Genomic DNA, 72,089 nt, shown 5'->3' with positions numbered 1-72,089 from the left:
ATGAGATGTTCGGTAATAAAGATGATTTGAGTGCCAATGGATTTTATCGAGGAGTGAATTAGTAGTAAAGGTGAAATAAACTTTAGAATGGTTGAAGTCGTATTTATGATGCCAAAGCAACGACATGTATAAAAGAAAAAGAATTGTAGAGAATTTCTGACACCTATTGATGTGAGGAAGACTTTGTTGAGATTCCGAGTGGAATGATACTTGGACGCGAAAAATGTCATGGGATTTAGAGTGAAACCAGGAGTATGAATGTTGTCGCGGTCTTTTGCTAAGATGAGGATTTTGATTTGGAACGAGATAAATAGTAATGTACGAGTATATTAGTGACTGTGAAGTTGGAAGTACTTAACAAGCGTATGAAGCTAAGTGACTATGAAGTGGATTGTGTAAAATGTTTGGATGTTGGTATCTCACTGACAAGATCCAATGAGAGAGAAGTGTGCAAGTTGTAAAGACTCAGGGTGAAATATTGGACTATGACGATGTTAATGAGTTTGGGTGCAAACTCGGAAAGGGAAACTATTATGTAGTGACGACGGTTTATGCTTAAATATGATTGTCAACTATCTATTGAAAAATTTAGGACTTGATCACCCTAAATCTCTTGTTGGTAGTAGATGGAATCATATGAATGGGATGAACTTGTTTTGCTACCTTAATGGTATAAGTTATAATGGATATTAAACCGTGAGAATAATCACTCACCATGCTGTGTGGACTTATGAAGAAGTGAATAGGAAAGAGTGCAATATATTGGACGGTGACTTAAGACGGGTAATCAGAATCGCGCAACAAAAGTGTGATGTGGAGTAGTGTTATGAGTATTACTCGTGGGCAGTGAGGAATTAATATGTCAGGAGCCTGCATAGAGGATATGTATTGATCTATATGTTTGATTTATAATCTAGTGGATGAAAGGATGTCATTTCGGAGAATTAGTACTCTTTTAAAATAATTTTCGAGATGATGAGTATGTTATTGTGAATATACTTAGTTAACGAGTATGTATTCAGCGAAGTTAAGGCGATGAGTTGATAATTTTGTACTGTTGTAAGGTGTTATTGTAGATTTCCAGATATAATGAGGAATTATACTCTATGAAGGACGAATTTGATTTAGTTCTTAGAGAAGAGCGGGCTTCAGTTTGAGCTATTTTGTAAGCAATGGTATATTAAGGCTGATGAGTGTGATTATAATCACTTGTGTGTACTCGTTCTGATGGTTAGAATGTTTAAATAGAGGAAGTAAATCAGGACTTTGTTTTGAGTGTGAGTAAGTATTGCTAAGTGGTAGATTAGTACCATGTATGATAAAGAAGGATTCTTGAACGAATGAGTAAAGAGAGTCGGAATTGGGTAAAACTGAGAAATCTAATTGGTAATGATGATTGTAATGAGTAATCAAAATAGTGCAGCAAAAGCAGAATGTAACGTGTTAGATAATTGCTGGTATGACTTGAGAGGAGTCAGATAGTTGAAATTCAATGGTATAGGAATGTTATTATCGAGTTCTTGAAGGAAGCCGTTGGTGAAAAGTGTAAGTGTTATTTCATCGCTCAGATGGAAAAGTGTGTCTAAGGTTGGTACGTTCGGTAAATGGAATGCTTTACTGCAGTGTTGATCGGGTGTGGTCATACCATGGTTGTGTAATTATATTACTCAGTTATTGGGCGTATTGTATGGGTTGTACCTCAATGTTCCATTGTTGTCAATCTTTTAGAGGTATAACGAGTGGTACACCTTTGGATGGTCAAATGTGACGTAAGGGTTGAGATTTGAATGTATGAAACATATTTTTCTGTTGGTAGTATCAGATGGGTTTTGATGATCGAGTGATGAGAATGTTACTTAGGAACTAGAGAGTTAGACGAAGGAATCCTATCCGGAACTCTTTGATTGAATTATGTTTTCGAGGATGAAAACTCTTTTAGTGGGGGAGAGTTGTAACACCCGTATTTTTTAAATTCTAATTTAATTGGAAATTTAATTAATAATTAGAATTATTGGTGGTTTGTGGAGTTTAATTGGAAAAGAATGGTTTATGATTTTGGGCCATGTGTGATGTTAAGGAATGAGGGGGGTGTTATATTAGTAAAGGCCCTATTCTAGTTAAAGATTATTTTATAAAAATAATAAGGAATTGGGATAAAGGAAAAAGGAACGTGAAAAGCATAGCAGGGAGATGAGAGATTGGAAAGCTGATACGTGAAGAGGAACAAAGAAGAAGAAGACCATGTCATACCCCAAAATTTGCCCTGTTATAATTGTCTATGTCATTGTATTTCGAATAATTGATATGGTGCAGTCGGTAAGAATTTAAGGATAAGAGTGTGCGATCGAGAGGTCCGGGGTTCGAATCCCATTTCTAACTTTTCCTCTTTTATTTTTATAAATGTTTGTTTCTAACCTCCTTTTAATTATTTATTTATTTATTTATTCATAAAAAAAATCACAAAAATATAGTTCTTTATATTTTCATTTTTTTTAATTTATTAGTTTTAGTTTATAGTTTTATTTATTTGTAGAGTTATTATTATTATTTTTTTTAATGTGCTAGAATTTGGGCTTTTTTCTTCTTATAGGTTTTAACCTAATTCTTCATTATAAATATAGATTTTTCTAACAATTAGGGGAGGCGAACTTCCATTCACCATACGGTACATACACACCAACAGGCCAATTCCACCTGGTCTATTCACGTGCACGGTGCACCTACTTTTCTAACAGTAGAAAAATCTATTTTCTTCCCCGCTCAGTTGCACACCGATAACCATCGATTCAGTCACCGTTACCTACGATTCCAACTACCGCCGTAAACTCAAGTTCATTACGCGTCACTGCCGCATGCGCTCCGTCAACCCCCCTGAAGCCGAAACCACCGATCAATTTTCCGCTCAAGTCACGCACGGATCCATGACACTCCATTTTGTTCAGGTAGCCTCTGCTCTTATGTGATTGCTTTGTTCTTATTCACCTATTGAAATTATGTGTGTGTTTTGTTGGATCTTGAGAAAAAAAAAGAGATATTTTAATATTGGATGTCTCTGTAAACAAACAGAGAGACACCGAAAGTTGAGGAAGAGAAGGAAATTTTCTCTTTTACAATAGTCTTGTCTATGCTTATCACTAGTTCATTTTTTATTTATTATTAATAAAATAAGGCCACATGTCAGCATCCCATTGCCTTTATAAAAGGATGAGAAAAGTCAAAGAAGTAGTAAATAAAAAAATAGAACGTGTGAATCTTGATGGGGCATACCCATTTTTATGCTATGCATATAATTCTATTATTTTTTTAATCACTATATCTTTATTATTTTGTATTTAATACTTATATTAAGGGGTTTCTAAATGGGCTTTGGGCCAAGTTTTAGTCATAGTTGCACAACTTTCTTTTTCTTTTTACTTCCAACTTTAGTTTTTGGTGAATTTTGTTTATTAGAAATATAATAATAATTATTTTTATAAATAAGTTAATATAGGATATTGATATTAAAAATCCAATTTGTTGTTCGTTGCGATTAAATCAATTAATCGCGATGGGCAATAATAGTTTTAATTAAAATGTTTATTTAATTAAAATGTAATTAATTTCTATTTAGTTAAATGGTTGCAACTATTTTATTAGTTGTGATGATTAACTTTCCTGTTTTCTAAATTCCAATTTGTTATTATTTGTAATCGTGTTAATCGGTTATGAGGGGTAACAATACAAAATAAAATTCACAAAAATAATAAAATACAATAATCCGTTATTAGTGATAATCGAATCAATCGATTTGAATTGGTAATGGTGCAAAACCCCTAATCTTTTGACTATGGTGATCAAACCTATTGATCATTGCGGTTAATAGTGCCATACTAAATCAGGGTTGTACGCCCATATTTCAAAACACTTTTCAAACTTCAAATTCAAAAATACAGATGTTTATCTACGATAGGCTATTCAAAGCCTTCAAACCTTCAAATCAAATTTCAAACCTTAAGGGCGTACAACCCGTCCCCCGAACTACGTAGACTCTGATCCTCCATAAGGAGGTACGTAGGCACTTGGCAACAAGGCGAGTCCCCTTCCCTAAAATATCAATTCTCCGCTTATTCAATTCTTTAGTTATAAAACCTTAACTTTTAGCCATAAAACTTGACCCTTAGATTCAAAGCCAATAGGAAAGGGTTGAGGGTGCCTAACACCTTCCCTCGACCTGAATATAGTATCTTACCCTGATCTCTATACTGCGTAGGGTTTCCTATTCGCCCTTCAGAATAGGTGGCGACTCTAAATTTAAATTTTTAGGGCAGGTTGCTACAGCTGGCGACTCTGCTGGGGATAACTATTTCGGTGAATTACTATGCTCCTATAGGTTTTAGGTTTTGGCAGGGTTTAGGTTTGGCAACTTTTTAGGGTTTGGCTAACGCGCTTTTTTTAGGGTTTATAATTATTTTTATTTCTATTTTTTTTTTTTTTTTTTTAAATTTGTTTATTTATTTATTTATTTATTTTTATTTAAAAATATTTAATTATTCATATATGTTTATATTTGATCACTTATGTGAACATGTTTATATTTTTATTTCCTGCTATATTTTTATATACTGCTGGATATATTATGTAGTGTTAAAACCCTAAGTGTGGGAGTTAACTTTGAGACCAAAAGGGGACATGAATCGCCTTACGAGTCTCACTGATAACTCCACTCGGAGTGGGTTAGGTATTTGGAAAGGTCCGAAACGAAGCTTGACTTTGTGGAGGGCTGGACTGGATACTTAGCTGATCTCTCCGGGAACCTACCCCAAAAATTCGAACCTCATGGATAAAATGAGTTGTTCCAAAATCCGAAGAGACAAAAAGTCTCGGAGGCTACGAACGACCCCATGAGACCTTCTAGAACACCCCCTATTAAAAGGTTGGCTCCCAAGAGCCGCTGCGTCGAACCTATGAACTTATGTGATTTGTGCTATATGTATATATTGTGTTGATCATTATTTTTATTATTTCTTTTTTCATTCATCATACATCATGAGCATTCTTGCATCATATTTTTATTCAAAAAAAAAGAAAAAAGGATATCATACGCATCATGCATGGCATACACATCATTTTCATGACATTAAGAGAAGATTCCTCTTCTATCTCCAGAGCAAGGGACCATTGGGAAGGATAACCTAACATCCCGACCATACCATCAAACAAGATTTCAGCAGAAGAAATCAATGGATCAGTTGGAACAGAATCAAGCCGCCCTTCGTGAGGAAGTAGATCAACTGAAGGTCAGCGTGGAAGAGGTTAAAGGAGGTATGGTTCAGATGCTAGAGTTCATGAAGGTCCTCCTAGACAAACAAGACAAGGCAAAAGAGGTTCAGTCTGGGGATACCCTGGTTCAGAATGAGATCCCTAACGACAAAAACCCGCTGCTAGGATTTGTTTCAGGCTTTGGCCCGGATAAGGACAAATCTCAGGCCCGATCTGTCAGAAGGGCTATCCAATTCCAAGAGAAAGGAGAGGCCTCCCAAGAAGGATTTGTCCCCACTCCACAAACAAAAGGGACAACCCGCACAGTGCGCATTCCTGCTAGCAATGTCCCTAAGGACGATGATTACCTGGATCTACAATACGGAGTGCAAGAGGTGGACAACACAGACCAAACACCTCAGACATAACAGTCTATCCCTAACTCTGGGGAAGACTCCAAGGACAGTGATTAAATCAAGGTGGCTAGAAGAAGGATTTCTTAGATCACTAGTTTTGTTTTCATTCGCAATTTCTTTTCGTTTGTTTAAACATTAGTCTTACGACATATGCTTTGTACTTTACAACAATCATTAATGCATTGCTTACGTTTGTCTTGATTCATTCCTAGTGTTCTCACTATATTTAAAACTGTGTTTTTACTCGATTTTCTCATTTGTGATATTCAACTCTAGTGGAAAGTTTTACACCTTTTGAGGGAGAATGACGAAAACGATACCACAATTTCATACACTACGCTTTCGAACAGACCGTGTTGACGATGTACAGGCATTTGTTCAATCCCTAAAATAATGGAGATATAAGGATGTTAATCCCTCGTCAACCCCTTTGAGCCTAAAGAAGTAGGAGTTTTCCTTCATATAAAATAAAACCCTTCATATATAACCGGGGGTAGGGTAGTTGCTCAGATAACTTAATTATTCCAAACTGTTCCTTTGAACATAACCACCGATGGTTCTCCGTCATGATTAAGCCTGGCAGTCAATATCCGCAAGGAAAAAAGAGAAGGCAATGCAAAAGCCCACTAAGTCAAAACCTATTAAGGAGACTTAGGCAAAATTGGGGCATCCCGCTGACTGTAGTTTTAAAACGAACAGTTCAGGCAAAAGTTGGGGATAACAAAGTCAAAAAAAGGTTACTATGAACCTCCGACAAAAAGGAAATACTACAAAAAAAGGAGAATGACTGCCTTTGCAGAAAAACCTTTGGTTTTTGAACCATCATAAATGTCAATGTCACAATTCCCAAATTCTTTTGGAGACTAAACGCATAGCTAACTGAGCATATGACTGAAGAACATTACGAAGATTGGGATGGGTACAAACAAACTTTGAGCTTCTATCTTTTGTTTCTTTAAACCGTGAACCAGGCCACGTTACAACCTTTAAAAGTCCTAACTGAAGCATGGTTAGTTCGAAAGCATGGCGTTACTAAAGGTATCCTGACTCCTTAAGGTTTACTATAACTCTTGAGTTGATATCACTTTCTTACAAAAAAAAAAAACTTTGTTTTACTCAAAAAAAAATGTGTCAAACTTTCAAGACAGACGTATGCATTTGCATTTCATTATAAAGTACACTTGTCTGTATAGATTTAAATGTTAACATCAAGGAGAAGTTGCATGGGGCATGGTTAAAGTCTAAAAATCCTACTGACTGACGAAGTAGCTTTTAAAAGCTTGTCAAAAGAAGAAGCATCTCTCACACATGACTGAGATAGCTGAAGTGCACACGGGGCATAACTCGTCATTATCCCATTTACATGGGGCAATCAAATCAAGATCCATGGAATCTCTCAAGGACGCTGAATAGCCCATGGGGCAATCCCATTACCTGGGGGCACGTTGCAAAGGTCGCTCAGTATCAGATGATGTCAATGCCACTCTCACATCCTTTTCAGGAACATTTATAGGGTACTTTTCAATCTGTCCATATAGTCTTCCTTAAGACGTGTTCAAATACTTCTTACCCTTTCTAGGAACCTTTTCCAAACATTCTTTTTAAGACCCGCCTTCTTATCCTTTCTATTTTCAAACCCTTTCAGACAGTCTTCTCTAAGATATATTCATTTCCAAGAACCTTTTCTAGGTAGTCTTCTGTAAGACGTTTCTTAACTGTTTTCAGTTAGTCTTTTAAGACATATTCAAACTTCTCTTACGCTTCCAAAAAACCTTGTCAAACTTTGTTTAAAGTACAGAGTCTTTTCTAAGACAATTCACCGTCCTTTCTAGGGGTAATCTTTTCCAAGATGTCTTTTCCTAAGTTTTGTTTAAAACACCACAAAAACAGTCCTTGTCCTCTACAGGAATATTTTTGACACTCTTCACAAACATATCCCTTTGAGCTTTGTTTAAAGCGCAGTCTTGTTTAAGACAACTTCTCATTCTTTCCAAGGACCTCTTCAGGTAATCTTATAGCAGACATCATCTCATTCATGAGTACTCAGCAAATCACTATCCGTCAGGCGCGACCGAAACGCATGACTCAGCATCTGCTTCATATTCAAACCAACACTTAGCATCAAGGAGACCTCTAAATTGGTCTAATAAAAGACGATCATTCCTGATAAAAACCCTTAGATGGGGAAACCACGTCCAGAGGGTTTTCCTAGAACAGGGGCATACAATCCAGAATCCTATTGACTGGGGGGCATATCTTTCAAGAATTCAAACACTGGGGCAATGCATATCAGGCAGGACATGGTGAAATTCGAGTTCCCTCGAAAAGTCCCTCCTTCAGATTAAGGGGCACGTCTCTCAAATTTTCCAATATTCGGGAAGTCACATTGGCATCATACAAAAAGCATTGTTGCATATTTGATCTTCTCACGCCTGTACCATTCACATCCCGCAGTGTGGGATAAGCATACATGCATAATTCTCATTTATTTTGAGAATCTCATTACATGACACATGCATCATGACATTGCATACAACTAACGTCGCCTTTTCAGGTCACTTCATAATCAAGAGGATGTTATCATCACATTACCACGCAAACATGATCGTATCAACGATTCAATCTTAACAGATACAATTCCAATACCTCATTCCAGGTCTTTCTTCAAAGACAATCCAGAAGCAACCAAAGAATTTCTTACTTCTCCAGGTAGTCTTGTCCAAGACAATTATCAACCTTCCCAAGCAGTCTTGTTTAAGACGTATCCTAACCTTTCCAAGCAGTCTTGTGTAAGACATATCCTGACCTTTTCTAGGTAGTTTTGTTTAAAACGTCCCACGACCTTTATAGGAACCTTTATAGGTAGTTTTGTTTAAAACGTTTCATGTCCTTTATAGGAACCTTTCTAGGTAGTTTTGTTTAAAACGTTTCATGTCCTTTATAGGAACCTTTCTAGGTAGTTTTGTTTAAAACATTTCATGTCCTTTATAGGAACCCTTTCTAGGTAGTTTTGTTTAAAACGTCTTATGTCCTTTATAGGAACCTTTCTAGGTAGTTTTGTTTAAAACATATCATGCCCTTTATAGGAACCTTTGTAGGTAGTTTTGTTTAAAACACATCGTGTCCTTTATAGGAATCTTTCTAGATAATTTTGTTTAAAACGTATCGTTCCCTTTATAGGAATCTTTCTAGATAGTTTTGTTTAAAACGTATCGCTCCCTTTATAGGAATCTTTTTAGATAATTTTGTTTAAAACGTATCGTCCCCTTTATAGGAACCTCTCTAGGTAAGTCTTGTTTAAGATATCCCGTATCCTATCTAAAAGCCATTCCAGGTGAGTCTTGTGTAAGACGTATCACACCATTTCCAAAAACTGTTCTAGTTCAGTCTTGTTTGAGACATATCTAAGTTAACCTTATAGTCTTGTTTAAGGCATATTATATCATTCCCAGTAACCTCTCCAGGATAGTCTTGTTTAAGACGTTTCGTTCCTTTCTAGGTAATCTTGTTTAAGATGCATCATAATCTTTCTAGGTTAGTCTTGTTTAAGACGTACCATAACCTGTCTCCTTTATAGGAACCTGTGTAGGTGAGTCTTATTTAAGACATATCATGCCTTTCTAGGTAGCCTTCCTAAAATGTTCATCCATTCTTTTCTAAGACACGCTTAGTTCTTTTAAAGAACTCCTCAGTTAGTCTTCTCCAAGACATTCTTCCTAAGCATTGTTCAAAGCCTAAGCTTATTCGCATCAACTTTCGACATACCTTATTCAGGAACCTCTTCAGGTAGTCTTATGCAAGACATTATTCCCTCTCTCCTCAGATACAATCAAATGATCCAGGTCTGAAAAGCATATGCTTTAGACAAGTATCCTGCCAGGCAAAGGGGTGGCATCTATAAGCCCATCTCCCACATAACTCTTTCCCTACGCAAGCAAATTTCAGGGCATTTCAGTGTCCAATCATCTTCTACCTCTTCAGGTTCAAGAAGATTGGACAGGGGCAGCTGTCATACCCCAAAATTTGCCCTGTTATAATTGTCTATGTCATTGTATTTCGAATAATTGATATGGTGCAGTCGGTAAGAATTTAAGGATAAGAGTGTGCGATCGAGAGGTCCGGGGTTCGAATCCCATTTCTAACTTTTCCTCTTTTATTTTTATAAATGTTTGTTTCTAACCTCCTTTTAATTATTTATTTATTTATTTATTCATAAAAAAAATCACAAAAATATAGTTCTTTATATTTTCATTTTTTTTAATTTATTAGTTTTAGTTTATAGTTTTATTTATTTGTAGAGTTATTATTATTATTTTTTTTAATGTGCTAGAATTTGGGCTTTTTTCTTCTTATAGGTTTTAACCTAATTCTTCATTATAAATATAGATTTTTCTAACAATTAGGGGAGGCGAACTTCCATTCACCATACGGTACATACACACCAACAGGCCAATTCCACCTGGTCTATTCACGTGCACGGTGCACCTACTTTTCTAACAGTAGAAAAATCTATTTTCTTCCCCGCTCAGTTGCACACCGATAACCATCGATTCAGTCACCGTTACCTACGATTCCAACTACCGCCGTAAACTCAAGTTCATTACGCGTCACTGCCGCATGCGCTCCGTCAACCCCCCTGAAGCCGAAACCACCGATCAATTTTCCGCTCAAGTCACGCACGGATCCATGACACTCCATTTTGTTCAGGTAGCCTCTGCTCTTATGTGATTGCTTTGTTCTTATTCACCTATTGAAATTATGTGTGTGTTTTGTTGGATCTTGAGAAAAAAAAAGAGATATTTTAATATTGGATGTCTCTGTAAACAAACAGAGAGACACCGAAAGTTGAGGAAGAGAAGGAAATTTTCTCTTTTACAATAGTCTTGTCTATGCTTATCACTAGTTCATTTTTTATTTATTATTAATAAAATAAGGCCACATGTCAGCATCCCATTGCCTTTATAAAAGGATGAGAAAAGTCAAAGAAGTAGTAAATAAAAAAATAGAACGTGTGAATCTTGATGGGGCATACCCATTTTTATGCTATGCATATAATTCTATTATTTTTTTAATCACTATATCTTTATTATTTTGTATTTAATACTTATATTAAGGGGTTTCTAAATGGGCTTTGGGCCAAGTTTTAGTCATAGTTGCACAACTTTCTTTTTCTTTTTACTTCCAACTTTAGTTTTTGGTGAATTTTGTTTATTAGAAATATAATAATAATTATTTTTATAAATAAGTTAATATAGGATATTGATATTAAAAATCCAATTTGTTGTTCGTTGCGATTAAATCAATTAATCGCGATGGGCAATAATAGTTTTAATTAAAATGTTTATTTAATTAAAATGTAATTAATTTCTATTTAGTTAAATGGTTGCAACTATTTTATTAGTTGTGATGATTAACTTTCCTGTTTTCTAAATTCCAATTTGTTATTATTTGTAATCGTGTTAATCGGTTATGAGGGGTAACAATACAAAATAAAATTCACAAAAATAATAAAATACAATAATCCGTTATTAGTGATAATCGAATCAATCGATTTGAATTGGTAATGGTGCAAAACCCCTAATCTTTTGACTATGGTGATCAAACCTATTGATCATTGCGGTTAATAGTGCCATACTAAATCAGGGTTGTACGCCCATATTTCAAAACACTTTTCAAACTTCAAATTCAAAAATACAGATGTTTATCTACGATAGGCTATTCAAAGCCTTCAAACCTTCAAATCAAATTTCAAACCTTAAGGGCGTACAACCCGTCCCCCGAACTACGTAGACTCTGATCCTCCATAAGGAGGTACGTAGGCACTTGGCAACAAGGCGAGTCCCCTTCCCTAAAATATCAATTCTCCGCTTATTCAATTCTTTAGTTATAAAACCTTAACTTTTAGCCATAAAACTTGACCCTTAGATTCAAAGCCAATAGGAAAGGGTTGAGGGTGCCTAACACCTTCCCTCGACCTGAATATAGTATCTTACCCTGATCTCTATACTGCGTAGGGTTTCCTATTCGCCCTTCAGAATAGGTGGCGACTCTAAATTTAAATTTTTAGGGCAGGTTGCTACAGACCAATCGAGAAATCTTTGGCTAAGGTAAGGGGTGATTACTCTAATTATATGGTATTATGATTTTGATGATGATAGGATTGAATTAAGGGATTAGAATCTCTATTTGGGATGTTAGGTTTTGTGAAATTCCAACACTGACATGCATGATTTGATGAATTGACTGCAATTAATGATGTAGTATTGTTACATGGTGTTATGGTATGTTGTTTATGCATTAGAATCATGTATTTGGAGTATTTTGATGTTATTGGTGATCCATTTCGTAAGGGTATGAGTTGGTATGTGTTTGGGATGCATAAAAGCCTTAAAAATCATGTTTTTCAGCTACTGGGTTCGTGGGAACCGGTTCCCATGTGGGAGGAACCGGGTTCCAGTGTTTTTAAACGCTAAAAATAACATTTTGGGGTTCAGGAACCGGTTCCCATGTGGGAGGAACCGGGTTCCAGTACAAATTCCAGCAGCATGTTTTGAAAACTATTCTAACTTTAATAGCTTCTAATTTTTGAACCGTAAGTCCGTTTTAGACGCCGTTTTGGACGTTGTTTCTTAAATTAAATACTCTACGATATAAAGTAAAGAAAACAACAATAAATTGATTTTATTTTGAAAATCTTGATTTATTTCGTTTATGGCGTGTTTTGTACATTGTGTGCATGATTTGGTTAATGTGACAATGTGGTGATTGTGTGGTGTTATTGGTGCATACTTTTGACTTGTGCTTGTGATTGGTATGAATTGATAAATTTGAATATGCTAAGTAGGGTGGATAATTGCTTATAAATTCTATATTTGACGATTTATAATGCTATTTAATTATGATGTAGTCTCACCCTTACTTTGATGATTTCAGATTGAAGTAGTGGCTTAAGCGATCGGTGAGGATGACTCGTAGAGTTTATCCGGTTATGTTGGGTCGTGTCGGTCATGATCTGATCTTGTAACACTGGGGATAGTCTTAGAGTTACTTGTGATACACTTTTTTGCCATTATTGGATTATGTACCGTTAATGTTATTGGAGATGTTTTATAACACTGTTGAATGAGTTCCGCTGTGACATATGTTTGATATATTTGGGATTATTCCTAATAAAGCATGACAAACGACTTAAAGTTTTCTTTATTTTATTAGTTGTAACATCCTTGTTGTATGATTACTCTGATTATTACCGTATTTTCCGCGGGGGTTTTAGAAGGGTGTTACATAAGGGGTGATTGGATTAAAACTGTGGCCGAATAATGAATTTGCTCAATTTGGATTTTATGCACTGACTCAAAATTTCCCAATTTTTACCAGCCATAATTTTCTCAATTTTCATTATTTGAGAATAATTTTGAATTTGTTGGGAAGCTTGGGATGTCCTCTTCAAGTGCAAATCCATATGGAATTTCTTCAGATATAGTCTAGCGTACGACTCATTCTGATCTCTATCTTATCTCCAAAATATAGATGGCATATACAAGCCCATCTCCTACAAACACTTATCAATACTTCAAGCTCGGATATAGTCTAACGCACAACTCATTCTGACTTTCATATTATCGAAAATCAGATGGCATCTTTAAGCCCATCTCCAACAATACTCTGTCAACACTTGGATGACATCTTTAAGCCCATCTCAGACAATTTCCAACATTTGGACGACATCTTTAAGCCCGTGTCTGACAGTACTTCACAAACACCTGGATGGCATCTTTAAGCCCATCCCCGACAAAGGTCCCTACCTCGGCAAGGGCAAATTTCTGGGTATTCTAGTGTTCAATCCTCTTCTACCTTGAGATTCCGACAGGCACACACGCCAATCTACATCCTCAGGTTTAAAAAGATTGAACCGGGGCAGCTGTCATACCCCAAATTTTTCCCATCTTATTTTGACTCACATGACCTTCAACTGCTCAAGACTATGCAAGATTTGGGCACAATTACCTGTCTCCTAAACAACAAGCCTCCAATTAGGGTTTCGTCTCTCTCCAAAAAAATCAGGTTCTGATACCTCAAGTGGACTTCATGGACTCTCATATGCTTCAAATAATCCTCACACCAAGTTTCAAGCTCAAATTCACAAGATTGTTCAGTCAACTGCTCAAATGATCAATAGTCGACTAGTTTGACCTAAAAGTCAACTATGGTCAAATCAGACTCAAAACTCCTGATTTTTTCTCAACCAAAAACATATAAAACACTTAACAATATAAAACACTTAACAATGGTTCAAATTCAAAACAAAGTAGAGAAAGTGGTGAGTGGCCCGGTATTGGGAACTGTTCATCACTTATCTACCCTAAAAGACACAAACCAATCTCTCTTTCTTCTTTCTAAGGGCAATGTTATTTTCGCTCGAACGCATCGTAGGCGATCCCTTATGCAAGAGCGCGAACGTTAACTCCGCCCAACTAAAAAACACAAAAACAAACAGAAAATCTTGAGCCGGGCTACGGTAACTCTGATTGCTGAAAAGGATACGTAGGCAGCGGAGTAGGGCCCGTGCGAGTACATTTCCTTCTTTTCCCTACATTTTGCATTCATTCGCATATAGACATAGACATAGATATACACCCTTTAGATAGAAACAAACATAGGTGGATGCCATCGAGTACGATGGGCGTGAGGTGTAACGCCCGGAAAATAAGTATATACTTGATTTGGACGTTTGTGACGTTTATTGGAATTGTACCATTTTTGGAGTTGTTTCAGTCGGTATTAGTTCGGGATGGCGGACTAATATTTAATTGAAGGTTTTCATATTTTTGGTACCGGAAATATTATTAAGGTAATATTCCGCGTTTTGGGGCGTTTGAACGATATTTGAGCGTAAGGGCATTTTGGTCATTTCCGTGGGATAAATATTTTCTTTATAAGAAAGAGATATTTGTGAAAAAGGAAAGAAAGAAGAGAAAGAAAGAGAAGAGAGAAAGAAGAAGAGGAAAAGAAGGAAAAAGTGTAGATTGGTGGATTCTCGACCGATTCGAGTTCCGATCGTTGCTATAGCAAGGTAAGGGGGTGAATCTAATTTATCTTGGATGTATGATTCTTATAGTCTTGCTCTTGTTCTTGTCCTTGTTCTTTTCTATGTTTGGACAAAAATGGTGGATTGTGAGTTTTGTGAGTTTAGAAGTTATAAACATGATTTTGTGGTGTGTATGTGTAGTGTGATGATAGATACCTTCATTGATCATGTTTGTTTTCCATTACCATGGCTTGTTTGAGTTTGGAGATAAAGTTAGGTTTTGAGTTAGAGTGATGAATTAACCATGAAAAGTGTGATAATAGGTTGTTTCTATGGTTTGTATGTGTTGTATTGGTGTTGTAATGATGTTTTGGAGTGGTTTTGGTGGGTATAGGGGGCCTGGAACCGTTCTGGTGCGTTCTGGTTTTTTCTGGGTTTACGCAGGTCCGCTGAGCGGAGGTGGGTCCGCTGAGCGGAGGTTCTGTTGCAGAAAATTCTCTGCGAAGGTCCGCTGAGCGGAGCTGAAGCGGATGACAGCTTTTTCGGTTTTTCCAAACTTTGAAACTTCGTAACTCCTGAACCGTAACTCCGATTTTGTCGCCGTTCGAAGCGTTGGAAAGCTAACGCAATGAACTATATTATTATCTAATTAAATGATTCATAGGATGTAGTATCCCATTATTTTCATTAGGATCAAGTGATGAGTTGTGTAGTATGTTCAATTATCCAAACTTTGAAACCTTGTAACTTTTGATCCGTAGCTCCGTTTCGTACGCCGTTCGAAGTGTTAGGAAGCTAGTTGGATGTTTTATATGATAGCATAGGCTTGGTTAGCTTGTTATTAGTTAGTTATGAGGGTTGTTGATGAAAACACATAATTGTTTATATGCGCGATATGATTGGTAAATAATCATAGTGCTTGGTTGTAATTGTTAATGAGGTAGGATGTAGTAGTGGTTGGTTGATTTTCATAAATGGTTTTGTGAACTAGTGCATGATAAATCATGATGATGTGTTGTGTGAATGTTGTCGTATTGGTACGAGGTATGTGATTAGTTGTCGATAACATGAGATCATGTTCATATGTGTTATGTATTAATGAATGTTCATTCTTGATATGTGACGATGTTTGGTTGTTTGTTATTAACATGATGTGTGGCCTTATGGCAAGTAATTATTGTTATGAGAATGATGTAATATCATTGTTGAATTGTTGTTATTACAACTTGTGGATGATGTATTGATGAAGTTGTGGGCCGATGGCCAATAATAATTTGATGTGTATAAGTGTGTTATACGTTCATCTATGCCGATGTGGCCAGTATGTTTGAACGGTGAATGTGTGTTGTGTGCTTATTAATGCCTGTGTGGTAATTATGGTGTGATATAATTGATAACGATGTTATTAATTGGTGATGTATCCTTTTGGATAGAATATAAACGGTGTAACGTGGGTATGTGACCGTGTTATATTGTTGATGATGTTGTTGTCGTGTAATAGAGTCATATATTTGCACAGCATAACATTTCATTACGTTAATGGCGGAATGCTATTAGCAGGTGGCCTGAATTGGCAATTATTACCAGTGGGGGCTTAATGCTCGGTAAAAAGGTGTATTTGCCCGAGTGGCAAGAGGTCATCAGTGGGGGCTAAATGCTCGATGACGTTTAGTCGTAGCTTGATGCTCGACAAAGGTGTATTTTCCTGAGGGAAAGAAGTCCCAGCATAATGCTCGGCAAAGGTGTATTTGTCATAATGACAAGGGGAGTTTTACTCCGGATTTGGTACCACATGCATATGCATAGTCGAGTCTCATTCATCATTGTCTGTCTGTATAATTTATGTTAGCATTCATGTGTCACATTACTTATATAATGATTGTGGTTGAATGAGTGGATTACTTTGTTGTATGATTCTTGATGATACTTGTTGGCATTACTATAATTGTCATGCTTTCATTATGAATTATATTCTCACCCTTCTGGTGATTTGATGCTTGAGTGGCATCCTGCAGATTAGCCGCTTTGGGAGTCTTTTGGAAGAGGTAGTTCTCCAGTCGGTCTTGTCTGTTGCTCTGATACGTAACACCGGGGAGTCGGGAGTCTGTTGTTATTTATTTGTATATGACTCTTTTGAACATGTATATGTGATAACGTGCCATTGTATATTGTAAACACTTTATTTTGGAAAACTCCTCTTTGAGAGTGAGAGCTATACGTATATATATATGTTCATATCTTCCGTGTGTTATGTATCATGTTATTGGCAGGTGTGTATGCTTTTGACATCGGTGATGTCCGTTTGTTTTCAAGGTGTTTGTTTGGTTACTTAGTGTAACATCCTAATTGTGTTGTATGAAATTTTAAATACTATGATATTTTCTTGCCTAAATGCTTTGGGTAGAATTGGGGTGTTACATGAGGGGTGCTAATACCTTCCCCTCGCGTAACCGACTCCCGTACCTAGATTCTCTGGTCGCAAGACCCAGTTCTTATTCTTTCCTAGGTTTTCTGATATTCCTTTCCCTTGATGGGATAAATATATTGGTGGCGACTGTCTTCTTTTTTCGCGAGCGTGCGACAGCTGGCGACTCTACTGGGGACGTTAGACCTATTGCGGGTCCGTACTAAGCGAGTCGATCCTAGCCTTTGCTTGATTCTTTTATTGGGTGTTCTTTTGTTTTATTTATATGTTTGCATCATTTGTATATATATGCTTGCATATCATGTTTATTTTTCGCGCGCATATCATGTTTACTTTCCGCATGTATCTGGACTATATTATGGGTCCCCGTGGGGACCATATATTTTCTCTGTTTGCAGGTTGGGTGGGATGATTCTGTGAGGTAAAAGGTCCATTACCCAGACCGAGTATACACTTAGTTTAGCGTGGATAGTTATGTTGGCTCTCGTGGCGCCTGAACCGTAGAGTTGGCATAACATACCACAACCAGGAGAGGACTTGGTGAGGCGATCTCTGTCCGGCATGCTTATTGTCGTAGGTAGGGGCTCTCATTGTTTGTTAGAAATTCCTGGCGACCATTAGGGACCACTTGTCCGTGTCTAGATTCACCTGTGAGTGGGGAGGGATATACATGACAGGTACCGTTGGTGACTATTCTGTTCTGTTGGTGACTATTGTTCCTATGGCTGTGTGGTACCTATGCCGGACCTTTGATCTCATAACATCTGACCTATATCAGTTATTCAGAGGATTGTACAGTGGTTACTAAGATTATGTGGACCGTTGATCCCATGTTGTTGCATTGCATAACATCATTGCTTTATCCACTTCATTTATGGGGGATCCTAAAGTCTATTTCAAAAAAAAAGAGAAAAAGGAAATAGAAAAGCAAAAAAAAAAAGAAAAGAAAAAAGAAGAGAAAAAAGAAAAGAAAAGATATTATATACGAAATAAAGCCTTGATTTGAAAAGAACAAAAAAGGAGAAAATAAAAGTGTGTGAAAAGACTTTAGGATCTCTCATAAAGGAAACATGCATTCATACTATCATGCATTTCATGGTTCTTCCAGAGACTTATCGGACCCTTTTTTCCAGATTTCGAGATCAACAATAGATTTGACTTCTCACCGCCACAAGCTCCCAGATCAACTATGGAACAACTCCGTGAGGAAATGGATGAGATGAGGGAACAAATGGGCCATCTTATGTTGGAAATGCAAGACTTGATCCATAATCAGGATGCACTAAAAGAGGAAAACAGTCAGTTAAAAACTCAGGTGAGTCTGGTCATGGAAACTCTAGAAAAGGTACTAAGAAAGGAAGGTGATGTTGTCCCTGATGCTGCAACAGAAATTGTTGATCTCTCCTCTCCAATAAGACCTATTTCCATTCATGGAATGCCTCAAGGAGTTCTTGTTCGACCTCAAGCTCCAGAACCTCCCCGTCAACCGGTTCATGTTCCTATAATGAATCAGGAAGGCCAAATGTATGGACAAAGACTTGAGATGCCCGAGAAAGTTTTTGATTCGATTCCGATACCATATGCTCAGTTGCTCCCTCACTTGCTGGAGCTTCAATTGGTTAAGCTACGCAAGTTTCCCGTGACTTAAAACCTCCCCCTTGACTATGATGCCAATGCTCGCTGCAAGTACCATTCTGGGGCACCCGGTCATGATACCGAGAATTGTAGGGGACTGAAGTATCAAATTCAAGATCTCATTGACTCAAAAGTGATTTTGTTCACCCCTGAGGGTATGAAGGTTTGAGGCAATAGGGTTCCGATTGTGGTGGAAGAAAAGGTTGATTCATACTTCTATGTCGGATCTACTTCAGGTCAGAAGCACAATACATCATCTTGGATTCCCGACCCTCCACTTTACCAGTCTTCGATTGTTTCTCAGCCAAATCAAAAAAGGAAGACACGTGAACAGATTGGGTATTCGAACCGTCACCGACTATAGAATTTCTCTCAGAAGAGGCAACAGAGACCTAAGAAACCTGAAAGGAAGATTGACCCAATACCCATGTCTTATGGTCAATTGCTACCTCAGTTGCTCAACCACTGTGTGATTGGGTTGAGGGAATGGATCCCTCCTCCTGTTGAATTTCCACCAGGATATGATAATGATGCGAGATGCGAGTTCCATTCAAGAACGCCTGGCCACTCAGTTGAAAATTGCAGGGCATTAAAGAACCAGGTGCAAGATCTGATTGAGTTAGGGCTCATTACATTCACTCCAAATGGTCTATACATAAATTGAAGAGTTCATGCCCAAATAAAATGTCCGTATTCCATAAGAGTCTCCAAAGAACAATAAGCCCAAATGGAGTCAAGGCTCTTCAACAATGGCAATCATCATTTCATTTTTGTAGTCTCATTTGCAATATTCCTTGTTTTGTTGAAAGTTACTTCCATGATTGAACTCGTTGGTATGACAATAATAAAAGCACCACAAATTCTTGAGCAACTTTGTCTGAATCTTTTTCCAAGAGGTATTCAAGAGTGTTATGTAGAAGCATCTCTCATTCTCAAGGTTCTTGTGCTCAGTTGTATCTGTGGGGGTTGGTGTTTCAGTTGGTGTTTTGGGCCTTCCTTACAATATATAGCTTTTCAAAGTTTGATGACCACGCGAGGTTCCTCCGTGTTTGATATTGAATACTACTCCAACAACTATGCTTGGGGCTCCCGTTTGAGGGATAAGCAAGACGTACTCTTATCTTGAGCATTGCATCACTCACATTGCTCGAATCCCTAAAGTAAGGCAAAATTTTACAACTCTTAGGCAACTTCGTTGGAATTTTCTTTTGGGAAGTAATGATAAGTGACTATCATGCTGGAGCACAAAGCCATTTAACTGAGGATTGTGTGTCGTTCACTCCAAGAGGTTCATGCATAAATCGAAGTCCCTATGAGGTCTCAAAATTGCAGGAAGTATTCAAGAGCAATAAGTCCAGACGGAGTCAAGTCTCCTCAACAATGACATTCATTTAGTTTCTTTACTGCATTCTCATTTGTAATTTTTCCTTTGTTTGTCTAAGCATTGACAACATGTAAAAACTTGTTAATTTCTGAATGAAAATAAAAATACATAGTTTATGTTTGTCTTGAAGTAATCCATTCGTTTTCACTCATAAAATGTTTTTGGCATTATGATATCAACTTTACTAATCGCTTGCTTAGGCAAAAAGCTGAGGGAGAATGATGAAAAATAAAAATGCAAAAGTCTCCAATTGTGTGCTTTTGAATAAAACCCTACTGAGGATGTACAGGCATTATTTCAAATCCCCAAACACCGGAGATATAAGGGAGATAGACCCTCGATAACCCTTTGAGCCTTGAAGTAGGAGTTTCTTTTCTAATCATAAAAACCCTTATTTTAACCTTGGGGCAGGGTAGTGTTCATTTAAATTGATCGAGTGTTCAAAACTCACCAAAGGGTATGCATCTAAGGATACAACAATGGTTATCCTTCAAAAGGTTGAGGGATGCCAAAACCGCAATGACTATCCTTATTCCATCAAGAGATCAAGAGATGACGATACCACAATGGTAATCCTTCATCAAATCAAAGGAGTGAGGCAGTCGCAATCACCTCCGACGAATCAAAGATAATGCGAGGTCACACGGCTTGTTCAAAAAAATAGCAAAAAAAAAAAGGGGGCGAAAAATAATAAGAAGAAAAGGATGAAAAGAAAAATGGCAAAACAAGCATGAGAAAAAAGATAATGAAATTGCCAAGCAAGAACAAAGTCGTGCGGTAATGAATCAAAAGAATAAAAGGCGAGCGACCGCCATGTACAAAAAACCTCATTGATTCCTCAACCATTCCAAATTCCTTGTGAGGGATGAATACTCATGTTGAGTTAATTGAACCTAGGAATGGAGAACATCACGAAGGGGGTGGGTACCAAATAATTTTGAGCCTAAAAGTCCTTTGTTTTCTGAAAACCGTGAACCCGGCCAAGTTACAACCCTTAAAAGTCCTAATTGAAGTAGGGTTTATTTTGAAAGCGCACTCCGATGAGATAATATTTAACTGACTCCCAATGATGCGAAACTCATATTTATGTTGGTATCGTATGCTTGCTTTATCTTCCATATGCAAAATCGAGGTTGTGTCGACTAGTGATCCATTCACAAGGGGTCGCAACCTCATTTCAATAATAAAAGTTTCTTTAAAACTTCAAGACTAACATAGGCTTTGCATTAGAACTATCATTCTTAGAATTAACATTCTTTTGCATACAAAATATGTGCTTAACATCAAGGAAATCTCTATGATGAGAATCAGTGAAGAGCTTGATCATGTCAAAGTACAAGAGACTTGAGAACTCCGAGGAGTAAAAGCTAATCATTTCAAATATTGACCATCAAGGGGCGGATTCTCTAAAAACTTCATTGGGCATGAACAATTAATGTTTTCTTTGATTACCCTGAGGAGAAGAGTTTGAAGACTCCGTTGAGCATGGTAAAGTTGTTTCCATGTTTGTTTGACTTCAAAACAATGAAAGCTTGAGGATTCTAGTAAGATGTACCTAATCATGGGCAATTGAATCGAGGTTTGACCTCTCAAATGCAGCATGTCTGGGGCAATTATGTCGATAAATCTCTTCAAGCTTTGATCAATCTGGGGCAATCACGTCGAGGAATCTCTCTTGAGTTCAACCAATCTAGGGCAGTTACGTCGAGATTCGACAAACCTCTTCAAGGATCCGTTGACCATGATGGACTATCTCGAACACTTGAACATACTGGGGCAAGTTATCTTGAGTATTTGTGGTGCAAGGATCCTTTGAGGAGAATTCCTTTCATGAAGATGGGGGACCATCTTTCGAGTTATATCGTTTCTCCCCGATCATAAGAGTTTATTTCTCCTGGAAATTTGGTCTCCCCCCAAGTACAGGAGTTTATTTCTCCTGAAACGTATTCTCTCCCCAAGCACAGGAGTATATTTCTCTTGAGAGTTCTTCCATTCCTCGAGCACAGGAGTTTATTTCTCCTGAGATTTGTTCCACTCCTCGAGCATCGAAGTTTGTTTCTCCTGAGGGTCATCCCATTTCCCCAACCAGGTCTCCTTATCTGTTTTTCTCATCCCAACATGGTGAATCGAAGGAATCTCCTCGAGTTGAAAATCTTCCAAGCAGTGGCACATGGTGAGAAGCCAAAAGTTATTCTATACTCCACAAGCCAACAACCAGAAGGTACATCTTACAAGTCAAAGTCCAATACCTATTGGCGTCTCTACGTGGTCCTTAACGCTAAGGGGATTCTCCCTGGTGTCTACCTCACTAATGCCTTTATTTAGCACTCTGCATACAGTGTTCACTGCATATAACATTGCATCCTCAAAAGCGTAGCATATCCATCAAAATGGAGCATTACGCCATAGAAAGAATTCAAACATGCATCAATTCAAAAGCCAATTTCTATGTGCCCAGGAGGCACGAAGTAATATATACCCCCAGAAAATGTCTCATTTTCTCTCTCTAGTGTGGATCGGACACAATGTCTTTCTTCCTCAGAATCGTTGTCTCCAAGGTTATTTCCCGTGTGCTGCGTGCAGATTAGAGTGTGAATGAGGGTGGGCATTCAACCCATCTCATTTTTCAATCGTTTGAATAATCATACTTGGTGTGTGGCAATTCGAACGATTGCCGCTCTTGAAGAGTTACACCCCACCTTTTGGCCTGAGGGATTAACGTAATTCTTATGCTTCGTAAAGCATCGATATCCCCGTAATCTCCAATGGTTACTTCCATCTTCTTGTCGAGTCTAGTCGTTACTAGTCTTGTCGTGGTTATTTCCCGTATGCTGCGTGCAGAATAGAGTGTGAATGAGGGTGGGCATTTAACCCATCTCATTTTTCAATCGTTTGAATAACCATACTTGGTGTGTGGCAATTCGAATAATTGCCTCTCTTGAAGAGTTACACCCCGCCTTTGGCCTGAGGGATTAATGTAATTCTTAGGCTTCGCAAGCATCAATATCTTCGTGATTCTTCAGTTTACCGATGTCTTTTGATCGAGTCTTGTCGCCACTAGTCTCTGTGGTTATTTCCCCTTGTGTGGACGACCTTTTCGGATCCAATCCCCCGCGTTGTGGGTCCTTTGCCTTCCGACCTTCGAACCATTTCAAAGCCCAGTTCCCATCCTGGCAAACCCTTTCAAAGCCCAGTTCTTGTCCTGGAAAACCATTTCAAAACCAATTCCCAATCCCCAGCCTCAGTGTTGTTGATAATCTTCTCCTGCTCCAGCCTCATTGTTGATGTTTATCCTTTTTAATTCTTGTGGGTCGTAGGTCCGTTGATCTTACCCTGGTTTCGAGTCATGGATCGTAGGTCTATCGACCTTATCCTCATCTTTTTCAATTCTTGTGGGTCGTAGGTCCGTTGATCTTACCCTGGTTTCGAGTCATGGATTGTAGGTTTGTCGACCTTATCCTCATCTTTTTCAATTCTTGTGGGTCGTAGGTCCGTTGATCTTACCCTGGTTTCGAGTCATGGATCGTAGGTCTATCGACCTTATCCTCATCTTTTTCAATTCTTGTGGGTCGTAGGTTCGTTGATCTTACCCTGGTTTCGAGTCATGGATCGTAGGTCTTTCGACCTTATCCTAATCTTTTTCAATCCTTGTGGGTCGTAGGTCCGTTGATCTTATCCTGGTTTCGAGTCATGGATCGTAGGTCTGTCGACCTTATCCTCGTCTTTTTCAATTCTTGTGGGTCGTGAGTTCGTTATTCGCACCCTGGATTTGAGTCGTGAGTTCGTTATACTCGTCCTGGATTTGAGTCGTGAGATCGTTATGCTCACCCTGGATTTGAGTCGTGAGTCCGTTATACTCGCTCTGGATTTGAGTCGTGAGTCCGTTATACTCACCCTGGATTTGAGTCGTGAGTTCGTTATACTCACCCTGGATTTGAGTCGTGGATCTGTTGATCCCACCCCGGTTTCGAGTCATTTACCCTTGTTTTCAAATTTTTTGGGTCAGTAGATCCTATCATTCCATCAAACCCATACTTTCCAATCACAGTTTCATACAACAATCATTTCCATTGAGAACCTTGTATTGGCACCTTGGCTACGTTACAAGCTACCTCCATTCAACCATTACCCTCCATAAACTTTTCCATCAGAAAAAAGAAAAAAACAAAATTCTCTTTCCCCAGCAGATATCAAAAAAATAATAAAGATAACACTTACACCATCATCTCAGGACAAATTTCAGGTCTTGGATATTTAATCTTCTTCTACCTCGAATGTTCGAAAGGCTAGCGCCAATCTCACCTTCAGGTTTAAGACGATTAAATAGGGGCAGCTGTCATACCCCAAATTTGTCCTACCCTATTTATCTGGCTTATGATTCATATGCATACATCATTTAAGTCATAGCCCAATTCATGCATTCATATCATGGTTACCGTTCCAAAAGGTGACAAGAAAGAGGGATCCTAGCACAAAGAACTTCTTATTAAATATAAAGATCCGAGGTCTGGTCTCGTGGCATTATTCTTCTGAGGGCACTGTTGAATCAGGATTTCCTCACCTTCAAGTCGGAGCATTGGTTGGAAAGTACAAGCTTACTGTTCATCTGATTTTCCAAATTAGGGTTTCTTGACCAAAGTCAACACAGTTGACTTTTTGGTCAACACACTAATCAAGAGCTAATTTTATGAGGAGTGATGGTATTATGACTGCGTGGAAGTGTTCAGTTGATTGCCATTGGTCAGAAATGGATTAATCGGGAATTTCATTAAGATCAGAGAAAAATCAAAACAGTTGACTTTTGGGTCAAAATCAGGTCTACCACTCAAAATTTGACTTCTGGTAGAAAATAGGTCAAGAAAAGTCAAAGAATGGATAAAATCGGGAGTTTGACAAAAATTGCCAAAAATAGAAAAATATCAAAAATGGAAAGTTTCATACTTAGAAAATATTTTGGCTCTCAAAAGTTTAATGAGCAGTCCACTTCGTCACCAATTTACACGTGGCAAATGACATTTTTTGGAGAAATTTCCAACATCAAAGTTGTTTCTCTCATGGAGGAGAACAACTTTGTAGTTGGAGACTTTTCCATTTGAAGCTTGGTTGAAGAGTTATTAATGTTTGAAGTGGGAGATTTTCATTTGAATCAAGTCATGAGGCTGGGCAGATTGCTGGGCACGCGTGAAGCAATTCATCGAACATGTGGTGTGCCATAATGGAGGCTAGTTTTAGAGCAATACAAGAGTCCATTGATTGCAAACTTGGTACAAATCCCTTCCTATCCGTGTTCTCTTTCCAATGGTACCAAAATCTTGGGAGTGGGATGTGTATTGAGTGAGTTACAAAGGCTTAAAGTCATGGTCAGGCATCTGGCCAGGCCATAATCCAGGTCACGCATAGCATTCTCACAAACACGTGGTGGGCCAACTTTGAAGATAATTTTAAGGCTCCACAAGCTTCCATAAAACCCAAACTGGCTATCAAACTCTTCCTTGCCATGCCCTCTATCCAACAAGCTAATGACCATTAATTTTGGAAGCATGATCAGTGAGATACAAATCCTTAAAGTGGTGCCCTAGCAAAATTGTGTTTGAGCAAGGATACAGGCTAGAGCCAGGTCATCACGCACGCAGGCCCCAGGCAGCCATAACCCACCATGTTTCAAGCCATCTTTCTCCTCCTTCCAAGAACTATTTAAGGACTTCCAAACATCAAGGTTACCCTGTTCCATGTCTTCTACCGTTTGAGCATGAGTTTGAATTAATTGGTGACTTATGGACGGAGGTAAGAGTGAACAAAGTAAGGCCCTTGAGCATGATAACTTGGCAAGACATAGGCATAGCATTGCGGCAACATGAAGCATGTGCAAGATTTGTATGTATGAGCATCAGGACCTTACTACAAATAGCCTTACACCATACTATACATGAAAAGACCAAGTGAAATTTACCATAACAACACAATCCTTGTTCACTAAGTCTTGAGGAATATTACACTACAACAACATACACTATAACACAACGCACTGCACCACATCTTAAACTCACATTCATGTATAAAAGGATCAAGCCTATCACAAATCAGGGAGATTCATCTTTTTCCTTTTTTTCAGTTTCTACATTCCACACGTTCCTCTCTTCACTCTCTTCACATAAAAGTTTGTTACAGTTGGTAACAAACTTGTAACTGAATTTTCACCCTCACCAATCTTCAACACACGTTCTCAACTCTCTGTTCGACAACCACAACTTCATCATCTTCATCACACCTTCAACATCTTCATCACACCTTCAACATCATCACCACGCGATCATCATCATCATCATCTCCAAGATTCGATTGTAGTAGCATAGCTCCAAGGATCCTTAAGTTTACTTCTCAAGGATTGATACTGATTTCGCAAACTATCATCATCTTCAAAGATAAGGAGGCTGAGAGGAATTTTCTTTGTTAATTGAAGCAAGATCCCTTCAGGTTAGATCTATAACTCTCTCCGCATCTTAGATAACATGCCATAGGTTCATATGTGTTTGTATTCAATCTTGGGATTTTGGAGGTTTGATTTCGGTTTGTATGAGAGGATGTTTGTATGAGCTTTGAATTGCATATCTGATTTCTATACGTCGTAATGATTGTGTTGACACCATTAGCGTGCGTTTTGGTGAGGATTATTTATGTTAGGGTTTTGGAAATGGCCACGGCTTAGACTGCAGGGGGAAGATATGGGAAAACCGAGTTCAGATTTGAACTCAGTGGGAAAATACGGATCGGATGGTGGTCGCGTGGTTCGTTTATGGGCGTTTTGAGGTCGTTCCGCTGGTGGTGGTGCCGGAGAAGACGACCGGAGCTCAGCTCCGGCGTCGGTGTTATCTTTTGGGATCTTTTCGGTTTTGCTTGTGTGTCCGCCTCTTATTGGCTTGTTTCCCATTAGTTTGCTATTCTGTCCTATGCATATGATTAGAATGATGACATGCAAGCTTGTGATTGGCTGTTGTGTTAGTTTTGTCACTTAGTGATTTAAGTGAGAATGGTGACCAATTGATGTATGTGTATTAATGCCACGTTACATTTCACTAAAAAACTATATGTAAAAACAATAATTGCTGCTGATTGAATAAAGGAAAAATGCTTAATCAAACAAAATGGAATAAATTGAAATAATTGGAGTAGTGTAGTTGGGCCGAGTTCTGTTTGGGGCCTAAACCTTTTTGAATCACACCCCTGTTTCACCAACACACCACACTCCAATGAATTTGGGCCTGAGCGCCCATGCTCTTCACACACCCCTATTTTAGGTCCAGTTTGCTTCATAACATAGCTTTAGTTCATTTAGAAATTGCTGTTGCACCCCCTGTTGTTTAGATTTCAATTTTATTTTAAATTTTGCTTTCCTTCACTTTTAGCTCATAATTCCTTCTAACTCAAGTATAAAAAATGCATAAAAATTGTTTTTTAGATATGTTAGGTTGGTTAAATAATTGTCATAATTTTTTTTTGTTTTTTTTTCTAGTTGTTTTAGTACTTTTAATCAATCCTTTTCTTTACAATGTGTTTGAATTTCTTTGTATTGATACCTCTTTGTAAATAATTTTGTTAATAGACTTAGGAATAAATTTTAGTCTCGATTTTTTGTAGAATTAGTTGATATATGTGTGTTTGTGAATACCATTTATTTGTTATAGTTCTCAATTCTATTTGTCGTATATTGATTTTCTTTTACCTATCCCATGTATATTTTTCCTTTAATAAAGTGTATAGTTTTTTTATTATTTTGGTTCTTTAGACCACTTAGATTAGAATTTAGAATTAGTTCCCCATTGCATTCTTTTTCCTTTTCAACTTTTAAAATACTTAATGAATAAAAGATGTGAATCACACGTTACTAATAGTGAGAGAGAAATGAGTGGGATTTATTCCCTAATTTGTTTCTTAATCGCTTAGTGGGAGAGAAATGAGTGGGATTCATTCCCTAATCTGTTTCTCGATCGCTATAAGAAATGAGTGGGATTTATTCACTAATCTGTTTCTTAATCACTTAGTGGGAGAGAAGTGAGTGGGATTCATTCCCTAATCTGTTTCTCGAACACTATATAACGGAAGAGAGATGAGTGAGATTCATTCCCTAATCTGTTTCTCTACCGTTACACACTTTTATGTGATTCAAATCGCAAACAAATTCTCCTTAAAAGATACACAACCAAAAACATATAAAACACTTAACAATGGTTCAAATTCAAAACAAAGTAGAGAAAGTGGTGAGTGGCCCGGTATTGGGAACTGTTCATCACTTATCTACCCTAAAAGACACAAACCAATCTCTCTTTCTTCTTTCTAAGGGCAATGTTATTTCCGCTCGAACGCATCGTAGGCGATCCCTTATGCAAGAGCGCGAACGTTAACTCCGCCCAACTAAAAAACACAAAAACAAACAGAAAATCTTGAGCCGAGCTACGGTAACTCTGATTCCTGAAAAGGATACGTAGGCAGCGGGGTAGGGCCCGTGCGAGTATATTTCCTTCTTTTCCCTACATTTTGCATTCATTCGCATATAGACATAGACATAGATATACACCCTTTAGATAGAAACAAACATAGGTGGATACCATCGAGTACGATGGGCGTGAGGGGTGTTAATACCTTCCCCTCGCGTAACCGACACCCGTACCTAGATTCTCTGGTCGCAAGACCCAGTTCTTATTCTTTCCTAGGTTTTCTGATATTCCTTTCCCTTGATGGGATAAATATATTGCTGGCGACTCTGTTCTTTTTTTCGCGAGCGTGCGACAACAACATGTTGCATTCATACATCATACGTCTCATGACATACACATAACATTGTTATTTATTTCAAAAAAAAATCGTCATGCAATTCATATGTCATGACATTGCATAATAAACTTCATTTTGCAGGACAATTCACAAATATTATCATCAAATTACTCAGATGCAATCCAAATGAAGATTCATTATGATAATCATGCCTATCAATCTCTCATCACGTTAGTCCTTCGGCAGATGTACACTAATCTACAACTTACTACATTAGTCCCCGATTAGTAATAGGTTGATAACATGTTGCATTCATACATCATACGTCTCTGGTCATACACATAACATTGTTATTCATTTAAAAAAAATCGTCATGCAACTCATATGTCATGACATTGCATAATAAACTTCATTTTGCAGGACAATTCACAAATATTATCAACAAATTACTCAGATGCAATCCAAATGAAGATTTATTATGATAATCATGCCTATCAGTAACTCATCACCTCAGTCCCTCGGCAGTGATGTACACCAATCTATAACTTATTACATTAGTCCCCGAGCTATAATAGGTTATCTTCTTATTACATTGTTCCCCTGGCAGTAATATGAAGCTACATCTCGTTGGTATATTAGTCCCCTGGCATTAACCAAAATCTATTTCTATCATGTTAGTCCCCTGGAGATGATATACAACTACAACTTAATGCATTGGTCCCCGAGCAGTAGTAAGTTATTTCCCTATCATGTTAGTCCCCTGGCAATGATATCTATATCAGTCCCCTGGCAGTAATCAAAATCCTTCTCATCATGTTAGTCCCCTGGCGGTGATCAGTTGGTCCTTATCATATTAGTCCCCTGGCAATGATATCTACATCAGTTCCCTGGCAGTAATCAAAATCCTTCTCATCATGTTAGTCCCTTGGCGGTGATCAGTTGGTCCTTATCATGTTAGTCCCCTGACAATGATATCTACATCAATCCCCTGGCAGTAATAAAAATCCTTCAAAGATCTAATTTGGTTACCACGAACGGTGCTGACACGATCAACATTCAAAGATCTAATTCTATCACTACGAACGGTGTAGACACGATCCTTCAAAGATCTAATTCAGTTACTACGAACGGTGCTAACACGATCAACATTCAAAGATCTAATTCTATCATCACGAACGGTATAGACACGATCATCCTTCAAAGATCTAATTCGGCCACCACGAACGGTGCTGACACGATCGACATTTAAAGATATGATTCTATCATCACGAAAAGTGTAGACACGATCATTCTTCAAAGATCTAATTCAGTCGCCACGACCGGTGGTGACATGATTAACCTTCAAAGAAAGAGGCATATACAATCCATATGAATATTCATTATGAGACTCATCAATACACCTGATCCAGTCTAATATACGACTCATCCTAAGTACATCCCTTCAGATATAGCCTAACGTACGGCCATTCCTGGCAACCATATGGAATTTCTTCAGATATAGTCTAGCGTACGACTCATTCTGACCTCTATCTTATCTCCAAAAAATAGATGGCATATACAAGCCCATCTCCTACAAACACTTATCAATACTTCAAGCTCGGATATAGTCTAACGCACAACTCATTCTGACTTTCATATTATCAAAAACCAGATGGCATCTTTAAGCCCATCTCCGATAGTTTTCTAACAACATCCAGATGGCATCTTTAAGCCCATCTCCAACAATACTCTGTCAACACTTGGATGACATCTTTAAGCTTATCTCAGACAATTTCCAACATTTGGACGACATCTTTAAGCCCGTGTCTAACAGTACTTCACAAACACCTGGATGGCATCTTTAAGCCCATCCCCGACGAAGGTCCCTACCTCGGCAAGGGCAAATTTCTGGGTATTCTAGTGTTCAATCCTCTTCTACCTTGAGATTCCGACAGGCACACACGCCAATCTACATCCTCAGGTTTAAAAAGATTGAACCGGGGTAGCTGTCATACCCCAAATTTTTCCCATCTTATTTTGACTCACATGACCTTCAACTGCTCAAGACTATGCAAGATTTGGGCACAATTACCTGTCTCCTAAACAACAAGCCTCCAATTAGGGTTTCGTCTCTCTCCAAGTAAAATCAGGTTCTGATACCTCACGTGGACTTCATGGCCTCTCATATGCTTCAAATAATCCTCACACCAAGTTTCAAGCTCAGATTCACAAGATTGTTCAGTCAACTGCTCAAATGATCAATAGTCGACTAGTTTGACCTAAAAGTCAACTATGGTCAAATCAGACTCAAAACTCCTGATTTTTTCTCAACAAAAACATTTTGAGGTTTAATTCATCATTTGATCAATAGTTGATCATGATTCATCAAGGAAAGCTCAGAAATCATCAAAAGTCCAAGTTTCTAAATTAGGGTTTTTTAGGAGAAAGTCAACTAAACTTTGATCAGCCATAACTCTCACATGGTTCATCAGAAGTTTCTTAAGCAAAGCTCATTCTCAAGGAAATTCAATTCTATACAACTTTGATGTTGGGCCCAAGTTCAAGAAATGCACCATTTGGAAGATATGAGTCAAAACATTACAGGTCCTTCTAGAAGTTCACAAAAAGCTGTTTTTTGTAAGAGCCAATATCAACAAGATAAAATCTTCAAATACAAAATATGTTCCAAAGTGGCTTGTAGAGGACACTGTGAGCTTTCCAAAAAGTCCTAGAACACCTCCAAATGATAAATATTGAAGGAGTTATGGATTGATGAAGTTGGCCAATTTTGAAGGAGTGCATGAAGTAAATAAGTTCCAAAATTGATTTTCTTGCAAATGGGCCTATTCTTTTATGACCCAAACTTGCTTCTAAGGTTATCAAGAGTGTCCAAGTCCAAACCCACGACCATTTAATTTTTATTTTATTTTTTGTTGAATTTTTTCATTAAAAAAATACCATTTAAGTCAAATATTTGAAAAAATATGAAGATATTTGATTTGGCTTGATTTCCAATCAATTTCAATCATCCAATATATCAAATATTTGGTTCAATTTCGTGGCAATAGAGATTGGAAAGAGAAGATAAAAATTGGACCAAAAATAGGAATATTTTTGTCATATTTTTATCAAATTTTCACCAAATCTCAAAAACTTATTTTTTTAATCAAATATATGCCCTAATTTTCACCATTATAAATACCCTAAGTCATTCATACCAAGGGAGCATGAAGTTTTGGAGAAGAGTAGGGTTTTCCAAGATTCAAAAATACTTCAAAGAGAAAGACAAATCGTATTCTTCATTACAAGCATCCTCAAGGCCAAATAACCATCCTAAATCATTCCTGAGGCAAGATAGGGTAAGATTGCATCGTTCTTAAGCTTTTATAGCAACCATATTGTATATACCAAGTTTACATATTCATACATATTTTGTGAAATTCGAATTGCTGGTATCCTTGCATTTTAATGTGATTTGTTCATGTATATGAGTTTCTGGAAGCATTTAGGAGAGGTTTGGATCGTTGGAATGCAGTTATGAGGCCAAGAGCGAAATTCACCATTGTTAGGGCATGGAGTTTGTTTATCTTCGTTTTCGTACCTACAGGAGGTTTCAAACCAAACAAAAGCCACCATCGTGTTCGCAAGGTTTTTTGCTACGAAATCGTAGCTATTCCGCAGAAAAATCGCAGCAAAATCCGCAGGCGCACCATAGTCTATCAAAGACGTATCACACAGGATCACGCGCCAGGTTTTCTAACTTTTTTTGTTTTTTTATATAACCCTTTTCTTTTCTTTCTTTTTTAACTATACAATTTTTTTTAAAACATAGTTTTTTATTATGTTTTAATTTAGTAATTTAATTAGTTTAATATCACTTAATTATTTAATCAAAAACTTTAATTTCTAGATTTTAATTAGGCTAATTTTGACATAGTTTTTTTAATTAGGTTTTAACTAATGATTTTTAGGGTTTAATTTAGACATTCGATAATTTGTACATAATAATTAATTTAGAATTTTAATTTAATAATCAATTAGTAATTAGGTTAAAAATATAGTTTTTAAATCCTTACTTTGTTTTTGATTTTAAATTCTCTTCTTCTCATCTCCACTTCCCGACTTCCCGGTTTTATTATTGTTTAATTATTATTATGTAATTGTTTCGAGGTTGTAATAGTAATTAGGATTTTTTTCTGTATTTTATTTCTCCGTTGTTTTTCCATATTATGTAATTGCTAAGGGTTGTAATAGTAATTAGGCTTTTATTTTCCGCCTATTTTTATTAATTATTATGTAACTGCCCCAAAGCCTTGTAATAGTTTAAACTAGGATTTTACTTTTCCGCATCCCCCGTTTTGGTATTGTAATCCCCCTCCCCAAAGCCTTGTAATAGCGTAGGATTCAATTTCCGCACTTTAAATTTCTGTATGATATTAACTGCGCGGTTAGTAAAATAGGGAGTGACAAAACAATTAATTGAATATAGCTCACCTAATTCAAGATAAATATATGAATCACAATTCACGTGATTGTTGCACCCACTCACCTTTAGGGTAATCCTCTCTTATGTTGCCTTTCGACGAATAATAGTCAAGTCCCTCGAGTGTAGGGATACCTTAGCCTGCTGCCTACGATTCTAAATCATCATAGTCCCTCCAATTAAAGATCATAGTCCTTTGAGTTGCCTACGATAAAATGATCTCGTCCCTCGATGTTGCCTTCGATTAAATGATGATCGTCCCTTTGAATGCTAAGGTGTCTCTACATGTTGCCTTTTATGACTATTCTCATCAACGCATAGGACTTCCTACCCTTCTAATGGTATGGATAGCCCAATGACAAACGATGACCCTCGATGACCCAAATACATCCAATGAAAGGACTATCTGCCCAACAATTGGTAGGATAGCCCCTTCAAACGAAATACTTGAAGAACAAGAAAGACGAACTTAGGGTAGGTAGTTCTTATTTGCTTTCTCAAAATTCAAATGCTTTTCACACCTCTTTTCAAACAATTTCCAAAAGGCTACACTTATTTACAAGTTAAAGTCCTTATTCAAAATCTTTTTCGAAACACACACGACACCTTTCAAACAAACAAACAAAGTGAACTAAGAAATTAAGAGCCCATGGATAATCATGGATACAAAGGGTGCTTACACTTCCCTTTGTATAACCTACCCCCCGAACTCAAAATCTTTCAAAGGTATTTCCTGTTCTTTTTGCCTTTAATTGGATAAAATAAAAGTCAGTGGCGACTCTTGCTATCCGCATATTTAAAAAAGTCAGTTCTCCCACCGTGTTACAAATGTCTGTTGCACAATTTGGTGATCTGAAGAAACAATTAGAAGATCTTCTCGAAAAGAAATTTTCCAGATCAAGTGTGTTGCCTTGGGGAGCTCCAATGTTGTTGGTAAAGAAGAAATAAGATAGTATGAGATTGTGTGTTGATTATCGTTAACTGAGTAAAGTCACTATTAAATATTATTATTATCTTCCCAAAATCGATAATCTTATGAACCAAGTGGTTAGAGCTTGTGTATTAAGTAAAATTGTTTTGAGATCTAGCTATCATCAGAATCGAGTGAAAGAAGAAGATATCTCGAAAACTGCTTTAGAACTCGGTACGATCACTATGAATACCCGGTGGTTTCGTTCAGAGTTTCTAATGCACTTGGTCTATATATGGGATATATGAACAAAATCTTCCATCCCTATTTGGATAAATTTGTGGTATTTTTATCGATGACATCTTGATCTATTCCAAGACAGAAGAGGATCATGTAGAGCATCTCCGTATTGTGTTTCAAGTCTTGAAAGAGAAACAGTTGTACGCCAAGCTATCTAAATCTGAATTCTGGTTGCATGAAGTCAGTTTTCTGAGTCATGTGATTTCCAGTGTTGGCATAGCGGTTGATCCTTCGAAAGTGGATGTAGTGTTATAGTGGGAAGCTCTAAAGATAGTTAATGAGATCAGAAGTTTCCTTGGACTAGATGGTTATTATTAGAGATTCATTGAAGGGTTCTTGAAATTGGCCTTACCTTTGACTCAGTTGAGTTGTAAGGGCCAAGCTTTCATATGGGATATAAAATGTGAAAAGAATTTCATAGAATTAAAGAAGAGATTAACGACATCAACAATATTGATTTTTCCAGATCTGAAGGAACCTTTCATTGTGTATTACGATGCATCAAAGATGGGTTTAGGTGGAGTTATTATGTAGATCGGATAAGTGGTGGCTTATGCCTCTCGAAAACAGAAAATTCATGAGAGGAACTACCCTACTCATAATTTGGAGTTAGCTGCTGCGGTGTTTGTATTATAAATTTGGAGACATTATTTGTATGGTTCCAGATTTGAAGTATTTAGTCATCATAAAAGTCTAAGGTATTTGTTCGATGAAAAGGAGATTAACATGAGATAGAGGAGATGGTTAGAGTTCTTGAAGGACTTTGACTTTGGCTTAAATTACCACCCTGGTAAAGCTAATATTGTAGCAGGTGCTTTGAGTCACAAGACGTTGCTTATGTCTGCTTTAATGGCGAGAGAGTTAGATTTGATCAATTCAAATATTTGACTCTTGTATGCAAGATGAAAGTTAGTAGCATGAAATTATGTTGAAGCTAACCAGTGGTTTCCTTGATGAGATTAGAGAGAAGTAGAAAATGAATGTGGCTTTGGTTGACCGCTTATACTCCGTTGACCAAAGTACTAATGATGACTTCTGAGTTGATGAAAGCAGAATTCTAAAGTTTTGAGGTAGAGTTTGTGTACCTGATGCACCCGAAGTGAAGAAAATGATTTTAGAAGAGGGTCATCGGAGCAGTTTGAGTATTCACTCAGGAGCCACCAAAAACTGAAGAAGATGTTCTGGTTGTTGGGAACGAAGAGAGAGATCGCACAGTTTGTTTATGCTTGCTTGACTTGTCAAAAGGCAAAATTTGAACATCATAGGTCGTCTGGACTGATGCATCCGTTAAATATTCCTGAATGGAAGTGGGACAATATCTCTATGGATTTTGTGATTGGACTGCCGAATACTCCAAGAGGAAATGATTCAGTTTGGGTGATTGTTGATAGACTGACGAAATTAGCTCATTTTAAACCGATTAAGATCAGTTTTTCCTTGTAGAAATTGGCAGAGATCTATATCTGTGGAATTGTGAAAGTGCATGGTAATCCATCGAGTATTGTCTTGATATGGGTAAGATATTTACGTTCAAGTTTTGGGAGAGCTTGTAGGAAGCATTGAGGACTAAGCTAAGGGTGAGATATGTCTATCATTCGTAGATAGATGATCCGACTAGGAGGACTAACCATTCTTTGGGGGACTTGTTGAGGGCTTGTGTCTTGGGGAAAGGAGGTAGTGTGACGTGTGTCGGAAAGTCCGATAATAGAGTTTATCCGAAGCTGTTAGTGTCGAGCGTTTTTCGAGGGCGAAAATCTTTTTTAAGTGGGGGAGATTTGTAACACCCCAAAATTAGATTAATATTTTTAATTAATTATTGAAGTGTTGATGTAGGTGATTTTTTTGTATTTAAATTATTTAGCAGTATTTGAGCTATTTTGAGGTTTTGGGTATTTTAGTAATTACAAAAAATAGAGGTTTCGAGCGGAGAAAATAAAATATATTTAGATTATTAATAATAATTAGATAATTTGATTTTTAGTAATTAATAAAATAATTATATTTTCTAGAAATAGTTCATTATTATTATTGTTATGATTAAATACTTATTTAATAGAAATTGGAGTGTCCTAGTTATTTGATAAAAATATAGTTTTTAGGATATATTTAAATTATTATAAATAACTAAATTATTTTAATTATTTAGTAATAATTGGGGTGATTATAATTATTAGAAATAATTTATAATACTCATATTTTTATTAAATTTTTATTTATTTGACATATTTAATTAATTGGAAAGATTATTTAGAAATTAAGTGTTAGGGTAAAAAATATATTTTATAGACAAAATTATTTTAAAATTATTTAATTAATACTAAAATAAATATTTTAGTGTTAGAAATAATATTAAAGTTACTCTAGTGATGTGTGAACAAGTAGGGGTGAAATGTTAGAAAATTGGGACTATAAACAGTTAACGTAAGAGTTGGAACTTGGTTACGATAGAAAAACAAAAAAAAATCTGAAATGGCGCATTTGAAGAGTCAGGAATAGATAAGGGTGTTGGAGTTGTTGGAACATCAAGATTTTTAGGCAGCAGAATGATAAGGGTTCCTTCGCCCTCTCATTAGCGCCAAGGTTTTTCCAAAAATCTTGTAATCATATGATTTTGGTTTTCCCATATGTTGTGATATTTGATCTGATATGGTTGGTTGTCTTATGAAATGTTGTGTTGATATATGTATTGTGTTATATGTATTATTTGACCCGAGGGGTATCAATTAGCTCCTTAGGTATGATATATTAATCGATACTTGTAAACGTGTGAAACTGTTGTTAAAATATTATATTATTATAATTGTGATATTATCAGTAAATTGTTTGTAGATTATTTTTACGATTGGTGCGTAAATGCGATTTTCCCATTTGGCCACTTTCCTTTTGATTGATCTGTAACTAAATGGGATAATCCTATTTGGTTACTGTATTCCTTATTTTAACGAAGAATTTGGGATCTAGTTTTTTGGGTGATTGGTGATTTTTTTTATCTGTGAAATTTGGTGTTATGATAATTTTAAAAAATATATTTCTTTTTAAAATGATTTTTGATTGGATTTTCTCAATAACACTGTAAAAATCATTTTGTATCATATTTAGCCACTATATTCCCTCTTTGATGAAGAAACGTGAATCAAAGTTTTAGGATGAATATAGATTATTTCCTTGTAAAATTTAGTGTTATAATAATTTTTAAAAAAACATATTTTTTTATAAAATATATTTTTATTGGATTTTCTCAATGACACTTTAAAAATTGCTCATTGTCATATTTGGTCAATGAAACCCAGATTTTGGCGAGGAAATGTGGGACTGTTATGTTTTGTGAGCTGTAATTTTTTGGAATTGTGACTAATAATATTATTTTAATATAATTAAAATACTTTGATCAATAATATCCCAAATAAAATTTGTGAAACCTTTTTCCTCAAAAAATTTCTCGAATCCAACGATGAAATCCTGATTTGGGTAAAATGGTCGGAAAGTCGGAAAAAATTGATTTTTTTGAAAACTTTAGTGAATCGAGAATCGGAAAAAGCGGGTATCATACGACGGCGGCCGCAGCGGCGGCAACTGTATGGAAGGTGAAAACATGTCGTCGGAGTGGTCGTGATCTTACGGACGGCGACGGAACGCGGCCGGAGCGGCGGTGACGGTCTTAGGGGCATTTTCATAATTTTTGCTATTTTTGTATTTATGAATTTAGGCAGGGCCGGTCCCGACATTTTAGAGGCCCTGGACAAATATTAAATTTTTTATATTTTAAGTTATTATTATAAAATAAAATTTAATAATATATTTTTTATAAAATAAAAAAATTAATAGAACTAAACATAAATAAATTAAAATGTGTTATATTTTATGATATAAATTTATTAATAAATGAATTTATTATATGATGGATTTTCAAAATTTATTTTAAAAAATTTAAAAGGTCCATGTAATATATATATGATTTTTTTTTATTAAATTTATACATTTATTGTTGGAAGTTCAAGTTGAAAACTCTTTGTAGAATCTAGATGCTGTGTTATAGAAAGAAAAAATATAAAAGTCAAAAAGCAAGTGCTGTTGTAGAATGTAGATGCTGTGTTATAGAAAAAAATTCAAAAAGCAAGTGCTGTAAGGTCTCGAACCGAGGACCTTCTAATTTCTAGTTATCACCAGTACCGCTAGGCTAATGCTGCTTAGTTAACATGTATTTAGTGAACAATTTATTTATTAGTTAATATTTATTATAATTTTTTACCAATTCAGCCGATTTTTGAGGCCCTCGATTTTTTGAGGCCCTGGGCCGTAGGCCTGGTTGCCCTGGCCCAGGGCCGGCCCTGAATTTAGGAGACCTTTTCCTTTCTATTTTGAGTATTCTTGGTGAATAAATAACCTTATAGCGACTTCATAAATTTTTTTAACATTTTATATTAATGATTTGAAGATAATTAATTATGGCAAATAAATAATGCTTTGGTGTGGTGAATTTTGGGGGACTTTCTGGTGTAAACTGTGGTTCATATTTGGAACCTATTTTGGTGAATAATTTTTGGTGGCTATGACTTTTGGTGATTAATTGTGTTCGTTTAATAATATGATCATCCATACATATATTTTGGAGTTAGGTGAGACTTCGGTCTATTTGGTGGTCTCAGATCCATTGGTGGGATCGTTGGTCTAATTGAGAGGTCAGAGGTGTGTCTCAAATCCATTGGTGGGATCTCCGGTTCAGACGAGGGACTGGAGACGGTGGAATATAATCAGTAACATACCTCTGATTCCACAAAAACTTGGTACCACATGCATATAGGAGAAGGAGTTGGTGCATTATACAACATTTCATAAAATTGTGAATGATGTTTTGGATGTTTATGTTTGTGTTGCCTTGTATGTTGATATTGTTGTTTGTTTGTATTATCATTATGTTGCTAAAATAATGTTGTTATTATATGCAAATGTATTCTCAACCATTTTTCTATTTGTTTGGCATATTTTATGCTACTAATTATATAGGTGAGCAGCAAGAGTGATAGGGTCGTGAGTATTGCGAGATGGGCCTCTTGGAATTTTCTATTTTAATTTCCTTTTACTTAGTCAAATAAAATTCTTTGAACTGTAACACTTGGGTTTTGCGCGCTTCTATTTTGCTTATGTTGGGAATTGTAAAATCCTTATGGATTATTTTTGTGATAATTACTCAGACTATTTTTATGTTTCATTTCCGCTGCATTTTGCAACCATCCATGATTAATATTTGATTTTTGTGATGAAGTAACATCCTATGCATGGGGTTCTTCAATAAATAAAATGTTTTGGGGTTTAGGGTGTTACAAATGACCTTCAAGTCAAAGTTTCCAAAGAAACCAAAACAAAATACCTATGAACCAAATAATCTGAAGGGCTCAGATGTTAATGTCAAGACTCATCCAAGACAAAACTTGTTTAAGCCAAAAGTCTGGATTTAGCATGGGCATGCTAATCTATTCCTTTTAGAAGATCTGGTAGAAGGCGAGGTAAAGAGTTTTATTGAGGAGCGTAAGGATTGGTAGGAGAAGAGATTCAGTGAGATTCAACCATGGAAACCTACAGATGTTGATACTGAGAGAATAACATGGACTCGTTGTGCTAGGGTTCCTTGTCATGTTTGGGGGAACAGGTTCTTCAAGTGCATTGTTGAACCATGGGGCTCTTTTATTAACTGTGATGAAAAAACGTAGCTTAAGGTCTCCATGCGTGTTGTGAGGATTCATATCAGTACTAAACACACTGCTCTGATTTCTCTATGTAAAGAGGTCATTATACAGGGTATTTCGTTCACTATCAATTTGATAGAATAGTCCCCAGGGGTAACGGAAGTTCATTCCGACAGGGAGTACCATGAGGAGGATGAATCGGAGCTTTCCTTCGTTTGGGATATTTGTTCACTAGCCTTAACAAATATAATTTTGTTAGAGCTTTGTTTTGAAAACTATGAATAACCAAGCCCACTTTTATTATTGGAATATCTTTGTTGACTAAGGACACACTCCAACCCTATTTGTCCTTTTTCACACCTTTCAAGAACTCTCTTTAATTGGACATTTTGGAAAGAAAGTGATTCACAATTATTGCATAAAAAATTCTATTTTTTATCACTAATCATCTTTTGTTTCTCATATTTGAAATATTTTTCCATTGTCTCAACTTCTTCTTCTAGAGACGAATTTTGTTTCTTTTAAGATGATATAGTTTTGTAAAATTTTTTGCATTCATTTAAAAGTTCATTTATGGAACCTTGTGCATCATTATCATAAAGAGAAAATTCAATACTAACCTCATCGTCTTTATCATCGGAATGGTGTGAAGCCATTAATGCTAGATTTGTACATTCTTTTCTTTTGGTATCGGAAGAAGAACTTACTTCATTATCTTCCCATGCTATAAATGCTTTCTTTGACTTTTTTATCTTTTTTTCTCTTGAAGTATTTATTCTTCTTTTCAAGTGTAGGGCATTCACTTTTGACATGTCCTTTTTCTCCACATTCAAAGCATTTGACCTTCCTTGTTGGTGCTTCCCTAATGATCTCCTTTTTCCTTTCTTTTCTTAGAAACTTTCCATACTTCTTGATAAAATCATCTTCTTCTTCACTAGTGGACTCTTCTTGATTGCTATCATGATGTTTGACTCTCTTCTTTAAGGCAATGTCTTTTGAATCTTTTACTTGAATTTCATGAGTTTCAAGTCTTTCGAATAATTTTGTGGAAGTCATTATTGATAGATTTTTCTTCTTGCATATTATCGTCACTTTTGTTTGCCATTCCCTGGTTAAGGATTTAAGCACTTTAAGATTGAGTTCCTCGATAGTAAGAGTCTTACCAAGTGCTTTCAAGTGATTTACTAAGTGCACGGATCTTTTTTGTAAGTCGAGGATGAATTCTCTAGGTTTCATTCTGAATAACTTGTATTCTTGACTCAATGTATTTAATCGAGATCTCTTGACTTCAACGGTTCCTTCATGAGTTTCTACTAGAGTATCCCATATTTCTTTTGACGTTGTACATGCAGAAACACGAAAAATTCCATCCATGCAAAGTGCACCTTGAAGAAGGTTGATTGCCTTTTTATCATAGAGGACTTTTTATTATCATCGTCATTCCATGAACCTTTAGGCTTTGTTGATTCAGTACTATCGACAACAGTTGTAGGAACAAAGGGACCATTTTGGACTGCTTCTCATACTTCTTCTCCTACTGCTTCTAAGTGAGCCTTCATCTGAATTTTCCAGAAATCAAAGTATTCTCCACAAAATAATGGAGGCTTGTTGTTGCTACCACCGTCTCTAAAAACTGGATTTTGATTTGCGAAAGCCATCTGGATCTTTTAGGAACTTGTTACCTATAACCTGCTTTAATACCAATTGTAAATTTAAGAATGCGCCTAAGAGGGGGTTAATTAGGACTTTGAAAATTTATCCGGTTTTAGAATACTTGTTCTTATTTTTCTAGTTTGGTGCAATAGTTTATACATGTGTTTCTTTTCTTTTCTGGCTTTAAATTTGTGATGAAAGCGGTAAATGCAGAAAAGTAATGAACACAATGATGTATATTGGTTCCCCTCACAGTCCGAGACTACTCCAGTCCCCTCTCAACACGAAAGAGATTTCACTAATGTTAGATATTTGTACAAGCCTAAACCCAATACTTCTCCTACAATCTTCTAACTCAAAACCACCAAGAACAATCCTCTTGGATCAATCAAGTTGAAATGAAAGCAATCCTCTCACTTTCAACCTCTTGCTTCCAACAATTCTGGATAGCATGGAATACAAAACCAAGTAATCTTAATTCCAACAATCTTGGAAAATAAGATATTTATACAAAAAGTTTTTAAGAATATGAAATTTAAAGAATAATTATCACTTTGAGTGATGTATCAATATAATTGATCTTCCCTTCAAACAAGCAATTTATAATGATAGAATATAGTACTCAAGTGTTTGTAAATATTTGTAAATATTATATGAATTTTTTTTGACTAACATGGAAATGCATGCAGAAAAATTCTTTGTGAAAGGTGCTTTGTAATTTTATATGAATTTTTGTTGACTAACATTGAAATTTGAATGATAACAATGATGTTAAATTACTATTGAAGAGGTGCTTTGTAATTTGAAATTTCATGTATTTATATGAGCATAACACCTCTATGAAACATGGTAAAGTCATGGAAAAATAACATGAATAAATATCAAATTTAAATGAAAAGGTTTCATGAAGAGTGCATGAAAAGGTGTTAAAAAGTTGCTATTTTTTTTCAAGTTTGTACAGGACTTGTTAAGTCGGTTTTAACGGATACCTGACTTAACAAGTTCACAATAATTTTGAATTTCAAATAATTATTCAAATTTTAAACAGCATCAGATTTTGTTAAGTCAGTTAACCTGACCTGACTTAAAAAGTGCTGACAGGTTTTTTTTTTTTTTAAAAATAGTTTTTTATGCATTTGAATCAAAGATTGTTATGCATGATAATTTGAGAATTTTAAAAATGAAAATGTATAAAATATTTTGAGCACTAAGTTATCAATATAATTTGCATGTTTATACCTTTATTAATCAAGATCCATGCTAGTCTTCAAAGTAAAAATCTTGAATAATTTGTTGCTAGCTTTCAATATGATGAGTCTTGAATCATTTGAAGATAAATGCACTTGAAGCTTTTTCCATACTTTATGAGATGATAATTTGATTTTCACTTTGTCTTCATCAAAACACATTGGATGGAGAGTCTTGACTTCAGAATATGGACATTCCTCTTGGATTTGAAAACAAATTTGGATCACATGTATGCAAACTAAATAAATTTTACCCAGTCCATGAAGAAACAAAGGTACATTCAAGGACAAGCTTACCACACCTTATTTTCAAATTCCTCCAACGATGGGAAATCTGTTGCCTTGATTATTTATGTCGATGATATTATCCTTACTAGAGATTATACAGTTGAAATGGCAAGAGTAAAAGAGAAATTAACAGTAAATTTGAAAATGAAGACTAAGGATCCATGAGATATTTTTTTAGTATGGAGGATGCTCTATCAAATAATGGTATTGTGGTTTCACAATAGAAATACATTTTAAACTTATTGAAAGAAAAGAGAATGAATGGATGTCGTCGAGAAGGTACCCATATGGATCCCAATGCTAAACTTTGGGGGAAAAGGTAATGTTCCTATTGATACTAGAAGATACTGGAGATTGATTGGGAAACTAATTTATTTGTCACACACGCGGCCTGATATTGCTTTCTCAGTTAGTGTAGTAAGTCAATTTATGCATTTTCCTTTTGAGGAACATCTTGAGGCAGTATATAGGATACTGAGATATTTGAAGGGAAATCCCGAAAAAAGACTTATTTTTTAAGAAGACTAGTGAAGGAAATGTGGGTATCTTCATTGATGTTGATTGGGAAGGTTCGGTCACAAATAGAAGATCTACCCATGGATATTGTACCTATGTTTGGGGGTAATCTTTTGACATGGAGGAGCACGAAACAAATAGTTGTAGCTATAAAGTCGAGTTTAGAGTTGTGACTCAAGGTATTTGTGAAGGATTATGGACCCATAGAGTCCTAGAAGAACTTAAGATGAAAATTGAGCTTCTATTGAACTATACTCTGCAATAAAGTTGCTATTAACATAACTCATAACCCTGTTCAACATGACAAAACCAAATATATTGAGATTGATTGGCATTTCATAGAGGAGAAGTTAGATGTTGGAATCATATGTCTACCTTTTCTGACTTCGAGTTAGCAAACTGCAGATATATTGACCAAAAGCTTGGCAAGACATACCTTTGAGCATTTGATAGACATTTAAGCATGATAGATATGTATGCACTAACTTGAAGGGGTGTTGGAAAATACATCCATATTTATTTCCCTATTTTATTGTTTTCTAGGAAATTCTAGAGATTTCCATTATGTCTTTTCATTTTACAATGTAATAATTTTCTCCTTAACTCAATGGGAAAATTAGTTGTATTCTCACTATAAAACGTCACTTACCTATTATCTTTCAATAATGTTCTATTTAGAATCATGTTTCTATCCAAATCATTAATCTCAAGATCTTTTCTAATAATTTCTCTTATAGTTTTTTTATGTCTCAATCTACCTCTATCTATTTGACTTATCTATATATGATCTACTCTCCTTACCACGTAATTTACATGTCTTCTCTCTACAAGCACAAACCACCTAAGTCTATTTTCCACCATCTTTTCTACCATATGTCCGACCACAACAATCTCTCTAATATTGTCATTTCTAATCTTATCACTCTAGTCTTACCACACATCCAATGCAACATCCTCATCTCCGTTACCCTTACGTTATTCTCGTGTTAATTCTTAACCGTCCAACATTCTCTCTCATACAATATCGTAGGTCTTACCACGGTCCGATAAAAAAAAATTGAACTTTAATTGTATCTTTGTGTCACCGCGCTTGAATTAGATGATTTACATTCCCTTTTATTTCTCCATCATTTTGTTTTACAGACCCGATATATTTAAACAACTTGAATTGTGGGATGATATGGTATCCAAGTTCCACCTCTAAGATAGAAACGCTTCCCCTTTTGCTGGACTAACATTCTGGATACTCCGTCTTACTTTTGCTTAGGCGAAAGCTATGTGTTTCTAAAGTTTGTCTCCAAGTATTCAACCTCTCATTTAAATCCTCTTCCGACTCTCCAAATAGGTCTATATCATCTGCAAAAAGCATGATTTTTGGTGCTAGCTTTTGGATGTGTTTCGTGAGTACATTCAAAATTAAAGTAAAATGGTAAGGGCTTAGAGTTAAACCTTGATGTAAACTTAGTGTAATGGAGATCGTCCGTCTCTCCATGTTGTGTCCGTACACTAACTGATACTCCTTCAAAATCTTAGATAACTCGAATACATGTAATCCTAACCTCTTTCTTCTCTAGAATTTTTCACAAAATCTCTCTAGATATTCTATTATAGGCATTCTCTAAATCTGAACTAGCACACTGCAAGCCTTAAATCTTCTTTCTTGACTTTCCTAAAACTCTTTACATTCATCAAGTAAATGTGAACTTTTATTCTCATCAACACTGCACTTTCTCCTTTAATATTAATTCTGTCATTCATTTATTTATTATTATGATCATTATCATAATGTATTTACTCAGTTCCTACTGTTAATTTTCTAAAACTTTCCCTGACTTTATACTTGTAAAGTTCATGAACTTGTGGTTCTATTTCCTCTATAAGAAATAAAAATCTACTTTACATTGCATAATTCATATAGTTGTCATTTGCATTCTGGTCTCATTTATTGACATTTTAAATAACTGCCAAAATTTTCTCATCTTTTTATTTTAAAGTGTTTCTGGTTCACTTGAGAGTTTAAAATTAACTACAAGCACATGATAATGATACAAACAAAGACAGTATTCATAGATTATATTCCCACTGCCACCATTAAACACAAGCTTTGAAGGTTCTTGCAGGATAAAAACCGTGCCTGTATAGCTACACTACAGCTTCGAAACTGGTAAACCTGCAATCAGAAAGAGAGTATACAATTCCATTGTTAACATTTTCAACAAGTTTAATTCACAACAATATTTGACTCGAGTGAAAGGGCAAAAGATGCTCTTACTCAGGGCTTTTGCATTAACAATGCTTGGGCATGCAGCTGGAGGTTGAGCATTTTCATTGAGGAACGGTTCCACCCTGTTGGCATCAAACCATACCGGGTAGCCTTTGATCTTCCCCTGCATAATATTTTAAGGAGTCTCATCAGTTTTACAATACAAGACACTGTGATCATAGGAATGAACCCAAGATGGAGAGACATATGGATTTACCAGCACGTTAAGAGCGGCTAGTGTTGCCATTCCCTCACGAGTCCACTGCAAACACATACATGTACATGAAACAACCGATCAGTTTCGAAAATGATTCAACAGCGAAAATACTTTTTATTTTAATAGGCAAATGTTACTTGTTAGTTTGTTAGGGAGAGGGAGAATTCGGTAGCAGCAGAAATCGAACCATGGATCTCATTCTTAATACTTCTTTAGCATTGGACTAACTAAATCGTCGAGGACGTGAAAAGACTCTTATAATACTGAAAATGTTTAGCATAATAAGCGGGTTAGAACTAATTACCTTGGAAGCAGATGCAATGTGCGGTACTACAATGGCGTTCTTCAACTCTGCAAGTCCGGGTTTCATGTAAGGCTCTTCCTATAAAAAGTCACAGGGGGACTTGTAAGTTGTAACTGTGGTTGTACTAAAGACAAATCCAATTATCCAAAACCAGACAAGGTTTAATTACCTCAAACACATCAAGGCCTACACGAAACAATGGGTTCTGTTTCAAGTGCTCCACAAGTGCAGCTTCGTCAATAACAGGCCCTCTACTGCAATTTATAAGAATTGCTTCCTGTAATAGGAATGTAAAAGAGAATTTTCACCACTTGATGTCATGAACAATTTAAAGGAAAATATTTTTTTTGAACTCTTACCTTCTTCATCTTGGCGAGTCTTTCCTTGTTGACTAGATGATAAGTGGTTTTATCCAAGATAGGATGAAGACTAATCTACAAAAGCACTCATGATAGACAAAATTATTTGAAACAATCAAATGTGATATGTTTATAGCTACAAAGTTAAAACTCTCAGCATCAGAATTCTCACTATATCAGCCTCCTGGAGAACCTCATCCATGGACGTCGCCCTTTTCCAAGTCACCGGTGTTTCACCATTTGCCTTTAAGAAATCACCATAAGCTGCATTATGGAAAAATAACTATTAGTCAATTTGCTTTGAACACAACAAATATCCATTTCAACATTGCATAGGGACATGCCTGTGACAAATTTTTCTAGTCGTGTAGCTTGGTAGAGATCAAAGTATATCAGATTCATCTTGAACCCTTCAACCTGATACAGCTCAAAACAATTGCATCATAGTCAACTTAAGGTCATTAACAATTGCATCATAGTCAACTTATTAGAAAATTACCATCATTCTTGCATAGGCTGATCCAATACGGCCAGCTCCGATAACACCAACAGTTTGCCCTTTGAGTAGGTTTCCGACAAATCTATCCGATAGAAAAAACCAAACTAGTTATTCAAATCTTCAGAAGAGTACGTATGATATTAATACTTTGATGTATGAAGACTAACAAAGAAGAACTTGCGCAACATTTAAAAAAACTCGTAGACGAAACATGAAAGGATGATTTTCATACAGATGTGGTAGCCATCCATCATATAGACCTGCCCTCATGAACTCATCCGCCTCAACTATCCTTCGAGCAGCTGCCAAAGACAGCGATGCTGCCAGCTCTGCGGTAGTTTCCGTGAGCACTCCCTACCGAAAGCAAGGAATGAAGCTAATGTCAGATCAAATAACTTCCCCATCAAAACTATCACTATTATAAAACACAATTTAAGAAAAGAGATAGCTTACAGGAGTATTTCCAACAGCAACACCGTACTTGTTTGCAGCATTGACATCCACATTATTATAACCAACAGCCATATTACTGAAAGCTTTGCCCCCAGCTTTGCTCAAAGCAGAGAACAACTCTTCTCCCCAGTCTTCAGTCAGCTGCAATAGTAAATAAGCTCTCTCCATTAATGAATGATATATAGAATAAAAATTATACAAAAATATGACAAAATCAGTCCTCTTAAAAATTACATTCATTGTTTTAGGAAACACAAAGTTAGTGTACACGAGTCTTTGAACTTTCTGTTACTAGAAAACCAAAAGTGTCAAGACAAATGATATGAAAACATGTTGATTGTTAGAACGCGGTGGAGAAACCCCATTCAAGTCCACCCATATATGTTTTCCTCTATTCAAAATTTAAATTTACCTTAAACTAATTTAATTTCAAAAAACAATTAGTCTGATACACAATCAAATTTTAGGTTATAATGTAAAATAGAATTTTGCACAAAATCATTAAAACCTAAAAAAAAAAAAAATTAAAATTAATTTTATATCCTCAAATCATAAAATTAACTCCGGAAGCAATACAAATTCAAACAATCACTTCAAAATGATTAAAACAAAAAAACATGAAAATTCCGATGAACTCGTAGTAATTCGATGATCAACATAACATAGACATAAAAATGAAAATCTGTTAATTCAATTCATCCATGTTACAACAATAATTACCTGTCCAATAACTCCATCACACTTATCACCAATCAAAGCAATGATATCTTCAACAGACAGAATAGTTTTCTTCTCAGTACATATCTGAATTAAACAAACACAAACAAATTCAACGTTTAGAAAAGCTGTTATTTCAACACACAAGGAATCTAACCAAAAATAAAAAGAGAAAGGACAATTAATCGGATAACAGAAACACGACACAGACACTGATACATCGTATAATCACAAAATGTCCGTGTAAGTGTCAGACACTGAAAACATTACAGTTAAATTACTTACTTCAAGACGAATATCTTGCTGAATGAGAAGATTGATCCAACGACTTCCAGGCATTGATTTAGTGCTAACAACTCTGTATTTTCCATTTGGGTTCCAAACTTCGATTGAAACTGGTTTCGCCATTGAACTAGTTGAAGGAGGGAAGGTGATGATGAATGATGATGAATTTTGAGTAGTAGATATTTGGTTTTGCGGTTATTGTAGTAATATACTATAAGAGAATAATGATTCGGTATGACGCGGTGTATGGTAGTAATATATTTCTAACCAATGAAATTGATGCTATGAGGGTGCACTGTAGGGGTGATTTGAATGAAGTATGTGATTTGAGCCCTTTTCATGTAACGTGAGGCTGTTAGGTGTTTATAAGGAAGGAGATGAGTTGATGTAACATTTGGGACTCTCGTTAGGGATAATACATTATCCATTTCATCCTATTTTGATAAATAAGGAAACACCAATATGTTCACGTGTTATATCAAAGATATTTAGGGTTAGACAATCGATAAACAATGTAAAATTTTGCCATCGTTTTAACTAAAACTCTCTATGCTCTTTATAATTTATTTTAAATTAAATAATTATATATTAAATATTTTTTATGTTATTTTAATTTATTTGAACGGTTAATTTTATCAAATACATAAATTAATTTATCCGCTATAAATCATCAATCATCAGATATAAGTCATACACTATCAATCATCAACCATCAGTCATCAATTATAAACCATAATCTATCACTTAACAAACATAATTTAACAAATTTTATATATTAGGCAGAGGAAATCAAACAAAAAAAAGAAAAGCGTGGATTTCATTTTGTTAAACACTTTTAAGGGTGTGGTAACTAAATTGATACTTTTAAGGTGTTTTTGTTTAGAAAAATGTTTTTTTAGTTTGAGGTTGGAAATAATTATTCTTTTATTTAATAGGTGGGAAAGAAAAAAAAAATTTGGAATAAATAATACCTAGGAATATAAATTACTCATGAAATTTTAAATATCTATTCCCATATTAAAGGGTGAGAATCATCTATTCCTATGGGACAGTGTTTTAAAAACCGGACCGGACTGGCCGGTCGGACCGGTCGAACCGGGAACCGGCCAGGTAACCGGTCTGGTTCAATAGTCAGATCGGATATGCCATCAAACCGGTGGGAACCGGTGAAAACTGGTGAAAACCGGGAAAACTGGAAAAACCGGAAAACCGGCGGTTTAATTGCTTTTTTTTTGTTTTTTTTTAAACTTTTTTTTAAACTTTTTTTTTAAATTTTTTTTAAACTTTTTTTTAACATTTCTTTTTAATTTTTTTTAATATATTTAGTAGTCTATTACTTAAATAGCATTCTCACATAGTTTTTTTCGTTAGTGACAAATTAAAAACTTTATTGTCTATTTGTTATCTTTGCTAATAAGTTTTCTTAAATAGCATAAACATATTGAATTTTATTTGATTTTCTTTTTAGGAGGATCCTATTTTGAATTAAATTTGGTACACATTGGAGTTATTTTGTTATCAACTATTCAATTAGATTATGTTGTAATTAGACTTTGTTTGCAATTAGACTTTGTAATTTCTTACTATTTTGTTATGTGTGATACCTTTGTTTAAAATTTGAATTTAAGTTATGAAATTGTGAATTTATGATATGATATTTTAAAAAAATTTAAAAGCTAGTTATATTTTTTTAGAGATTGAATCATCCAGTTCGACCGGTTTTATACTTATATAATGACAGGTCTATTCAATCCGGTTTAATCCGGTTTGGTCGTGCGGTTCGACCAGTAACCCAGTGGTTCGACCGATAAATCAGTGACCCAGTACCCTCACCGGTTCGATGACCGGTCCGGTTTTTAAAACATTGCCATGGGATGATGGGAATAAAAAATAACCAACTAAAACTACCGACTTTCATACTATTTCAACACATTATTTTATATGTTTATAATTTTGAAATTATAAATAAAATAAAATTCAAAAATATTCCTAGGAACCTTAATAAATTACCAAACAAATGGATGGGAATAAAACTCCTGACATTAACATTCCTAGGAATGAAATTTCCAGAATTGTAATTTTGATCTCTCAAACAAACATACCCTTACTTGAGATAATTGGATATGAGATGTTGATTCGGATTTAATTCATGATAATATCATTTTTTTTCTTAGAATGTGTTGATACTTATTGACATATCACAAGCAAACGACTTTTATCAAAGTAGTAAAAAGATTGACGTTCCTTAGAGATTAGTTTGATTATCAAATTCTAATATTCACGTGTTTATCTAAGACAATCATTTATGTTGGTCCGAGAATCATTGTGATACCCGTTTGACATACCCGTTTAATCCCCTATGGAGAATCACAACACGAATTGACTCGCTCTAGGTTTTGCCTACACCGGATCCAATGATGGCGGTGGCGGTGGCCGCGGTGATGGTGGTGACGGCGGTGGCCGCAGTAACGGCAGTGGTCGCGGTAACGGTTGGCCCCGGTGACGGCGGTGGCCGCGGAAATGGCAATGGTGGCAGAAACGGCGAAGAAACATCGGGTGTTACAAACAATGGCAGTTATTTCAATATAGTCGGCAATGACCAAGAGAGTTCCTCATACTCCCTCAAGGTCAATATTCCTAAGATGAATGGGAATAACTATAATGAATGGGCCTAAACATTTCGCTTGGTATTGGATAACAAAGGGAAGCTTGGTTTTTTATCAGGAGCAGTAGTTGAACCGGCAGTAGGAGACCCTCTTTACAAACAATGGAAATCTGAAAACTCCTTAATTATTGCGTGGTTGGTAAGCTCTATGGAAACTGGAATAGGTAAGCCTTATATGTTTTTGCCTTCTACAAAGGATGTATAGGAAGCTGTTAAGGAAACATACTCTGATATTCAAAACTCTTCACAAATTTTTTGTTTAAAATCAAAGTTATGGCATGCGAAACAAGGGGACAGGAATGTTACTGCTTATTACAATGAGTTGTTGACCCTGTGGCAAGAGTTGGATCTATGTTATGATGACAATTGGAGGTGTACACAAGATAGTGTTTTGTTTCTCAAAAGACAAGAAAATGATCGTGTCTTCATGTTTCTCGCTGGGCTCAATAAAGACCTTGATGAGGTAAGAGGTAGAGTTTTAGGAAAAATACCATTTCCAACTCTTCGTGAAACTTTTACAGAAATAAGAAGGGAGGAGGCACGACAAGGTATTATGATGGGCAAGAAACCACAAAGCTCTGAATATGAAGGCATAGCTTTGGCTACTAGGAACCTTGACGAGGGAAAAAAGGTAGACAAAGTTCCTTGGTGTGACCACTGCAAACGTGAATGGCATACGCGTGAAACCTGTTGGAAGCTCAAAGGGAAACTTCCTAACTGGAAGAAGAAAGGTGGTCGTGCATTTCAGGCTAGTAATTCTGATCAAGGGCAGCAAATCTCTTCACCTCAGCTTCCACTCACTACAGAACAACTAGACAGACTGTACAAACTCCTCGAGTCTCCATCTCCTTCTTGCTCTATAGCAACAAAAGGTAATTCTGCATTTATTAGTGTCAGTCTCAGTCATACTTGGATAGTAGATTCAGGTGCCTCTGATCACATGACAGACGAATCTATTTTTTCTCTTCATATAGTCCGTGTGCAGGTAACCAAAAAATAAAAATTGCAGATGGCTCTTTTTCAGCCATTGTAGGTAAAGGGTCAGTTGTCTTGTCTCTAATGTTAAGTCTGAAAAATGTCCTTCATGTTCCAAATTTATCATGTAATTTAATGTGCGTCAGTAAATTAGCCCAAGATATAAATTGTCAAACTAATTTTTTCTGATCTCACTGTGTCTTTCAGGATTTGAACTCGGGGAAGATGATTGGCAGTGCTAAGGAGAGTGGAGGACTCTACTACCTTGACATTGGATCTGCATCACAACTACCTTCAAATACAATAAGTTTCTGTTTTGAGTCTTTTTCTGTTTTGAATAATATAGATGACAACATTATGACATGGCATTTAAGATTAGGTCATCCTAGTTTTCGTTACTTAAAACACTTGTTTCCTAAGTTATTTTATAATAAGAACTTTTCTTATTTTAAATGTGAAGCATGTGAGTTTGCAAAACATCATCATTCTCAATTTTCAATACAGCCTTATAAACCATCAAAACCTTTTTCTATTATTCACAGTGATGTTTGGGGCCCTAACCGTACAAGTACGCTCTCTCTCAAAAAATGGTTTATCATATTTATAGATGACCTTACAAGAGTATGTTGGGTGTACTTGTTAAAGGGGAAATCAGATGTTTGTCAGGATGTAAAGAATTTTTTTTACAATGATGCAGAATCAATTTCAAACAAATATTCAAGTCTTTAGAAGTGATAATGGCAAAGAATATTTAACACTATCCTGGATGATTTTTTCTAAAAAATGGGATTGTACATCAAAGTTCATGTCCTAATACTCCTCAATAAAATGGAGTTGCCGAAAGGAAAAATAGACAATTATTGGAGGTTGCTAGAGCTTTACTTTTCACAAATAAAGTACCAAAATATTTGGGGGGCGAAGCCGTTTTAACAGCTGCATATTTAATTAATAGAATGCCCTCCAAAATTCTTAATTTTCAAACTCCAATTAATACTTTCAAAGAATGTTTTCCTAGTTCTCGTGTTTTAACTGATCTGACATTAAAAATCTTTGGTTGCACAACTTTTGTTCATGAACATAAAAATGTTGGAAAACTTGAACCACATGCTATAAAGTGTGTTTTTGTTGGATACTCCCCAACCCAAAAAGGATATAAATGTTTTGATCCAAAAACCAAAAAAATGTTTGTCACTATGGATGTTACATTCTTTGAAAATAAACCTTTTTTTGATGACACTCATCAAGGGGGATTTAAAGGAAGACTTGTTTCAAATTGAGAACATGAGTTTTAAAGTAATTTATCTTTGCATGTATCACAAAGTTCTGAGACTTATACTTCTGTACCAAAAGAAAATGGCCATGATTCTTTATCTAATCCTACTCCTGTTATGAGTAACGATCCTTGTGAATCTGAGCCGACATTTTCTCATGTAGAAAACAATGAAATTCTTGAAAATGATGATAGTGATGATCTAATTGAAATGCCACAAAATAATGAGTCACTTCAGGAAAATAAATTTGAATTAGGAAACGTGATTTGGAAAGGGAAGGTTTTTGTGAGAAAGCACCACAAAGGAATGGATGAGTCCACATCTCCACACTGTCAGGAATCTGAATCGGGGAATGATCAACCTCCTAAGAATAAGAAAGGTAAGTCCATTTCTGTTTCTGAAAGTCGTATTTTGTATCCTGATATAGATGATCCTGTTGCCATTAGAAAACCTTTTAGATCGTGTACTAAACACCCCATGTCCAATTTTATATCATATTTGAATTTTTCTTCATCTCTGTCTGCCTTCACCTCAAAATTGTCTAGTGTAGAAATTCCAAAAAATTTACAGGTTGCTCTAGACATTCCAAAGTGGAGGGAAGTAGTACTTGAGGAGATGAAAGCTCTAGAAAAGAACAAGACATGGAGTGTTATGACACTACCGAGTGACAAGAAGAGAGTTGGATGCAAATGGGTGTTTACTGTGAAGTATAATTCAGATGAGTCAATTGAAAGGTACAAGGCTCGCTTGTGGCTAAAGGATTTACTCAGACCTATGGTATAGACTACTCAGAGACATTTTCTCCTGTTGCAAAACTGAACACTGTAAGAATTCTTTTATCTCTTGCTGCTAACATGGATTGGCCCCTACATCAGTTAGATGTTAAGAATGCCTTTCTTTATGGCGATCTAGAAGAAGAAGTATACATGGACATTCCTCCTGGATTTGAAAACAAATTTGGATCAAATGTATGCAAATTAAATAAGTCTTTGTATGGATTAAAACAGTCTCCTGGAGCTTGGTTTGAAAAATTCACTCAGTCCATGAAGAAACAAGGGTACATTCAAGGACAGGCTGATCACACCTTGTTCACAAAGTTCTCCCATGATGGAAAATTGGCTGCCTTGATTGTATATGTTGATGATATTGTCCTTACCGGGGACAATATAGTTGAGATGGCAAGTGTAAAAGAGAAATTAGTAGTAGACTTTGAAATCAAAGACTTAGGATCCATGCGATATTTTCTTGGTATGGAGGTTGCTCGGTCAAAGAATGGTATTGTGGTTTCATAGCAGAAATACATTCTAGACATATTGAAAGAAATAGGAATGAGTGGATGTCGTTCTGCAGATACCCCTATGGATCCTAATGCTAAACTTTGGGGAGAAGGTAGTGTTCTTGTTGATACTGGATGATATCAGAGATTGGTTGGAAAACTGATTTATTTGTCACACACCCGACCTGATATTGCTTTCTCAATTAGTGTAGTAAGTCAATTTATGCATTCTCCTTACGAGGAACATCTTGAGGCAGTCTATAGGATACTGAGATATTTGAAGGGAAAGCCTGTTAAAGGCTTACATTTTAAGAAAACTAGTGAAAGGAACGTGTCTATCTTCACCGATGCTGATTGGGCAGGCTCAGTCACAGATAGAAGATCAACCTCTGGATATTGTACCTATGTTTGGGGTAATCTTGTGACATGGAGGAGCAAGAAACAAGGAGTTGTAGCAAGAAGTAGTGCAGAAGTTGAGTTTAGAGCTATGTCTCAAGGTATTTGTGAAGGGTTATGGATTCTTAGAGTCCTAGAAGAACTTAAGATGAAAATTGAGCTTCCATTAAAATTATACTCTGAAAGTAAAGCTGCCATTAGCATAGCTCATAACCCAGTTCAACATGACAGAACCAAACATTTTGAGATTGATCAACATTTCATAAAAGAGAAGTTAGATGCTGGAATCATATGTCTCCCTTTTGTGACTTCAAGTCAGCAAACTGCGAATATCCTTACCAAAAGTTTGGCAAGACCAACCTTTGAGCATTTGATTGACAAGTTGGGCATGATAGATATCTATGCACCAACTTAAGGGGGGTGTTGGAATATCTTATTTCTATTTGTATTATTTTCGTTTATTCTCTTTTATTTCCCTTTATTCTCCATTAAGGAGAGAATTAATATCATTATTGTATTACCATTATATATACCAGCCTAGAGCTGAGGAATAAAATACAACAGCTTTTTACCATTCCGTTCAATATATAGTAATATCAACATGGTCAACATAATCAAGTTCATCATATTATGGAATATTATCCGTCATTTACGTTAACCAACAATAACATCACGACAACGGGAATAAACTCACTACAATGTCAACTTAACAAGATTACTAGACGAATACACCCAACTTCACCATCAACTAACAACCCCAATATTATCCTTATAAACTCAGCAAGTATTTACGAGAAAACACCATATTCCTGGAACATCGTCCTTATCTCAACAACCTACCAAATCAAACATGTAGATCAAGACATATCATCCTCCTAGGCTTCTGATACTTAGTTTTTCACCTCTAACAATCTTACACGTATAGCAACTGCACCACATTACGCTTCAGATATGCAACTCTGATAATCCATCTTAAGTCATTGTCCATATTAAATTTTCCGTCAACTATATGGTTTACAAGTCTTAATCTAGTTCGGACTTCCTTTAACATCCACCACACAATCGTTGTTCACTAGACATTCTCCATCCTTCACCTTGCGATGCTATCTCGCCTATAAACCAACTCCTCCGACTTGTTCATTACTTCTCAACTTCTCATGGATACTTTCTGTTATACCCCAAAATTTGCCCGCATCTTTTTTCAAGAAAACTCCAATCTGAAAATTAAGAGTCTCATATAATCATGGATTTTTATTTCAACAAATATCCTGACATATGAAATACTTAGTTTTTAGAATTTTTCTTATACAGTAATTTGGCTTGCAGTTGAATTTATTCTTACGCAAACGCCAAATACTGTTTATTACTTCACACATGCTATTTATTTATTTACAGATAAATAGTACTGACACAATTGGTACAGAGTTAAATCTTTTTGCAGGCGCAGAATCAGGAAACTCCGACTGTACTGGTAACAAGTAGATTATTATTATCTTTTGTTTCCCACTAATTTTTGTACTATATTCCATTATTTTCAAAAATCTTTTCAAATCTCTTTTTCAAAAATCAAATCCTAACTTTATTCTCTACATCTCTCTTTTTCCCAACACTATCATACACTTTCTTTCAAATCTTACTTCCACTCAAATTTTCCTTTTGTACGGAATCACATCATTCCCCAACGTCTCTATCCTTCTTTCCATTCTATAAATACCTCTCATTTTCTCATAAAAATCTCACATCAAATTCTAATTCATCTCTCAAATTTCTACTTCATAATCCATCCTTTCTTCTTCCCCGACAAAATGGCAAAGCGGTGGGAAACGTGTTTTCTTAAGGTCATCACCATTGCTACGGTGATCATGTCTTTCTTCTGTCTACATAGCCCGGAACACTGTGGACCTGGGATGCTTATGCTCCCAATCATCTACATGTTACTATTTGTAGCATGGGTTATCAATCGTCATTCTTAAAATTTGCCGTATTTCTTATTTCTTAAATGTACCGTTTATTCGTCGTACTGTTCAATATAGTATGTAATATTTGTATTGTCAGTATTAAATGTTGTACTATTTGTCATAATATTGCTTAATTACTCAGATAATATTTTGTGTGGTTTCTGCCAGTCAAATATTCATTTTTCTGTGCATTAAATGATTTTCAGGGTTATTATCGGTAATTTTGCCCGCATACAGCAAATATTAGTTATTTATTATATATGTATTTTTTTTAACAAGTCATGTAAATAAACTTTCATTTTTCACATAAAACAAAAACAAAAACAACAAAAAAAGAAAATTAACTTTGACTGTTGATTTTTCACTCTAACTGCTACGTCAATACCTGAACAGTCAGTTGACAGCCAAACTGCTGGCAGTACAATTCTCAGTGATTTGTACCATCAATCAAATCAATCTTTTACAATTCAAAATTCCAAGATTTTTGTTCTAGAAGTCTTCTGAATATCACGCGATTAGCAGAGACTCAACACTGCACAAAAATCAGGTACGCTTAACTGTCTCCTACACAAACAGTCCCTGACTAGGGTTTTCTTGTTTTTACAGGAGAAACAAGTTTTTGAGACCTCAAATGGATTTCATGCACATCCATATATCTCAAAGTACCATCATACAAATTTTCAAACTTCAATTCACTCAACGCACCGTCAGCAGCTCAAACAGTCAACAGACGACCCGTTTGACCAAAAAGTCAACAGACAGTCAAAAATGAAATTTTTTGTCAAAGTCCATATTTTGTCAAAGGATTCATCATTTGATCATTGGATGATCATAATTCATCAAGGAAAGATAAAAAATCAACAAAACCCTAAGATTCAAAATTAGGGTTTTTGCTTGAAAAGTCAACTCAACTTTGACTGGTCATAACTCTCTCATCCTTCATCCAAAAAATTCAAACCAAAGCTCATTTTGAAGGAAATTCAATTATCTTTCAAATGCAATTGATCCCATGGTCATTGCATTCACCATTTGAAAAATATGACCAAAGACATTACAGGTCATTTTCAAAGTCAACAAAAAGACACTTTTTTCAAAAAGACACCCAAGGAGCATCAAAAATCATTTTGACATGAGACCAAAGACATTGGTTAGAGGACTCTTTGAGGTTTCCAAAAAGTGCAAGAACTCCTTCATATGACAAAAATTGAGGGATTTACACCTTGTTGAAGTTGGCTAAATTTTGGGAAAATGCATGAAACCAACATTGCTCAAAAATGCATTTTTTCCAAATGGGGCCAAGTTTTCATGGTTCAAACATGTTTGCCATGTTATTATGGGCCTCCCACGACCAAGACCAAGCCCATAACATTTTTCTCCATTTTGTGATTTAATTTTATCATTTAAGATTAAATTAAAAAGGAAAAAAAGGAAGGATAAAGCATAGCTTATTTTCTAAGCTAAAGTCTCCACATGGGACTTAATTATTCAGCAAGGAAGGCAGCAAAGGAAGCCTAGAGCAAGAGTGTGGAAGATTCAAGCAATGGTTGCTTAGATTTTAAGTTTGAAAGTCAAGATTCCAACAAAGACAATCAAGGCTTATTAGCTTAGTTCCTAAGCACTTCAAGGCTTATAAATAGGCTAGAATATTTCAGCAACAAGGGGGGGCAAAAGGAGACAAGTTCAGAACCAAAGCCTTGCTTGTAACACACTTGTAATCACTTGAAACTTTTCAAAGAAATCTCAAATTTGAATTTTGAATTCCAGTCACTTTCCATACAAACTAAACATTCTAATACCTTCCTCAAGCATCACTGAACATATCTCAATCATTTCCAAGTCTTGAAACCTCATAAATCGAGCTACCTAGGCCACGGTTTGTTCAAACTAAAACTAACTTATATCTCATAACACACGCATATCTAGCAAGATGTAGACATATATTTGAACTTAGTGTGGTGTGTAGATCGTTTCTGGACATTTAATTAAGGATTGGTTGCTTATATACGAAGTTACCATTTTAGGGTTCATACTCTCCAAATTAGGGCTTTCTGAAATAAGCAAAATTACAGGTTCTAAGTGGTACCACTGAATTCGTATGGACTAGACGAATTAAATGGGCATGTCGCGCCAAATTTATAAACACGTTTACCCCTATTCGCTATTTTGCAGGTTTAAGCATCACTTATTATAGCGCTTTTTTACAAAAGCGCTGTTAAAGGTGTTGTCTGGAGGTTGAAGACAAAGACGTGTCTTCCCCCCATTGGTTCAGACGCGCGCGTGTTTTTTTTTAAATTTGTCTCTGATTCTGTGCTTTGCAGGTGTAACTTTTACCACGTGCCTCTATATTTGGGCCATCTGATCTCATTTAATGACTCATCCAACGCATCAGAATGAATCCCCATACCATGGACTCTCAGATTAATCACACATGATCATGTATCCTTTTATTTTCTATTTTATTTTAATTTTCTTTGCAAAATTAATTAAAAATAGTTTTAAAAATCCAAAAAATACACAAAAAATATTTTTAGACTTCTAAAATAATATATTATTTTCTGAAATAAAAATATTTTATTTTTCTTCAAAATTTCAATATTTTGCATAATTAATTAGTATATATTTATATATTTGCTTTTTAATTATTCTAACCAATCAAAAAATCATAAAAAAATTTGTTCTTTATATTAAATATTGTTTATATGTTATAAACTAATTTTGTACATATTTAGGATAATTTTCTCTTTAAGTTTTAATTATTTGTATAATTATTTGCATAATTATGTTTTAATATAGCTTAATCAATTTCAAATCAATTTCAAAAATTCCAAAAAAAATTAGTTTTGTTTTAAAATATTTTGTACATTTTTTTAAACTTAATTTCTAGGTTTAAATCTATTTTCATCTTTTTTCTTCATTTTAATTTAATTAATCATGCATTAATTATAATTAAAATCAATCATAAAAAATCCAAAAAACATGCCTTTTATTTTTCTTGCAATTTAAATTCCTAGATAAATGTATAGGATGTCAAATTCATGTAAATAGGCTAGTTTACATTTCCTGCACAATCGATGTAATAGCGTAGATTTACTTTCCGCACTTTACATTTCCGCATTTTAATTTCCAGCAAATATAAACTGCGTGTATGTCAAAGATAAAATTGAACCGTTAGATCACTAACTTCAAAGATAAAATATCTGAATACAAACACAGTCACACTTGCACCTTTTAAGGTAATCCCTTCTCATTCTTTTCAAAATCAAAGTCAAAATTCCACTGTTTCGAGTACAAAATCGAACCTTTGTTTGTATCCAGTGAAAGGATAGATTTTTAAAGGAAATAAGGATAAAGACCTTACAACTCAGGGTAGACCTCCTAGTTTGCTTGCTCAAATCAAAACAAACAAAATTCTCATACACTGTTGTTTTTCAAAACAAAACTTTCCAAAAAGACAATATTTTGTATACATCCAAACACGGATCATTACAAAGTTAACGTTCTTTTCAAAACATCTTTCGAAAGATAAACAAACATTTTGTATACATCCACACAAGGATCATTACAAAATTCAATTTACAAAGGTATTTGAAACCACATATGAGCATTCTAAAGCAATTGAAAAATGATCGAAAAACAAGTGAGCTAAGCAAACTTAAGAGCCCATGGATAACCATGGATACAAAGGGTGCTAACACCTTCCCTTTGTATAACCTACCCCCTTACCCAGAATTTCTTAAAGGTCTTTTTTCTGTTTCTTTTATAAACCTTTCCTTAATTGGATAAAATAAAAGGTCGGTGGCGACTATGTGAATTTTCAAAAATGCGAAAGCATAAGCGATAAAAAAGAGTCAGTTCACGTATCTCTCCCGCTCAGAGGTATGGCCCGAAAAAAACGGAGGTCCACAGAACTGGCGACTCTGCTGGGGAGTCACTTTCAAAAAACAAAATGTTTTCAAAAGGGGTTACCTTAAGAGAGTAGATTACTTCGATGTTTTCAATTGTTTGACTTGATTGCTCTATTTTTCAAAGGTTTGTTTGGGTATTTTGCTTGTGTGAAAGATTCTAACCCGAATCTCGAGATACCTTAAGTATATGACAATAGACCAAGGAAACTGTACGGCATGTACCGATACGGTTGATCTGGTAGTCATCGTTAGTGCGATACTTTGGTTTATACTGATGTCCCTTGAAAACGATCAAGGAGTATATTAGGCTTCCGAAATGTCATTAAACACTAATTTGTCTTAGAACCTTTTTAGTTGAACTTGACTTATGGCCTATTAAGTGGCTAGCTTTGAAATTGATCGAAGTTAGTTATCCTCGAGGAATATTTTGATCGGCCGCTCGAGCGCCGTATTGAGATGTTACTTCCAAGGATCATAGAACCCGAATACTATTCTAGGACAGGTTTTAACCAACTCAACTTCAGTGGGGAGGGTATCACCTATCAGCTCCATGCAAGCCTTTAAACCTAAGGCTATTGTTTGATTTGTTTTTGTGTGCCACATGTTTGCATCATAAGCATATCATTTTCTCACAAAACACTTCAAGGATCAAAGAGTTTACCTTTGTTTTTGCAGGTAATGGCTCCCGCCACCCGAGATTACATCCGAATCAACATCTCAACGGTACCATCTGAACTAAAAGACTTAGTGTCAGAATTCCCCAGGAATGTTCAATTCACCGAAAGGCATGGTCACCTACTCCATTTGGTTACCTCAAAATTTGAAGAAGACATGATACGGGTCCTGTTCCAGTTCTTTGACCCTGAACATCATTGCTTTACCTTTCCTGATTACCAGTTGGTACCCACTTTGGAAGAATTCTCTGAACTAATTGGATTACCTGTTCGAAATCAATTATCTTTCACTGGTTTAGAAAGGATTCCAAAACCTGAGGTCATTGCTGCTGCTTTACATCTGCGAAAATCAGAAATCGAATCCAATTGGGAAACAAAGAGTGGAGTTAAGGGTTTGCTTGCCAAGTTCTTATTGGAAAAGGCTCGACTACTGCTAGAAAACAAAAGTTATCCAGCTTTTGAGGAAGTTATGGCCCTTTTGATCTATGGGTTGGTTTTATTCCCAAATCCCGACCAGTTCATAAGTGTACACATCATCAACCTTTTCCTAACCCGTAACCCGGTACCAACATTGCTGGGAGACATTCTACATTCTCTACACACTCGTACCATGAAGAAACGAGGAACTCTCATGTGCTGTATACCACTACTGGCTAGGTGGTTTACATTTCATCTTCCCCGATCAGTGTTGAGAAATGAACAAAGAATGCAATGGTCTCGCAGGATTATGTCTTTGTCTCATTCTGATATCCGGTGGAACAACTTCTTTCAAAGAGACATTACTATCATTGATCATTGTGGAGAGTACCCTAATGTGCCACTCCTTGGCATCAAAGGAGACATCACTTACAATCCCTCTTTAGCTCTACGCCAATTCGGATATGCAAGGAGCAACGGTCCTCATGACATGATTATCCGTGGCATTGTGTTTGATTACGAGAATGATTCTCATAGACACCGACGAAGTTTCATACATGCATGGGACAGTGTCTATAGAATAGAAAGCAAAACTTTGGGGCAATGGAATTCTATCCCTATGGAACCTTACCTCAGATGGGTCCGCACTCATGCTCAGAAACTCATTATGCCATATCCCGCCATTCTACCTGTGACTATTGAGCCAAAGGTCGAAGGAGACGAACCCCAAGTTATTCTACACCCGGATATGCCAACTGACCTAGAAGAGTTGCAAAAATCTTGGGTTCAACTAAAAGAGGAAAGAGACACCTTCAAAGCACACTGTCAAGACTATGAGAGAAGGATATTGGAGCTCACCGGACAGCTTCAAAAAGAACAGCAGATCAACACATTCCTGGGGGCAAAGAGAAAGCGTCCATGGGAGACCTGAAGGATCATTTATCTTATTTCTGTCTTGTAAGCCCAAATGAGGCAAAAAGAAAAAAAAGAGAATAAATTGATTAACTAATGTTTGTTTCTTCTTTAACAAATCTAAACTCTAAGATCCTTGAAACATTGCACACACATTTCATTTCATGCATTGCATTGCATTGATATACATTGCATATACATTTCATTCATATACATTGCATCCAGTCATACACATTGCATAGCAGGTTCTCATGACGGATTTCTCATCTCCTCGCTGTTTATTTCAGTCAGAAGAGATGGAATCTGAGACAAGCATCAAGAACCTTGAAGCACAGAATGCCCAAGTTCAAGTGGCAATTCTGGAACTGGCAAAGGGGCAACAAGAACTGAAAGCCCTGATAATCAAGAAGAAAAAGAAGCCCAAAGGATCTATAGGCTTGAGTCACCTGAAAAGGAAGATCAAAATCCCAGTCAAAAAGTTCAAAAAGCCACCGATCCCTGAAACAGTCGGTGATGGTGAACAAGAAGACAATCAAAGCAACCAGGGTTCTGCTAAACCCTCTCTCTCTTCAAATGAAGAAGATGATCATTCTGGGGACGAACCGGATGATGACAAATACCAACAGCTGGAAGACCGTATGAAAGCTATGGAGATACAAAAGGTACCGGGTTTAGATTTCAATGATCTGGGGCTCATCTCGGATGTTGTTATCCCTCCAAAATTCAAAGTTCCTGTCTTTGCAAAATATGATGGAGTTTCTTGCCCGAAACTACATCTGAGATCCTATGTGAGGAAGATACAACCTCATACAACAGATAACAAATTGTGGATTCACTTCTTCCAAGAAAGTCTGTCGGGTACACAACTCGAGTGGTACTACCAGCTGGAAAATACCAAGGTTCATACTTGGGAAGAATTAGCTGCTGCTTTTTACAAACAGTACCAATACAATGCTGATCTTGCGCCAACCCGTACTCAACTAAGGGGCATGTCTATGGGACCAAAAGAAAGTTTCAAAGGATATGCACAAAAGTGGAGAGATATGGCTGGAAGGGTTCAACCACCCTTATCTGATCGCGAGCTAGTCGACATGTTCATGGGCACTTTAACTGGCCCTTTCTATAGCCATTTGCTGGGAAGCTCATCATCAGGTTTCACTGACCTGATACTGACCGGAGAACGTGTCGAAAGTGGCATTCAAAATGGAAAAATTCAAATAGGTTCCTCCTCTGGTACTGCAAAAAGGCCCATCAGCGGGAGAAATGAGGTCAATGCAACACAAATTCAGAAAAGTCGCAAAAGTGAGCAGCATCAATCTGTAGGGGCAGTTCTGATCTCCGCATCTGCACCTCAAAAAGATCAACAGCCAAAATATACGCATCGACCAAATGCACCAAGAAGAAATTTCACCAGAATCAACATGCCAATCTCTCAGGCATTGCAGCACTTGCTAAAAGCAGATCTGATCACATTAAAAGGTCCTCCAAAGAATGTCAACACTTCCTCTCCGAATTATCGCCCTGATACAACATGTGCCTATCACTCAAACTTTCCAGGACATGACGCAGATCACTGCTGGGCCTTGAAAAATAAAATACAAGATATGATAGATGCTGGGGAAATTGAGTTCGATCCTCCAGAAACTCCAAATGTCATCACTGCACCTATGCCAAAGCATGACAAAACTGTTAACGCTATCCTGGACACTGTTTACATCTATGATGTGAACGAATTATCAACTCCACTCTGCGAAGTCAAAGGAAAGCTAATCCAAGCTGGTTACTTTCCAGGGTGTGACCCCGACTGCTTTTATTGCTCATACCTGCCCAATGGTTGTGAAAATCTGAGGATGGGAATTCAAAAGTGGATGGATCGTCGTATCATTATGTTTGAGAGGCTCCCTTCTATGGACGTGCTGTGCGAAGTCTTTGCAAACGGGATGAGAATAGAGGATGCCTCAGTGATCTCCAGCTTACCATTCAAAATCTCTGCCAAGGCTCCATTCAAAATTTCTGCTACACTCAAAGTGGCATCAGTAGTCATTGCTAGTCCAACTCCATTTCCATACTCCTCAGACAAAGCTGTCCCATGGAGATACGACACTAATGTTTATGTTCATGGAGTTAAGCAGGGTACCTCGACTAAAGAGGCCGCAAAGTTAACTACTCCAACTGTGGGTAATATTGTGGGTACCAGCAAGATCACGAGAAGTGGAAGAATCTTTTCACCAGAAATTTCTCCAAATGTTGCTGCTGGTCCAGTCCGAGTCGCAGTTCCTAATCAAGATAACAGCGCTCGAGGCAAAGAGCCACAAGTTGAACAAGTTCAAACCCCGGTGGAGATCACTGCTGAGGATCCGTCAAAGCATGAAATGGAGGAAATATTGAAAATCATCTGCAAGAGTGATTACAATATTGTTGAGCAACTGGGGCACACCGCTTCAAAAATCTCAATGCTATCTCTGCTAAAATATTCAGAAGCTCATGCCAAAGCTCTGATGAAGTTCCTCAAAGCTGCGCATGTGCTTCAAGAGATCTCAGTCGACCAATTTGAGAATTGTGTTGCCAATCTAACCGTGAACAATGGTCTCGGTTTCTCTGATGTGGATCTAACCCCTGCTGGAAAAAATCACAACAAAGCCCTACATATCTCCATTGAATGTAATGGCACCACTCTATCTCATGTGCTAGTAGATAACGGTTCTTCTTTGAACGTGTTACCGAAAACAGTACTAGAAAAGCTTGACTTCGAAGGAATTATGTTACAACCAAGTGATGTTGTGGTAAGATCCTTTGACGGGTCAACAAGAACGGTATACGGAAAAGTGAATCTCCCAATCAGAGTGGGTTCTCAAATCTTCGATTCTATCTTTTACGTAATGGAAATTCACCCAGCCTACTCCTGTTTACTTGGACGCCCTTGGATACATGGGGCAAACGCTGTAACTTCTACCCTGCATCAGAAGTTAAAATATCCAGTAAAAGGAAAGATTGTCACAGTCTATGGCGAAGAGGAATATGTGGTTAGTCACCTAAGCAATTCCAAATATGTTGAGTTGGAGGACGAATTCATCGAAACTCCATGCCAATCTTTTGAGGTGGTCTCTCCAGATGTCTCTACCACCAAGCATATTCCTGCTACTCCAACTACAACTATGGCTTCTCTCAAAGATGCCAAAGCCATGATTGAACAGGGTGATTGCACAGTATGGGGACAGCTTCCCGATATACACTACAAGTCTGACAAGCTAGGCCTGGGCTATGATAGTGAAGATCAAAAGAATGATCAAGGTCCTCGTTCTGGAGGATTAATGTCACACTTCGTCAGCCAAGAAGTAAACGCTATTGAAGATGAAGGAGTGTTCTTGAACCATATCATTCAGCCATATCCAGATGAGATTCCACCCATTTCCATGGGAATGTGGGATGCTGTGGGAGAACCAAGTGACGGGTATAATTATCAGTATACCGCACCTCAGAATTCTTATATTGCTATGGAAGACATTACCCCGACTGGATGGGGTGATCAAATTGAAAATGACAAAAGTTTCACAAGTCCCGTCACTGAGCAATATCAAAATCCACCCAAAGAAGTATGGGACACGCTAGGAGAACCCAGCGGCAAATATGACTATATGGTGAAATATTCCGCTCCTCCGAGCTCACAAATTGCTATGAAGGACATTGTCCCAACTGGATGGGATGAACATTACGACGACAATTTCACTCTTGAAGAAGCCAGGGAAATACCAAATAACGAAGGTTGCTTTCTGTCAGAATACACTTCTCATCAGGATGCACAAGTCTCTATTCAAAACATCATCCCGACTGCATGGGACGGCCTTATCGAGCATCTCGCTCAGCCAATAGAGATATCTCAGCCTGGGCTCTCGTATCCAGCAGAGTATATCCCTTATCCCGAAGGATCACCGGCTCATTTTCCCACTAATGAAATCAATGCTGTGGAAGATGAAGAAGACAACTGCAACTGGAACAGCTGGATACTCCCTGCTCACAACAGTGGATTGAACAACTGGAAAGCTGAGGATGTGATCTCCTTTGACCAGGAGTAAATGCCATTTACTGTTTTCTTTGTGTATATTGTGCAAAGATAAAAATGGTTCCTGAACAATTGAACCATGAGCCTGAAAGCCGTGTGCCTTGCCCAAAGCACACTGGCCCTTCTATAAGGACTTATCATATCATGATCATGTGCATTCAATAAAATCATGGGACGCTTGCATATTTAAATTTTGTGATCCTTTTTCTTTCTTTCTTCGCTTTCAAATAGCTATGTTTTTTCTTCACACACACTCACATAACTAACATGCAGATTCACATACACTCTGGATCCAGTCAACAACGATTCTGCTATTGCCCGTCATGACTTTGAAAGTCCGATCTACCAAACTGAGGACGAAAGTGAGGAAGATTGTGAAGTGCCAAGAGAAATTGCAAGGCTGCTAGAACAAGAAGACAAGGCCATACAGCCTCACGAGGAGCCAATTGAGGTCATCAACTTGGGCAGCAACGAAGAAAAGAAAGAAGTCAAAGTAGGGGCTGATTTAGAACACAGCATCAAGCAAAGACTGATTCAAATGCTGCGAGACTACGTCGAGATATTCGCCTGGTCCAATGAAGATATGCCAGGCCTTGACACGGACATTGTAGTTCATCGCCTGCCAATCAAAGAAGGTAGCATTCCAATCAAACAGAAACTACGAAGGAGTAGGCCTGATATGTCAAAAAAGATCAAAGACGAGGTTGAAAAACAGTTCAATGCCGGATTCCTAAAAGTTGTAAGTTATCCCCCTTGGATAGCTAACATCGTGCCTGTACCTAAAAAAGACGGGAAAGTCAGAATGTGCGTGGACTACAGAGATCTGAACCGGGCAAGCCCCAAAGATGATTTCCCTTTACCACACATCGATGTACTGGTTGACAATACCGCACAATGCCAGGTATTCTCCTTTATGGACGGATTCTCAGGGTACAATCAAATCAAGATGGCACCCGAAGACATGGAAAAAACAACCTTCACAACACCCTGGGGAACCTTTTGTTACAAAGTAATGCCCTTTGGTCTGAAAAACGCAGGAGCAACCTATCAACGTGCAATGGTAGCGCTATTTCATGATATGATCCATCAAGAAATAGAGGTGTATGTCGATGACATGATTGCAAAATCCAACACCGAGGAAGAACATCTGGGTCATTTACACAAGTTGTTTGACAGACTCAAGAAATACAAGTTGCGACTGAACCCAAATAAGTGTACCTTTGTGAAATTCTGGACTCAGACACGCGATGTCTTACAGGATGTCACGACATCACTATCTGAATGTTTTTAAACAAATGAACAAAGTGTAAACAGAAAACAACACAGGAAAATTGTTAACCCAGTTCGGTGCAAACACACCTACATCTGGGGGCTACCAAGCCAGGGAGGAAGTCCACTATAAGTAATATCAATTCAAGGTAATACAACTCAATATTACGCCTTTCACTTAATATCTACCCAATGCAACTTCAATCTAAACAACTTAGACCAGAGATCCTACTCACTCCCCCTCAATCACAGCAGTGATGAAGAACTAACAGACTAATAACATAAGAAGACACTCTTCGAAAAACACAACTTGATCTTGCTTAAAAGCTTTGATCAAGTACAATAGTACTCCTGCTTAAAAGCTTTGAGTACTTCTACAACTCAAAACAAAAACGCCTAGACCAAGACAATCATCATGATGATTGTTTGGCTTACAAGAAAACTACAACGAGAAAACTAAATCAAAAAGAGCTCTAACAGTTTCTCAACAAAAACCCCGACGGCAACAGCAGCACCTGCACGGATTAAATAGCCTTCAGACAATACAGCAACTGGGCCTTGGATCCACAAAATAGTTTTTGCCCTAATGAAAACAAATCTCCATTACACAAGGAACTCATAATAGTAATCATCCAAGACGTCCTTGAAACAGATCAGAATCCATTATTACCAAATATAGCTCATAAGGTCTTATCAGATCATACAATCATAAGTAGTAATAGAAAATAACGAACAGCTGCGAATGTCATGACATCGGCCCTGACATCAGGTGAAGGCCTGCATAATGAAGGACTTCACAACAACATAAAGCATGTCATGACACTGTTTTTGACATGATAGAATCACAATTAGTTTTACCAAAAATTACAGCCAATCAACAACATCTACAAACTCCCCCTTTGGCGAATTTTTGGCTAAAACAATAATAGATGCAAACAGATATCAGAGCATACAGCAGCCAACAACAGAAAAATAAATTCTGTAAAAAAAACAGCAGCAACTTGATTAATCACCAAAAACCAACTACTTAATCAATTGTTACAGAAACCACTTGTCATTGTCAGGGAGAACCAGAGAACACCCAAATAAAGGGAACCAAAAAGAACATTGTCCAAGAAAGAAACCAAAAGATCATCAGAACAATCAAGACAATCAATACAACCATTACAATCAACCCAGATCCTACTGCATCAAAACAACAAACACACATTACTCCCCCTTTTTAGCCACAAAAGGAGCCAAACATCAGATGAAGATTTAATCTTCAGAGCCAGCAGTATCATCATCATCCTCCTCACTTATCTCTTCATCACTGGAGCTACTAGACTTATATTCATCCTCACTATCAGCATCCATATCAGCATCCATCTTCTCATCATCACCACCAGCAGCATGATCATCATCACTATCAGCAGACTGCTCAAGACTTTGTATAAGCTGCTCAAGCTTCATCTTCCTATTTTCCAGCTCTTTGCAGGTCTCCTTCAGCTCAGCTATAAGAGAGGCTTTGGTCACAGATTTGCTAGTTTGAGATGTTCCAGCAGATGTTGAGGCATCAGACCTTTGAAGCAGCTTGTAGTGAAAAGTCAAAGCACTTTCCCTTTTGCAGACAGAATCTTTAGCTTTCAAGATGCCAGGGTATTGCTTTAGGATAATTCCACATATTAGGGATGGAAAGGCAATAGGAAGCTTAGTAGCAGAGGTACCTGCATGTCTCATAGTCTGGTCAAAAATATAGGTCCCATAGTCAAACACAGTCTTGGTCCCTATAGCATAAATGAATCTACCTAAACCAACAGCAATGGTAGAGGTGTGATTTGTGGGCACCCAATTGGCAGAACCAATTTTATGCAGCAGAGCATACTTGACAGTCAAGAGACTAGCAGACAGTTTGCTTTTGATGGGCCACTTTTTAACCTTACCCCCAGTGATGGTGTTGCAAACCTCATTATCAGTTACTTCAAGCTCAGGTTGAGCTTCAGCACTTCTACCTAGATAGTGATTTATAGCAGTAGGGGAGAATTCTATGCATTTTCTTCTAACATAAACTTTATGAAAATCATCTGTTCTACCATCAGCACAGTCTTGAGACAAATTAACAATAAACTCCTTCACAAGCATTTCATAACATTTAGAGAATTGAGAAACAGTCTTAATCAAACCTGCAGACTTGATGAGCCGCATAACCTCTTGATTTTCCAGAGCATCATTTGCTAGTTCTCTTTCTAGGGCCAGCCTTCTTTGATACACAAATTTCCACTGGATTGCATTAGAGGCATAGTGTAGATATATGTTATCCAAAGGAACATCACGAATCTTTGTAGCAGATTTAGTAACAGCAATCTTCTTCTTGGAGGGGATGTCAAGGACATCACTTGGGACATCAGCTTCAGAGTCAGAAATACTTCTTTCCTTCCTCTTCTTCACACTAACTTTGCTTCCAAATTTTGAGGGTCCAGTAGGAACTTTCTTCATCCTTTCTTTAGTAACAGTCTTCAGAGGAGTAACCTGTGGCTTGAGAGAATGTTGCTCACAGACTTGTTTTCCCTTACGAGCCTTGACCCTGTTGGAGATGCTGGAGATGAGGTCATCATCAGCAATATCAATAGGATCATCAAGTTCATCTAGATCCACCACATCATGCACATTAGGGTTTTCATCTTTCTTAGCAGGAACAGCAGGAACCTCTTCATCTTTCTCAGGAGCAAGAGTCTCATCATCTTTGGAATCAGATGCTTCAACATTGATAGCTTCAGATGTTTCAACATCTTTGGCAACAGGGGTCTCATTAACAGATGTCTCAACATCCTTAGTAACAGGAGTCTCATCATTTTTCTCAGCAGATGTCTCATCATTACCAACAGTTGTCTTAACATCTTTATCAACAGGGGTCTCATCATCTTGCACACCTTGATCATCATCGGAAGCAGGCATTTGGGCTAGAGGAACAGAAATTCCTTCAACTTTGTGCCATTCATTCAAGATTCTGGTGACCATATTTGCAATCGCATTATGAACATAGGAAGAGCCCTCTCTACCCTGGACAGAAAAAGTTTCTGGGACAGATCCTCCGGTTGATTTTCTTGCATGCATCTTTCTTGGTTGACTGCGAGCAGAATCGGAAGGAGGAACAGTGTTCAATGGCACAACATCCAGCACAACATCTTGATCGCTCACAACATTTGGTGCCCTAGAGCCTGATGCTGTTTCAGAGATAGGAGAAGATTTCTTTGAGGAAGGACTCTGAGACATGGTGAGA

At 36.6% G+C, this 72,089-nt stretch overlaps 1 protein-coding gene and 1 long non-coding RNA gene across 2 annotated transcripts; one reads left to right on the top strand and one right to left on the bottom strand.

Annotated features, from left to right (window-relative positions):
* Positions 1 to 2,310: 2,310 nt before the first annotated feature.
* On the top strand, positions 2,311 to 15,041 carry LOC131650195 (uncharacterized). The gene is made up of 3 exons (XR_009298264.1): positions 2,311 to 2,942; positions 10,041 to 10,361; positions 12,588 to 15,041. It is a non-coding gene; the product is annotated as an uncharacterized LOC131650195 (long non-coding RNA).
* Positions 15,042 to 45,873: 30,832 nt separating this feature from the next.
* On the bottom strand, positions 45,874 to 49,278 carry LOC131646096 (glycerate dehydrogenase). The gene is made up of 13 exons (XM_058916248.1): positions 49,053 to 49,278; positions 48,771 to 48,854; positions 48,051 to 48,191; positions 47,830 to 47,951; positions 47,598 to 47,679; positions 47,443 to 47,515; positions 47,271 to 47,362; positions 47,099 to 47,173; positions 46,909 to 47,016; positions 46,740 to 46,817; positions 46,436 to 46,480; positions 46,228 to 46,342; positions 45,874 to 46,125 (listed from the first exon to the last, which is right to left on the bottom strand). Exons 1-13 carry the CDS (start codon positions 49,173 to 49,175, stop codon positions 46,103 to 46,105), a joined length of 1,161 nt encoding a protein of 386 aa, XP_058772231.1. The 5' UTR covers positions 49,176 to 49,278; the 3' UTR covers positions 45,874 to 46,102.
* Positions 49,279 to 72,089: the final 22,811 nt, after the last annotated feature.

Source organism: Vicia villosa, linkage group LG2, assembly GCF_029867415.1.
Source record: "Vicia villosa cultivar HV-30 ecotype Madison, WI linkage group LG2, Vvil1.0, whole genome shotgun sequence".
Taxonomy (NCBI): Eukaryota; Viridiplantae; Streptophyta; class Magnoliopsida; order Fabales; family Fabaceae; genus Vicia; species Vicia villosa.
Note: the sequence above shows the minus strand (reverse complement) of the source record. Positions and strands in the feature narration are given on the sequence as shown.

What these genes read in the sequence shown, in the direction of transcription:
- LOC131646096 (XM_058916248.1), bottom strand. Translation starts at nt 49,175, where the DNA reads ATGGCGAAACCAGTTTCAATCGAAGTTTGGAACCCAAATGGAAAATAC. An exon ending in AGCAAGATATTCGTCTTGAA is followed by an intron (nt 48,855 to 49,052) that starts GTAAGTAATTTA and finishes TGTTTAATTCAG; the next exon opens with ATATGTACTGAGAAGAAAAC. An exon ending in ACTAGAAAAATTTGTCACAG is followed by an intron (nt 47,363 to 47,442) that starts GCATGTCCCTAT and finishes TCCATAATGCAG; the next exon opens with CTTATGGTGATTTCTTAAAG.